The sequence below is a fragment of the Aegilops tauschii genome, chromosome 5 (genome assembly GCF_002575655.3).
Source record: "Aegilops tauschii subsp. strangulata cultivar AL8/78 chromosome 5, Aet v6.0, whole genome shotgun sequence".
In the NCBI taxonomy this organism is placed as follows: domain Eukaryota; kingdom Viridiplantae; phylum Streptophyta; class Magnoliopsida; order Poales; family Poaceae; genus Aegilops; species Aegilops tauschii.
The window spans coordinates 556723576-556795434 of record NC_053039.3 but is presented as its reverse complement, the minus strand read 5'-3'; the positions used below and the strand labels follow the sequence as shown (position 1 = coordinate 556795434).

The following is a 71859-nucleotide window of genomic DNA, read 5'->3' as shown; positions in this document are numbered from 1 at the left end:
TGTCCAACAGGGTTCGGTTACGTCTTTCCGATACTCCGTTTCTCTGTGGAGTTCCGGGAGGCGTAAGCTGTGAAACGATTCCACGGTCACTCAGATGTTGGCCAAACTCATGACTAAGATATTCGCCTCCGCGATCAGACCGCAGAAACTTAATCTTTTTGTTACGATGATTTTCTACCTCATTCTAAAATTCTTTGAACTTTTCAAAGGTTTCCGACTTATGCTTCATTAAGTAGATATAGCCATACCGACTTAAATCATCAGTAAAAGTCACGAAGTAGAAATACCCACCCCGTGCGGCTGTGCTCATTGGACCACATACATCACTATGTATTATTTCCAATAATTCACCCGCCCGTTCAGGATGACCCGTGAACGGCGTCTTGGTCATTTTCCCCATCAGACAAGCTTCGCATGTGTCAAATGATTCAAAATCAAAGGACGGTAAAACTCCATCTCTCTGGAGTCTTTGCATACGTTTCTTTCCGATGTGGCCAAGCCGACAGTGCCACAAGTAAGTGGTGGTGGTATCAGCCTTCTTAAGGCGTTTGGCATTCACGTTAAAGACATCATTTTCACATTCAAGATTTAGTATGAAAAGGCCCCCAACAATGGGTGCAAATCCATAAAACATATCCTTACAATAAAGTGAACAACCATTGTTCTCAGACTTGTACGAATACCCATCGTGTACTAAACATGATCCGGAGATAATGTTTCTACACAACAGTGGAACAAAATAACAGTTACTTAGTTCTAAGATAAATCCTGAAGGGAGACGTAGAGGCATAATGCCGACGGCTTGAGCGGCGATCCCAGTGCCGTTCCCGACGCACATTACGACTTCATTCTTTGCCAGCTTGCGCACCTTCTGAAGCCCCTGTATCGAGTTGCAAATGTGAGCAACCGATCCGGTATCAAATACCCAAGACTTAGAATTTTCGCTAGCAAGCAAAACGTCAATGACATTAACCTGTATAACAATTATACCTTTTCCGGTTTTCCCGGTCTTCTTATCTTCCAGATACTTCTTGCAGTTTCTCTTCCAGTGTCCTGTGCCCTTGCAGTAGAAGCACTCAGTTTCATTCTTGGCTCCGCCCTTAGAGTTGCTTTGGGAGCCGGTCTTACCGGCGCCCTTGCCCTTCTTTGGCTTGCCTTTCTTCTTTTTGAAACTGGCGGTTTTATTCACAAGCAACACTTGCTTGCGATTTTTCCGCAGTCCTCCTTCTGTAGTTTTCAGCATGGCGAGCACCTCTTCCGGTGTCTTCTCCATCCCTGTCATGTTGTAGTTCATGACAAAACCGTCGTAAGACGGGGGGAGTGAAGAAAGCAACATGTCCATCATATGGCCAGGTGGAAGTGGAAATTCTAGGGCTTTAAGCCTTTCAGAATAGCCAATCATTTTGACCACGTGTTCACCAACTGAACTACCCTCAGCCATCTTGCAATCCATCAAAGCCTTCATGATATCATATCGCTCAGACTTTGCGGTTTCCTTGTACAGAGCATCCAATTCCCGGATCATATCACGGGCTTTATGGAATTCAAAACGTTTTTGAAGCCCTCGAGTCATGCAAGCTAGCATGAGGCACTGCACTAAGTTGTGATCATCATCCTTAGTGGCCCAGACATTTTGTTCATCTACCGGTGCATCTGCCGCCGGTTTAGCTGGAAGAGCAGTTTCAAGCACGTACAATTTCTTAGCGCTCCTGAGGACAATCCTCAGGTTACGGACCCAGTCCGCATAGTTGTTTCCAGTCGTAGCTAACTTCTCTTTCTCTAACATCGGTCCTAAGTTGAATGCGGTGTTGCGAGCCATTTGATCTACAACGGAAAACACAAGTTTCACTTAGACTTTTGTTTATAATGAAATTTGCACTAGTGAATAAACATTTTTATTCTAAAGTGTGCTCTCACTCAAATCAATATCTCTCAAAATTGATTTTGAGTGATTCAAGATCCAAATATCAATTCAACGTCATAGAATCATCATCTCATGACGAGGATTTCAATTGGTAGGCCAACTTGCCGATCACATCTCTATGTGACTCTTGTTCATCTTTCGATGCGTGTGTTCCGAGCTCAGGACGATCCTGCCATGAACGTCAAGACAACCAAGTGATCTTGCTGCGAGGTCTGACCTCACCCGCCTTACATTTCTCCAATCGTTCGTACCCATGCATCCATGGCGCACCCTGAAAGGATAGATGTTGTGACGGTGCTGCACTTGGGAGAACACTAACTACTTGATATTTGAAGTGAGAGATCACCCTAATAAAAGCGACTACCGCGCAATCAAGAAGGGTGCATCAAGAGGGATAAACATCTCAGGCAATTCATAATAGCATGATATGGTATAGCCTCTTCTGACGGAGAAGTCAAGTATTTCTTTGTCTCCGGCATTCGCGTCGGTGTTCACCTTTGCGAAGATTGCCACCACCTTGTCGATGCACCAGATAATATCACTATCTCCATAGCAGATAAAATAAATGCATTACTTAAGGTTGACACGCAGGTCATTAAAGTGCAATCATATGGCTCCAGCCATCATGCTGAATCATGACACGCAGGTCATGTTAATTACATTATATAGTCATCTCATACACAATCAAATTGAATATGAGCATTGCTATACCACATCACATGCACATCCTGCAAAACCAAGTTAGACGCCTCTAATCGGTTTATGCAAAATTTTATTTTACGTGGCTTCTAAGGTTTTGACTTAAACCGCAGCTACCAACGTTTTATCATCAAGTATGATTATTCAAGTTGCTAGATTAACATCTCGGGGTGTATGAAACACGAGATAATTAAATCTCGAGCCCCATACTAAACTTCGTCATACGCATGACCCCCGTGCAGATCATATCTGCAATGCCCTTTCATCTGCGAATTTCATATTTCTTTTGACTATGGCAGAACCCAAAGAACTGATAGCACTTCCATGATCAATCAGGATCACGGATTGCCAGAACTTTGTCAAATTCCACCATGCTGTCTCGAGATTGAGCAAACGCAAATTCTAGGGAAGCAGCAAGAACGTCGGGTAACAGATTTCATCTGTCACCCGCATAAATAATTTTTAGCAATAGATCTCATCTACTCCAAAATTATATTATGCAATACCCATACATCTCCATGTATTCTAGATCGTAACCTGCATCTACGCATAGCACGGCTCTTGATGCCACTGTAGGGGAACGTGACAGAAAACGAAAATTTTCGGTATAGCGAGCACACCCAGGACCACTATGGGGACTGCATACAAGGTTTGATCTGATCCGTACCGACTCGATGCGCAGCGGAAGAAGAGTCGGTGTAGATCGTCGGTGCAGATCCCCGCAGCTAGGATTTACAACCTCCCAACCGCGAGGATGTACTCCCTCTCCGGACAGCCCTTCGGGAGGCGGTCGGACAGTCCCCCGGACAATGTCGCGGACAGCCCTTCGGGAGGACCCTCGAAACTCAGACGGAGACTCGGACAGCCCTTCGGGAGGACACTCGAACAGCCCCTTGGGCAAAAGATCGAAACTACAATCTCTCTACGGGGTTGCACACATACGGTGTCAGCTATCCGGCAGGGCTTCGCCGTCCAGAACTAGTTCCTGCCGGAACCCAGACAGCCTTACGGCTCTACGAAACTCTTTTCGTGGGAGGGAGAGAAGAAGCCAGATAATGCATGGCATGTGTATGAGAGCAAGGGATGAGGTTTGGGCTGCCCACTCCTCCTCTATTTATGGGAAAGCCAAGGGGTAGGGATGGCTCACAAAAAACCCAAAATGCCCATGCAAATGTCACACATGAAGGGCATAATGGGGAGTGAAGTGGAGCTCCATGGAGCCCCACACATGTGGCCGACCAACCCCCTTGGGGGACCCCCATGAGGAGCATGCTTGGCCCCCAAGCCCTTCTAGAAGCCTTTTGGAAATATCCCAAAAGGTGACTCACCATAAAATATCCCAAAAAGCACTTTCACTATTCACGACGACATTTTTCAGCGTCTGTTCAAACTGAAAATATTTATGTGGGCTTAGAACATTTCCAGTACCCACCAAAATTATTTTCAACGCGTTCCGAAACAATTCCGGTTTAGTGATTTTCATCTGCAAAAAGCATCTGAAGTGGCTCCGGCAGCTCCGGAACATTTCCGGTTTTTATCTCAGAAAATTCCAAAAAGCTTCCAGAATGATTCTGGCACCCTCCAAGAATTATCAGGCATGTGCCAAAACCAATTTGACTTAATGGTGTATCCCGAAACAACTTTTTGGTATCATCGAAACTTATCCGATGACCTCTCTCTGCGGTACGATTCCGCTGTCCGAAACTTTTCGGTGTCCGAAACTTTTTCGGTGATTTTCTCTCATACTCCCTGTCTAGTATTCAGCAGATAGATGACCCTTAAGCGTGTGACCCTATAGGTTCGGTGAAGTATAGACATGACCCGGAACCCCTTCCGATCAATGATCAACATCGGAGCCGTGGACACCCATATTGACCCCTATACCCACACGAATGAATATTCGAGTGAACCTCCAGTTGTAGTGAGCTATTCCTATTGCTTCACGATATGTCACAAACACCCGAGGTGAGATTTATTGTATCCCCGTGGACGAACAATTTGTCCACCATGCAAGTTACCTCGTTACCGGTTCTGTTCTCTTTTCTCGTTTCCGTGTTCCGGCATCCCAGTGATCAAATCACAAGGTGTCTGGCCAGACGATTATGGATACCGTAACAACGAGAGGGCCCGAGAATATCTCTCCATCGTCGGAGGAGCAAATCCCAATCTTGAGCTATCTCGTTACTTGCCATACTTTTCCGTGAACCCGTAAGCCGCCGTAATAGCCACCCAGTTACGGATGACGTTTAACAAACCCCAAAGTTCACAAAGCAAGTACAAAGGAACTCGATACTCTCATGGTCTAAGGAATTATGCAAACATTAACTATCTCTGTGTTATTAACCATAAACTTGTGACGAAAAGAATCTCATAGCATAACATCAATTTGGGTCGATTCAACACAAGTGTTCTACCAACATCGCGCCCTTAGAATTGCCAGCATAGACATGCCCATGATCAGGAAAACAGGATCATCATGCAATACATGAGCCAGTCTTAGAGGCAAGACTAGGAATACATTTTACCGTTTAGTATACCACACGTGCACATGAGTTTCCCTCCGAGCCTCGTGGATATTGCAGACTTGGGAATCATTGCAGTTATAGCATGGAAGCTAAACATTCATTACAAACTTTGGAGATACAAAATAACTGTTATTACTGCCTCTAGGGCATATCTCCTACACTGAAGTGGGAAGGGAACCAGCCCTTAGTGGGCTGGGGCGCCCCCCATGGGCCTCCCCCCTGCGCCTAGGGTTGGAAACCCTAGGGTGGGGGCCGCCCCACTTGACTTGGGGGGTATGTTACCCTCCTTGGCCGCCGCCCCCCCCCCTCCCAGGGGGCCTATATAAAGGGGGGAGGGAGGGCAGCAACATTACAGCCTTGGGCGCCTCCCTCCTCCCCTGCAACACCTCTCCCTCTCGCAGAAGCTCGGCGAAGCCCTGCCGAGATCCCGCTACATCCACCACCACGCCGTCGTGCTGCTGGATCTCCATCAACCTCTCCTTCCCCCTTGCTGGATCAAGAAGGAGGAGACGTCGCTGCACCGTACGTGTGTTGAACGCGGAGGTGCCGTCCGTTCGGCACTCGGTCATCGGTGATTTGGATCACGGCGAGTACGACTCCATCAACCACGTTCATTGGAACACTTCCGCTTGCGATCTACAAGGGTATGTAGATGCACTCCTTTCCCCTCGTTGCTAGTATACTCCATAGATGGATCTTGGTGAGCGTAGGAAAATTTTAAAATTCTGCTAAGATTCCCAACAGTGGCATCATGAGCCAGGCCTATGCGTAGTTACTATGCACGAGTAGAACACAAAGTAGTTGTGGGCGTTGATGTTGCCAATTCTTCTTGCCGCTACTAGTCTTGTCTTGTTTCGGCGGTATTGTGGGATGAAGCGGCCCGGACCGACCTTACACGTACGCTTACGTGAGACAGGTTCCACCGACTGACATGCACTAGTTGCATAAGGTGGCTAGCGGGTGTCTGTCTCTCCTACTTTAGTCGGAACGGATTTGATGAAAAGGGTCCTTATGAAGGGTAAATAGAAATTTGCAAATCACGTTGTGGTTTTACGTAGGTAAGAAACGTTCTTGCTAGAAACCTATTCAAGCCACGTAAAAACTTGCAACAACAATTAGAGGACGTCTAACTTGTTTTTGCAGCATGTGCTATGTGATGTGATATGGCCAGAAGATGTGATGAATGATATATGTGATGTATGAGATTGATCATATTCTTGTAATAGGAATCACGACTTGCATGTCGATGAGTATGACAACCGGCAGGAGCCATAGGAGTTGTCTTTATTATTTTGTATGACTTGCGTGTCATTGAATAACGCCATGTAAATTACTTTACTTTATTGCTAAACATGTTAGCCATAGAAGTAGAAGTAATCGTTAGCGTGACAGCTTCATGAAGACACAATGATGGAGATCATGGTGTCATGCCGGTGACGAAGATGATCATGGTGCCCCGAAGGTGGAGATCAAAGGAGCAAAATGATATTGGCCATATCATGTCACTATTTGATTGCATGTGATGTTTATCATGTTTTGCATCTTATTTGCTTAGAACGACGGTAGTAAGTAAGATGATCCCTTATGATAATTTCAAGAAAGTGTTCCCCCTAACTGTGCACCGTTGCGAAGGTTCGTTGTTTCGAAGCACCACGTGATGATCGGGTGTGATAGATTCTAACGTTCGCATACAACGGGTGTTGACGAGCCTAGCATGTACAGACATGGCCTCGGAACACACGCAATACACTTAGGTTGACTTGACGAGCCTAGCATGTACAGACATGGCCTCGGAACACGGAGGACCGAAAGGTCGAGCATGAGTCGTATAGAAGATACGATCAACATGGAGATGTTCACCGATCTTGACTAGTCCGTCTCACGTGATGATCGGACACGGCCTAATTAACTCGGATCATGTTTCACTTAGATGACTAGAGGGATGTCTATCTGAGTGGGAGTTCATTGAGTAATTTGATTAGATGAACTTAATTATCATGAACTTAGTCTAAAATCTTTACACTATGTCCTGTAGATCAAATGGCCCACGTTGTCCTCAACTTCAACGTGTTCCTAGAGAAAACCAAGCTGAAAGATGATGGCAGTAACTATACGGACTGGGTCCGGAACCTGAGGATCATCCTCATAGCTGCCAAGAAAGATTATGTCTTAGAAGCACCGCTAGGTGAAGCACCAATCCCAGAGAACCAATACGTTATGAACGCTTGGCAATCACGTGCTGATGATTACTCCCTCGTTCAGTGCGGCATGCTTTACAGCTTAGAACCGGGTCTTCAAAAGCGTTTTGAGAAACATGGAGCATATGAGATGTTCGAGGAGCTGAAAATGGTTTTCCAAGCTCATGCCCGGGTCGAGAGATATGAAGTCTCCGACAAGTTCTTCAGCTATAAAATGGAGGAGAATAGTTCTGTTAGTGAGCACATACTCAGAATGTCTGGGTTACACAACCGCTTGTCTCAGCTGGGAGTTAATCTCCCGGATGACGCGGTCATTGACAGAATCCTTCAGTCGCTTCCACCAAGCTACAAGAGCTTTGTGATGAACTTCAATATGCAGGGGATGGAAAAGACCATTCCCGAGGTATATTCAATGCTGAAATCAGCGGAGGTGGAGATCAGAAAAGAACATCAAGTGTTGATGGTGAATAAAACCACTAAGTTCAAGAAGGGCAAGGGTAAGAAGAACTTCAAGAAGGACGGCAAGGGAGTTGCCGCGCCCGGTAAGCCAGTTGCCGGGAAGAAGTCAAAGAACGGACCCAAGCCTGAGACTGAGTGCTTTTATTGCAAGGGAAGTGGTCACTGGAAGCGGAACTGCCCCAAATACTTAGCGAACAAGAAGGCCGGCAACACAAAAGGTATATGTGATATACATGTAATTGATGTGTACCTTACCAGTACTCGTAGTAGCTCCTGGGTATTTGATACCGGTGCGGTTGCTCATATTTGTAACTCAAAACAGGAACTGCTGAATAAGCGGAGACTGGCAAAGGACGAGGTGACGATGCGCGTCGGGAATGGTTCCAAGGTCGATGTGATCGCCGTCGGCACGCTACCTCTGCATCTACCTACGGGATTAGTTTTAAACCTCAATAATTGTTATTTAGTGCCAGCTTTGAGCATGAACATTGTATCTGGATCTCGTTTAATTCGAGATGGCTACTCATTTAAATTCGAGAATAATGGTTGTTCTATTTATTTGAGAGATATGTATTATGGTCATGCCCCGCTGGTCAATGGTTTATTCTTGATGAATCTCGAACGTGATGTTACACATATTCATAGTGTGAATACCAAAAGATGTAAAGTTGATAACGATAGTCCCACATACTTGTGGCACTGCCGCCTTGGTCACATTGGTGTCAAGCGCATGAAGAAGCTCCATGCAGATGGACTTTTGGAGTCTCTTGATTACGAATCATTTGGCACGTGCGAACCATGCCTCATGGGTAAGATGACCAAGACTCCGTTCTCCAGAACAATGGAGCGAGCAACCAACTTATTGGAAATCATACATACCGATGTGTGCGGTCCAATGAGTGTTGAGGCTCGCGGAGGATATCGTTATGTTCTCACTCTCACTGATGATTTAAGTAGATATGGGTATGTCTACCTAATGAAACACAAGTCTGAAACCTTTGAAAAGTTCAAGGAATTTCAGAGTGAGGTTGAGAATCAACGTGACAGGAAAATAAAATTCTTACGATCAGATCGTGGTGGAGAATATTTAAGTCACGAGTTTGGTACACACTTAAGGAAATGTGGAATAGTTTCACAACTCACGCCGCCTGGAACACCTCAGAGAAATGGTGTGTCCGAACGTCGTAATCGCACTCTATTGGATATGGTGCGATCTATGATGTCTCTTACCGATTTACCGCTCTCATTTTAGGGCTATGCTTTAGAGACTGCCGCATTCACTTTAAATAGGGCTCCGTCGAAATCCGTTGAGACGACACCGTATGAATTATGGTTTGGGAAGAAACCTAAGCTGTCGTTTCTAAAAGTTTGGGGATGCGATGCTTATGTCAAGAAACTTCAACCTGAAAAGCTCGAACCCAAGTCGGAGAAATGCGTCTTCATAGGATACCCTAAGGAAACTATTGGGTATACCTTCTACCTCAGATCCGAAGGCAAGATCTTCGTTGCCAAGAACGGGTCCTTTCTGGAGAAGGAGTTTCTCTCGAAAGAATTGAGTGGGAGGAAAGTGGAACTTGATGAGGTGATAGTCACCCCTTCCGAACCGGAAAGTAGCGCAGCGCGAGAAAATGTTCCTGTGGTGCCTACACCGACTGGGGAGGAAGTTAATGATGATGATCATGAAGCTTCGGATCAAGTTACTACTGAACTTCGTAGGTCCACAAGGACACGTTCCGCACCAGAGTGGTACGGCAACCCTGTCCTGGAAATCATGTTGTTAGACAACGGTGAACCTTCGAACTATGAAGAAGCGATGGCGGGCCCGGATTCCGACAAATGGCTAGAAGCCATGAAATCCGAGATAGGATCCATGTATGAAAACGAAGTATGGACTTTGACTGACTTGCCCGATGATCGGCGAGCCATAGAAAACAAATGGATCTTTAAGAAGAAGACGGACACGGATGGTAATGTGACCATCTATAAGGCTCGACTCGTCGCTAAGGGTTATCGACAAGTTCAAGGGGTTGACTACGATGAGACTTTCTCACCCGTAGCGAAGCTGAAGTCTGTCCGAATCATGTTAGCAATTGCCGAATACTATGATTATGAGATATGGCAGATGGACGTCAAAACGGCATTCCTTAACGGCTTCCTTAAGGAAGAGTTGTATATGATGCAGCCGGAAGGTTTTATCGATCCTAAGAATGCTGACAAAGTATGCAAGCTCCAGCGCTCAATCTATGGGCTGGTGCAAGCATCTCGGAGTTGGAACATTCGTTTTGATGAGATGATCAAAGCGTTTGGGTTTACACAGACTTATGGAGAAGCCTGTGTTTACAAGAAAGTGAGTGGGAGCTCTGTAGCATTTCTCATATTATATGTGGATGGCATACTATTGATGGGAAATGATATAGAATTCTTGGAAAGTATAAAGGCCTATTTGAATAAGTGTTTTTCAATGAAGGACCTTGGAGAAGCTGCTTATATATTAGGCATCAAGATCTATAGAGATAGATCAAGACGCCTCATTGGTCTTTCACAGAGTACATACCTTGACAAGATATTGAAGAAGTTCAATATGGATCAGTCCAAGAAGGGGTTCTTGCCTGTATTGCAAGGTGTGCAATTGAGCACGGCTCAATGCCCGACCACGGCAGAAGATAGAGAAAAGATGAGTGTCATCCCCTATGCCTCAGCCATAGAGTCTATTATGTATGCCATGCTGTGTACCAGACCTGATGTAAACCTTGCCGTAAGTTTGGTAGGAAGGTACCAAAGTAATCCCGGCATGGAACACTGGACAGCGGTCAAGAATATCCTGAAGTACCTGAAGAGGACTAAGGATATGTTTCTCGTTTATGGAGGTGACGAAGAGCTCGTCGTAAAGGGTTACGTCGACGCTAGCTTCGACACAGATCTGGATGACTCGAAGTCACAAACCGGATACGTGTATATTTTGAATGGAGGAGCAGTAAGCTGGTGCAGTTGCAAGCAAAGCGTCGTGGCGGGATCTACATGTGAAGCGGAGTACATGGCAGCCTCGGAGGCAGCACAGGAAGCAGTCTGGATGAAGGAGTTCCTTATCGACCTAGGGGTGATTCCCAATGCGCCGGGCCCGATGACTCTCTTCTGTGACAACACTGGAGCTATTGCCCTTGCGAAGGAGCCCAGATTTCACAGGAAGACCAGGCATATCAAGCGTCGCTTCAACTCCATTCGTGAAAGTGTTCAAAATGGAGACATAGATATTTGTAAAGTACATACGGACCTGAATGTAGCGAATCCGTTGACTAAACCTCTCCCTAGAGCAAAACATGATCAACACCAGGACGCAATGGGTGTTCGATTCATCACAATGTAACTAGATTATTGACTCTAGTGCAAGTGGGAGACTGTTGGAAATATGCCCTAGAGGCAATAATAAATGGTTATTATTATATTTCTTTGTTCATGGTAATTGTCTATTGTTCATGCTATAATTGTGTTATCCGGAAATCGTAATGCATGTGTGAATACATAGACCACAACGTGTCCCTAGTAAGCCTCTAGTTGACTAGCTCGTTGATCAACAGATAGTCATGGTTTCCTGACTATGGACATTGGATGTCATTGATAACGGGATCACATCATTAGGAGAATGATGTGATGGACAAGACCCAGCATAGCTCAAAGATCGTGTAGTTCGTTTGCTAGAGCTTTTCCAATGTCAAGTATCTTTTCCTTGGACCATGAGATCATGCAACTCCCGGATACCGTAGGAGTGCTTTGGGTGTGCCAAACGTCACAACGTAACTGGGTGACTATAAAGGTACACTACGGGTATCTCCGAAAGTGTCTGTTGGGTTGGCACGGATCGAGACTGGGATTTGTCACTCCGTATGACGGAGAGGTATCTCTGGGCCCACTCGGTAATGCATCATCATAATGAGCTCAATGTGACTAAGGCGTTAGTCACAGGATCATGCATTATGGTACGAGTAAAGAGACTTGCCGGTAACGAGATTGAACAAGGTATTGGGATACCGACGATCGAATCTCGGGCAAGTAACATACCGATTGACAAAGGGAATTGTATACGGGATTGATTGAATCCTCGACATCGTGGTTCATCCGATGAGATCATCGTGGAACATGCGGGAGCCAACATGGGTATCCAGATCCCGCTGTTGGTTATTGACCGGAGAGGCGTCTCGGTCATGTCTGCATGTCTCCCGAACCCGTAGGGTCTACACACTTAAGGTTCGGTGACGCTAGGGTTGTAGAGATATGAGTATGCGGAAACCCGAAAGTTGTTCGGAGTCCCGGATGAGATCCCGGACGTCACGAGGAGTTCCGGAATGGTCCGGAGGTGAAGAATTATATATAGGAAGTCCAGTTTCGGCCACCGGGAAAGTTCCGGGGGTTATCGGTATTGTACCGGGACCACCGGAAGGGTCCCGGGGGTCCACCGGGTGGGGCCACCTGTCCCGGAGGGCCCCATGGGCTGAAGTGGGAAGGGAACCAGCCCTTAGTGGGCTGGGGCGCCCCCCATGGGCCTCCCCCTTGCGCCTAGGGTTGGAAACCCTAGGGTGGGGGGCCGCCCCACTTGACTTGGGGGGTAAGTTACCCCCCTTGGCCGCCGCCCCCCCTCTAGATGGGTCTTGGCCGGCGCCCCCCCCCCCTCCCAGGGGGCCTATATAAAAGGTGGGGGAGGGAGGGCAGCAACATTACAGCCTTGGGCGCCTCCCTCCTCCCCTGCAACACATCTCCCTCTCGCAGAAGCTCGGCGAAGCCCTGCCGAGATCCCGCTACATCCACCACCACGCCGTCGTGCTGCTGGATCTCCATCAACCTCTACTTCCCCCTTGCTGGATCAAGAAGGAGGAGACGTCGCTGCACCGTACGTGTGTTGAACGCGGAGGTGCCGTCCGTTCGGCACTCGGTCATCGGTGATTTGGATCACGGCGAGTACGACTCCATCAACCACGTTCATTGGAACGCTTCCGCTTGCGATCTACAAGGGTATGTAGATGCACTCCTTTCCCCTCGTTGCTAGTATACTCCATAGATGGATCTTGGTGAGCGTAGGAAAATTTTAAAATTCTGCTACGATTCCCAACAGGGTATACAATAGATCTGGTACACAGCATGGCATACTTTATAGAACCTATGGCCGAGGCATAGGGAATGATTTTCATTCTTTTTCTATCTTCTGTCGTGGTCGGGCTTTGAGTCTTACTCAATTTCACACCTTGTAACACAGGCAAGAAACTCTTTCTTTGACTATTCCATTTTGAACTACTTCAAAATCTTGTTAAGGTATGTACTCATTGAAAAAACTTATCAAGCGTCTTGATCTATCTCTATAGATCTTGATGCTCAATATGTAAGCAGCTTCACCGAGGTCTTTCTTTGAAAAACTCCTTTCAAACACTCCTTTATGCTTTGCAGAATAATTCTACATTATTTCCGATCAACAATATGTCATTCACATATACTTATCAGAAATGTTGTAGTGCTCCCACTCACTTTCTTGTAAATGCAGGCTTCACCGCAAGTCTGTATAAAACTATATGCTTTGATCAACTTATCAAAGCGTATATTCCAATCTCCGAGATGCTTGCACCAGTCCATAGATGGATCGCTGGAGTTTGCATATTTTGTTAGCACCTTTAGGATTGACAAAACCTTCTGGTTGCATCATATACAACTCTTCTTTAATAAATCCATTAAGGAATGAAGTTTTGTTTATCCATTTGCCAGATTTCATAAAATGCGGCAATTCCTAACATGATTCGGACAGACTTAAGCATAGATACAAGTGAGAAACTCTCATCGTAGTCAACACCTTAAACTTGTCGAAAACCTTTTGCGACAATTCTAGCTTTGTAGATAGTAACACTACTATCAGCGTCCGTCTTCCTCTTGAAGATCCATTTAATCTCAATGGCTCGCCGATCATTGGGCAAGTCAATCAAAGTCCATACTTTGTTCTCATACATGGATCCCATCTCAGATTTCATGGCCTCAAGCCATTTTGCGGAATCTGGCTCACCATCGCTTCTTCATAGTTCGTAGGTTCGTCATGGTCTAGTAACATAACCTCCAGAACAGGATTACCGTACCACTCTGGTGCGGATCTTACTCTGGTTGACCTACGAGGTTCAGTAACAACTTGATCTGAAGTTTCATGATCATCATCATTAACTTCCTCACTAATTGGTGTAGGTGTCACAGGAACCGGTTTCTGTGATGAACTACTTTCCAATAAGCGATGAGGTACAGTTACCTCATCAAGTTCTACTTTCCTCCCACTCACTTCTTTCGAGAGAAACTCCTTCTCTAGAAAGGATCCATTCTTAGCAACGAATGTCTTGCCTTCGGATCTGTGATAGAAGGTGTACCCAACTGTCTCCTTTGGGTATCCTATGAAGACACATTTCTCCGATTTGGGTTTGAGCTTATCAGGATGAAACCTTTTCACATAAGCATCGCAACCCCAAACTTTAAGAAACGACAACTTTGGTTTCTTGCCAAACCACAGTTCATAAGATGTCGTATCAACGGATTTAGATGGTACCCTATTTAACGTGAATGCAGCTGTCTCTAGTGCATAACCCCAAAACGATAGTGGTAGATCGGTAAGAGACATCATATATCGCACCATATCTAATAAAGTACGGTTACGATGTTCGGACACACCATTACACCGTGGTGTTCCAGGTGGCGTGAGTAGTGAAACTATTTCACATTGTTTTAACTGAAGGCCAAACTCGTAACTCAAATACTCTTCTCCACGATCAGATCGTAGAAACTTTATTTTCTTGTTACGATGATTTTCCGCTTCACTCTGAAATTATATGAACTTTTCAAATGTTTCAGACTTCTGTTTCATTAAGTAGATATACCCATATCTGCTCAAATCATCTGTGAAGGTCAGAAAATAATGATACCTGCTACGAGCCTCAATATTCATCGGACCACATACATCTGTATGCATGATTTCCAACAAATCTGTTGCTCTCTCCATAGTTCCGGAGAACGGCGTTTTAGTCATCTTGCCCATGAGGCACGGTTCGCAAGCATCAAGTGATTCCAAAATCCCAGCAGTATGGAGTTTCTTCATGCGCTTTACACCAATATGACCTAAACGGCAATGCCACAAATAAGTTGCACTATCATTATTAACTTTGCATCTTTTGGCTTCATTATTATGAATATGTGTATCACTACGATCGAGATCCAACAAACCATTTTATTGGGTGTATGACCATAGAAGGTTTTATTCATGTAAACAGAACAACAATTATTCTCTAATTTAAATGAATAACCGTATTGCAACAAACATGATCAAATCATATTCATGCTCAACGCAAACACCAAATAACACTTATTTAGTTTCAACACTAATCCCGAAAGTATAGGGAGTGTGCGATGATGATCATATCAATCTTGGAACTACTTCCAACACACATCGTCACCTCGCCTTTTACTAGTCTCTGTTTATTCTACAACTCCCGTTTTGAGTTACTACTCTTAGCAACTGAACCAGTATCAAATACCGAGGGGTTGCTATAAACACTAGTAAAGTACACATCAATAACATGTATATCCAATATACCTTTGTTCACTTTGCCATCCTTCTTATCCACCAAATAGTTGGGGTTGTTCCGCTTCCAGTGACCAGTCCCTTTGCAGTAGAAGCACTTAGTCTCAGGCTTTGGACCAGACTTAGGCTTCTTCACTTGAGCAGCAACTTGCTTGCCGTTCTTCTTGAAGTTCCCCTTCTTCCCTTTGCCCTTTTCTTGAAACTAGTGGTCTCGTCAACCATCAACACTTGATGTTTTTCTTGATTTCTACCTTCGTCGATTTTAGCATCACGAAGAGCTCGGGAATTACTTTCGTCATCCCTTGCATACTATAGTTCATCACGAAGTTCTACTAACATGGTGATGGTGACTAGAGAATTTTGTCAATCACTATTTTATCTAGAAGATTAACTCCCACTTGATTCAAGCGATTGTAGTACCCAGACAATCTGAGCACATGCTCACTGCTTGAGCTATTCTCCTCCATCTTTTAGCTATAGAAATTGTTGGAGACTTCATATCTCTCAATCCGGGTATTTTCTTGAAATATTAACTTCAACTCCTGGAACATCTCATATGGTCCATGACGTTCAAAATGTCTTTGAAGTCCCGATTCTAAGCCGTTAAGCATGGTGCACTAAACTATCAAGTAGTCATCATATTGAGCTAGCCAAACGTTCATAACGTCTGCATCTGCTCCTGTAATAGGTCTGTCACCTAGCGGTGCATCAAGGACATAATTCTTCTGTGCAGCAATGAGGATAATCCTCAGATCACGGATCCAATCCGCATCTTTGCTACTAACATCTTTCAACATAATTTTTCTCTAGGAACATATCAAAAATAAACACAGGGAAGCAACAACGCGAGCTATTGATCTACAACATAATTTGCAAAATACTATCAGGACTAAGTTCATGATAAATTTAAGTTCAATTAAACATATTACTTAAGAACTCCCACTTAGATAGACATCCCTCTAATCCTCTAAGTGATCACGTGATCCATATCAACTAAACCATAACCGATCATCACGTGAAATGGAGTAGCTTTCAATGGTGAACATCACTATGTTGATCATATCTACTATATGATTCACGCTCGACCTTTCGGTCTCAGTGTTCCGAGGCCACATCTGCATATGCTAGGCTCGTCAAGTTTAACCTGAGTATTCTGCGTGTGCAAAACTGGCTTGCACCCGTTGTAGATGGACGTAGAGCTTATCACACCCGATCATCACGTGGTGTCTGGGCACGACGAACTTTGGCAACGGTGCATACTCAGGGAGAACACTTTTATCTTGAAATTTAGTGAGAGATCATCTTATAAAATGCTCCTGTCAATCAAATCAAGATAAGATGCATAAAAGATAAACATCACATGCAATCAAATATAAGTGATATGATATGGCCATCATCATCTTGTGCTTGTGATCTCCATCTCCGAAGCACCGTCTTGATCACCATCGTCACCGGTGCGACACCTTGATCTCCATCGTAGCATCGTTGTCGTCTCGCCAACTATTGCTTTTACGACTATCGCTACTGCTTAGTGATAAAGTAAAACAATTACATGGCGATTGCATTTCATACAATAAAGCGACAACCATATGGCTCCTGCCAGTTGCCGATAACTCGGTTACAAAACATGATCATCTCATACAATAAAATTCAGCATCATGTCTTGACCATATCACATCACAACATGCCCTGCAAAAACAAGTTAGACGTCCTCTACTTTGTTGTTGCAAGTTTTACGTGGCTGCTACTGGCTTAGCAAGAACCGTTCTTACCTACGCATCAAAACCACAACGATAGTTTGTCAAGTTGGTGCTGTTTTAACCTTCGCAAGGACTGGGCGTAGCCACACTCGGTCCAACTAAAGTGAGAGAGACAGACACCCGCCGGTCACCTTTAAGCAACGAGTGCTCGCAACGGTGAAACCAGTCTCGCGTAAGCGTACGCGTAATGTCGGTCCGGGCCGCTTCATCTCACAATACCGCTGAACCAAAGTATGACATGCTGGTAAGCAGTATGACTTATATCGCCCACAACTCACTTGTGTTCTACTCGTGCATAACATCAACGCATAAAACCAGGCTCTGATCCACTGTTGGGGAACGTAGTAATTTCAAAAAAATTCCTACACACACGCAAGATCATGGTGATGCATAGCAATGAGAGGGGAGAGTGTTGTCCACGTACCCTCGAAGACCGAAATCGGAAGCGTTAACTCAACGCGGTTGATGTAGTCGTACGTCTTCACGATTCGACCGATCAAGTACCGAACGCACTGCACCTCCGAGTTCAGCACACCTTCGGCTCGATGACGTCCCTCGAACTCCGATCCAGCCAAGTGTTGAGGGAGAGTTTTGTCAGCACGACGGCGTGGTGACGATGATGATGTTCTACCGACGCAGGGCTTCGCCTAAGCACCGCTACGATATTATCGAGGTGTAATATGGTGGAGGGGGCACCGCACACGGCTAAAAGATCGTTGATCAATTGTTGTGTCTATGGGGTGCCCCCCTGCCCCCGTATATAAAGGAGCAAGGGGGAAGGCGACCGGCCTAGGAGGAGGGCGCGCCAAGGGGGGAGTCCTACTCCCACCGGGAGTAGGACTCCTCCTTTCCTTGTTGGAGTAGGAAAAGGGAAGGGAGAAGGAGAAAGAAGGAAGGGGCCCCCCCTCCCTAGTCCAATTCGGACTAGTCCATGGGGAGGGGTGCGGCCACCCTTTGGGGCCTTTCTCTCCTTTCCCGTATGGCCCATTAAGGCCCAATACAAATTCCCGTAACTCTCCGGTACTCCAAAAAATACCCGAATCACTCGGAACCTTTCCGATGTCCGAACATAGTCGTCCAATATATCGATCTTTACGTCTCGACCATTTCGAGACTCCTCGTCAAGTCCCTGATCTCATCCGGGACTCCGAACTCCTTCCGTACATCAAAACACATAAACTCATAATATAACCGTCATCTAACTTTAAGCGTGGGACCCTACGGGTTCGAGAACTATGTAGACATGACCGAGACACGTCTCCGGTCAATAACCAATAGCGGAACCTGGATGCTCATATTGGCTCCCACATATTCTACGAAGATCTTTATCGGTCAGACCGCATAACAACATACGTTGTTCCCTTTGTCATCGGTATGTTACTTGCCCGAGATTCGATCGTCGGTATCTTAATACCTAGTTCAATCTCATTACCGGCAAGTCTCTTTACTCGTTCCGTAATACATCATCCCGCAACTAACTCATTAGTTACAATGCTTGCAAGGCTTATAGTGATGTGCATTACTGAGTGGGCCCGGAGATACCTCTCCGACAATCGGAGTGACAAATCCTAATCTCGAAATACGCCAACCCAACAAGTACCTTTGGAAGCACCTGTAGAGCACCTTTATAATCACCCAGTTACGTTGTGACGTTTGGTAGCACACAAAGTGTTCCTCCGGTAAACGGGAGTTGCATAATCTCATAGTCATAGGAACATGTATAAGTCATGAAGAAAGCAATAGCAACATACTAAACGATCGAGTCCTAAGCTAACGGAATGGGTCAAGTCAATCACATCATTCTCCTAAAGATGTGATCCCGTTAATCAAATGACAACTCATGTCTATGGCTAGGAAACATAACCATCTTTGATCAACGAGCTAGTCAAGTAGAGGCATACTAGTGACACTCTGTTTGTCTATGTATTCACACATGTATCAAGTTTCCAGTTAATACAATTCTATCATGAATAATAAACATTTATCATGATATAAGGAAATAAATAATAACTTTATTATTGCCTCTAGGGCATATTTCCTTCAGTCTCCCACTTGCACTAGAGTCAATAATCTAGTTCACATCGCCATGTGATTTAACATCAATAGTTCACATCACCATGTGATTAACACCCATAGTTCACATCGTCATGTGACCAACACCCAAAGGGTTTACTAGAGTCAGTAATCTAGTTCACATCGCTTATGTGATTAACACCCAAAGAGTACTAAGGTGTGATCATGTTTTGCTTGTGAGATAATTTTAGTCAACGGGTCTGTCACATTCAGATCCGTAAGTATTTTGCAAATTTCTATGTCTACAATGCTCTGCACGGAGCTACTCTAGCTAATTGCTCCCTCTTTCAATATGTATCTAGACCGAGACTTAGAGTCATCTAGATTAGCGTCAAAACTTGCATCGACGTAACCCTTTACGACGAACCTTTTGTCACTCCCATAATCGAGAAACATATCCTTATTCCAGTAAGGATAATTTTGACCGCTGTCCAGTGATCTACTCCTAGATCACTATTGTACTCCCTTGCCAAAATCAGTGTAGGGTATACAATAGATCTGGTACACAGCATGGCATTCTTTATAGAACCTATGGCCGAGGCATAGGGAATGACTTTCATTCTTTTTCTATCTTCTGCCGTGGTCGGGCTTTGAGTCTTACTCAATTTCACACCTTGTAACACAGGCAAGAAACTCTTTCTTTGACTGTTCCATTTTGAACTACTTCAAAATCTTATTAAGGTATGTACTCATTGAAAAAACTTATCAAGCGTCTTGATCTATCTCTATAGATCTTGATGCTCAATATGTAAGCAGCTTCACCGAGGTCTTTCTTTGAAAAACTCCTTTCAAACACTCCTTTATGCTTTGCAGAATAATTCTACATTATTTCCGATCAACAATATGTCATTCACATATACTTATCAGAAATGTTGTAGTGCTCCCACTTACTTTCTTGTAAATACAGGCTTCACCGCAAGTCTGTATAAAACTATATGCTTTGATCAACTTATCAAAGCGTATATTCCAACTCCGAGATGCTTGCACCAGTCCATAGATGGATCGCTGGAGTTTGCATATTTTGTTAGCACCTTTAGGATTCACAAAACCTTCTGGTTGCATCATATACAACTCTTCTTTAATGAATCCATTAAGGAATGCAGTTTTGTTTATCCATTTGCGAGATTCATAAAATGCGGCAATTCCTAACATGATTCGGACAGACTTAAGCATAGATACGAGTGAGAAACTCTCATCGTAGTCAACACCTTAAACTTGTCGAAAACCTTTTGCGACAATTCTAGCTTTGTAGATAGTAACACTACTATCAGCGTCCGTCTTCCTCTTGAAGATCCATTTAATCTCAATGGCTCGCCGATCATTGGGCAAGTCAATCAAAGTCCATACTTTGTTCTCATACATGGATCCCATCTCAGATTTCATGGCCTCAAGCCATTTTACGGAATCTGGGCTCACCATCGCTTCTTCATAGTTCGTAGGTTCGTCATGGTCTAGTAACATAACCTCCAGAACAGGATTACCGTACCACTCTGGTGCGGATCTTACTCTGGTTGACCTACGAGGTTCAGTAACAACTTGATCTGAAGTTTCATGATCATCATCATTAACTTCCTCACTAATTGGTGTAGGTGTCACAGGAACCGGTTTCTGTGATGAACTACTTTCCAATAAGCGATGAGGTACAGTTACCTCATCAAGTTCTACTTTCCTCCCACTCACTTCTTTCGAGAGAAACTCCTTCTCTAGAAAGGATCCATTCTTAGCAACGAATGTCTTGCCTTCGGATCTGTGATAGAAGGTGTACCCAACTGTCTCCTTTGGGTATCCTATGAAGACACATTTCTCCGATTTGGGTTTGAGCTTATCAGGATGAAACCTTTTCACATAAGCATCGCAACCCCAAACTTTAAGAAACGACAACTTTGGTTTCTTGCCAAACCACAGTTCATAAGATGTCGTATCAACAGATTAGGTGGTACCCTATTTAACGTGAATGCAGCTATCTCTAATGCATAACCCCAAAACGATAGTGGTAGATCGGTAAGAGACATCATATATCGCACCATATCTAATAAAGTACGGTTACGATGTTCGGACACACCATTACACCGTGGTGTTCCAGGTGGCGTGAGTAGTGAAACTATTTCACATTGTTTTAACTGAAGGCCAAACTCGTAACTCAAATACTCTTCTCCACGATCAGATCGTAGAAACTTTATTTTCTTGTTACGATGATTTTCCGCTTCACTCTGAAATCATATGAACTTTTCAAATGTTTCAGACTTCTGTTTCATTAAGTAGATATACCCATATCTGCTCAAATCATCTGTGAAGGTCAGAAAATAATGATACCTGCTACGAGCCTCAATATTCATCGGACCACATACATCTGTATGTATGATTTCCAACAAATCTGTTGCTCTCTCCATAGTTCCGGAGAACGGCGTTTTAGTCATCTTGCCCATGAGGCACGGTTCGCAAGCATCAAGTGATTCATAATCAAGTGATTCCAAAATCCCATCAGTATGGAGTTTCTTCATGCGCTTTACACCAATATGACCTAAACGGCAGTGCCACAAATAAGTTGCACTATCATTATTAACTTTGCTTCTTTTGGCTTCATTATTATGAATATGTGTATCACTACGATCGAGATCCAACAAACCATTTTATTGGATGTATGACCATAGAAGGTTTTATTCATGTAAACAGAACAACAATTATTCTCTAATTTAAATGAATAACCGTATTGCAACAAACATGATCAAATCATATTCATGCTCAACGCAAACACCAAATAACACTTATTTAGTTTCAACACTAATCCCGAAAGTATAGGGAGTGTGCGATGATGATCATATCAATCTTGGAACTACTTCCAACACACATCGTCACCTCGCCTTTTACTAGTCTCTGTTTATTCTACAACTCCCGTTTTGAGTTACTACTCTTAGCAACTGAACCAGTATCAAATACCGAGGGGTTGCTATAAACACTAGTAAAGTACACATCAATAACATGTATATCCAATATACCTTTGTTCACTTTGTCATCCTTCTTATCCACCAAATAGTTGGGGTAGTTCCGCTTCCAGTGACCAGTCCCTTTGCAGTAGAAGCACTTAGTCTCTGGCTTAGGACCAGACTTAGGCTTCTTCACTTGAGCAGCAACTTGCTTGCCGTTCTTCTTGAAGTTCCCCTTCTTCCCTTTGCCCTTTTCTTGAAACTAGTGGTCTCGTCAACCATCAACACTTGATGTTTTTCTTGATTTCTACCTTCGTCGATTTTAGCATCACGAAGAGCTCGGGAATTACTTTCGTCATCCCTTGCATACTATAGTTCATCACGAAGTTCTACTAACTTGGTGATGGTGACTAGAGAATTCTGTCAATCACTATTTTATGTGGAAGATTAACTCCCACTTGATTCAAGCGATTGTAGTATCCAGACAATCTGAGCACATGCTCACTGCTTGAGCTATTCTCCTCCATCTTTTAGCTATAGAACTTGTTGGAGACTTCATATCTCTCAATCCGGGCATTTTCTTGAAATATTAACTTCAACTCCTGGAACATCTCATATGGTCCATGACGTTCAAAACGTCTTTGAAGTCCCGATTCTAAGCCGTTAAGCATGGTGCACTAAACTGTCAAGTAGTCATCATATTGAGCTAGCCAAACGTTCATAACGTCTGCATCTGCTCCTGTAATAGGTCTGTCACCTAGCGGTGCATCAAGGACATAATTCTTCTGTGCAACAATGAGGATAATCCTCAGATCACGGATCCAATCCACATCTTTGCTACTAACATCTTTCAACATAATTTTTCTCTAGGAACATATCAAAAATAAACACAGGGAAGCAACAACGCGAGCTATTGATCTACAACATAATTTGCAAAATACTATCAGGACTAAGTTCATGATAAATTTAAGTTCAATTAATCATATTACTTAAGAACTCCCACTTAGATAGACATTCCTCTAATCCTCTAAGTGATCACGTGATCCATATCAACTAAACCATAACCGATCATCACGTGAAATGGAGTAGCTTTCAATGGTGAACATCACTATGTTGATCATATCTACTATATGATTCACGCTCGACCTTTCGGTCTCAGTGTTCCGAGGCCACATCTGCATATGCTAGGCTTGTCAAGTTTAACCTGAGTATTCTGCGTGTGCAAAAATGGCTTGCACCCGTTGTAGATGGACGTAGAGCTTATCACACCCGATCATCACGTGGTGTCTGGACACGACGAACTTTGGCAATGGTGCATACTCAGGGAGAACACTTTTATCTTGAAATTTAGTGAGAGATCATCTTATAATGCTACCGTCAATCAAAGCAAGATAAGATGCATAAAAGATAAACATCACATGCAATCAAATATAAGTGATATGATATGGCCATCATCATCTTGTGCTTGTGATCTCCATCTCCGAAGCACCGTCATGATCACCATCGTCACCGGTGCGACACCTTGATCTCCATCGTAGCATCGTTGTCGTCTCGCCAACTATTGCTTTTACGACTATCGCTACCGCTTAGTGATAAAGTAAAACAATTACATGGCGATTGCATTTCATACAATAAAGCGACAACCATATGGCTCCTGCCAGTTGCCGATAACTCGGTTACAAAACATGATCATCTCATACAATAAAATTCAGCATCATGTCTTGACCATATCACATCACAACATGCCCTGCAAAAACAAGTTAAACGTCCTCTACTTTGTTGTTGCAAGTTTTACGTGGCTGCTACTGGCTTAGCAAGAACCGTTCTTACCTACGCATCAAAACCACAACGATAGTTTGTCAAGTTGGTGCTGTTTTAACCTTCGCAAGGACCGGGCGTAGCCACACTCGGTCCAACTAAAGTGAGAGAGACAGACACCCGCCAGTCACCTTTAAGCAACGAGTGCTCGCAACGGTGAAACCAGTCTCGCGTAAGCGTACGCGTAATGTCGGTCCGGGCCGCTTCATCTCACAATACCGCTGAACCAAAGTATGACATGCTGGTAAGCAGTATGACTTATATCGCCCACAACTCACTTGTGTTCTACTCGTGCATAACATCAACGCATAAAACCAGGCTCTGATACCACTGTTGGGGAACGTAGTAATTTCAAAAAAATTCCTACGCACACGCAAGATCATGGTGATGCATAGCAACGAGAGGGGAGAGTGTTGTCCACGTACCCTCGTAGACCGAAAGCGGAAGCGTTAACACAACGCGATTGATGTAGTCGTACGTCTTCACGATTCGACCGATCAAGTACCGAACGCACGGCTCCTCCGAGTTCAGCGCACGTTCAGCTCGATGACGTCCCTCGAACTCCGATCCAGCCGAGTGTTGAGGGAGAGTTTCGTCAGCACGACGGCATGGTGACGATGATGATGTTCTACCGACGCAGGGCTTCGCCTAAGCACCGCTACGATATTATCGAGGTGTAATATGGTGGAGGGGGGCACCGCACACGGCTAAAAGATCGTTGATCAATTGTTGTGTCTATGGGGTGCCCCCCTGCCCCCGTATATAAAGGAGCAAGGGGGAAGGCGGCCGGCCTAGGAGGAGGGCGCGCCAAGGGGGGAGTCCTACTCCCACCGGGAGTAGGACTCCTCCTTTCCTTGTTGGAGTAGGAAAAGGGAAGGGAGAAGGAGAAAGAAGGAAGGGCCCCCCCTCCCTAGTCCAATTCGGACTAGTCCATGGGGAGGGGTGCGGCCACCCTTTGGGGCCTTTCTCTCCTTTCCCGTATGGCCCATTAAGGCCCAATACGAATTCCCGTAACTCTCCGGTACTCCGAAAAATACCCGAATCACTCGGAACCTTTCCGATGTCCGAATATAGTCGTCCAATATATCGATCTTTACGTCTCGACCATTTCGAGACTCCTCGTCAAGTAACTATGTAGACATGACCGAGACACGTCTCCAGTCAATAAGCAATAGCGGAACCTGAATGCTCATATTGGCTCCCACATATTCTACGAAGATCTTTATCGGTCAGACCGCATAACAACATACGTTGTTCCCTTTGTCATCGGTATGTTACTTGCCCGAGATTCGATCGTCGGTATCTTAATACCTAGTTCAATCTCGTTACCGGCAAGTCTCTTTACTCGTTCCGTAATACATCATCCCGCAACTAACTCATTAGTTACAATGCTTGCAAGGCTTATAGTGATGTGCATTACTGAGTGGGCCCAGAGATACCTCTCCGACAATCGGAGTGACAAATCCTAATCTCGAAATAAGCCAACCCAACAAGTACCTTTGGAAGCACCTGTAGAGCACCTTTATAATCACCCAGTTACGTTGTGACGTTTGGTAGCACACAGAGTGTTCCTTCGGTAAACGGGAGTTGCATAATCTCATAGTCATAGGAACATGTATAAGTCATGAAGAAAGCAATAGCAACATACTAAACGATCGAGTGCTAAGCTAACGGAATGGGTCAAGTCAATCACATCATTCTCCTAATGATGTGATCCCGTTAATCAAATGACAACTCATGTCTATGGCTAGGAAACATAACCATCTTTGATCAACGAGCTAGTCAAGTAGAGGCATACTAGTGACACTCTGTTTGTCTATGTATTCACACATGTATCAAGTTTCCAGTTAATACAATTCTAGCATGAATAATAAACATTTATCATGATATAAGGAAATAAATAATAACTTTATTATTGCCTCTAGGGCATATTTCCTTCAGTCTCCCACTTGCACTAGAGTCAATAATCTAGTTCACATCGCCATGTGATTTAACATCAATAGTTCACATCACCATGTGATTAACACCCATAGTTCACATCGTCATGTGACCAACACCCAAAGGGTTTACTAGAGTCAGTAATCTAGTTCACATCGCTTATGTGATTAACACCCAAAGAGTACTAAGGTGTGATCATGTTTTGCTTGTGAGATAATTTTAGTCAACGGGTCTGTCACATTCAGATCCGTAAGTATTTTGCAAATTTCTATGTCTACAATGCTCTGCACGGAGCTACTCTAGCTAATTTCTCCCTCTTTCAATATGTATCTAGACCGAGACTTAGAGTCATCTAGATTAGTGTCAAAACTTGCATCGACGTAACCCTTTACGACGAACCTTTTGTCACTCCCATAATCGAGAAACATATCCTTATTCCAGTAAGGATAATTTTGACCGCTGTCCAGTGATCTACTCCTAGATCACTATTGTACTCCCTTGCCAAAATCAGTGTAGGGTATACAATAGATCTGGTACACAGCATGGCATACTTTATAGAACCTATGGCCGAGGCATAGGGAATGACTTTCATTCTTTTTCTATCTTCTGCCGTGGTCGGGCTTTGAGTCTTACTCAATTTCACACCTTGTAACATAGGCAAGAAACTCTTTCTTTGACTGTTCCATTTTGAACTACTTCAAAATCTTATTAAGGTATGTACTCATTGAAAAAACTTATCAAGCGTCTTGATCTATCTCTATAGATCTTGATGCTCAATATGTAAGCAGCTTCACCGAGGTCTTTCTTTGAAAAACTCCTTTCAAACACTCCTTTATGCTTTGCAGAATAATTCTACATTATTTCCGATCAACAATATGTCATTCACATATACTTATCAGAAATGCTGTAGTTCTCCCACTCACTTCAATAATGATAGTGCAACTTATTTGTGGCACTGCCGTTTAGGTCATATTGGTGTAAAGCGCATGAAGAAACTCCATACTGATGGGATTTTGGAATCACTTGATTATGAATCACTTGATGTAGAAGCCTTCCATGATCGAATCCCCCTCGGCAGGGTGCCGGAAAAGGTCCCTAGATGGGATCTCACGGGTACAGAAGATTGCGGCGGTGGAAAAGTGTTTTCGTGGATGCCTCTGGTGGTTTGGGGATATTTGGGAATATATAGACGAAAAAATTAGGTCAGGAGGGTCAGGGGGCCACAAGGGTGGGAGCGCGCCCTCCATCCTTGTGGCCGCCTCGTGGCTCCTCCAACTTCATCTCCAAGTCTCCTGGTTGTCTTTTGGTCCAAGAAAAATCATCGCGAAGGTTTTATTCCGTTTGGACTCTGTTTGGTATTCTTTTTCTGCGAAACTCAAAAATAAGAAGAAAAAAAACAGAAACTGGCACTGGGGTCTAGGTTAATAGGTTAGTCCCAAAAATAATATAAAATAGCATATTAATGCATATAAAACATCCAAAACAGATAATATAATAGCATGGAACAATAAAATATTATAGATACGTTGGAGACGTATCAAACTCCAATGCGGAATGTCCGCGGGACACGTCGAGGCGTGTCCATGAGTAGCGGTAGGAAGCCGGACATCCTACCCTGTGCACCAAATGTTTGCCTCGGGCCCGGCCTCCTTCATTTGACATGCATATGTAGATCAATAGCAATTTAGCATATATACAAACAGTACAAACATATACAATCACAACAAAAAAGCACCAGACATTCAACAAGTTTTTACGTCCAACCAATGCCAAAAGATGGTAGTCCGATTGTGCAAAAGACTTTTTTTGCCTCCCAATCTGGTTTTCCGTGCCAAAGTATTCAATCTTTGGCCAATTCCTCCGAAGCGTCTGTGTAGTGCTAACTGCTAGCATGATACGCTTGCACAATCTTCGCCGCATCGGAATCCAAGTCCGACATCTTCATTGTCAACATCTCGGCATCAACTTTCTTCTCTTGAAATTTGATCTTCTTGCCTTGCGCCGCCATGAACCTGTCAAACCCCTCGGTCGTATTTTCCTCCTTCGCATCATTGCGCTTGACTCATGCCTCCTCCTTCGACATGATGTCCTCAAACTTCTCTGCCATCTTGGCCACCACCCGTTTTCGCTTCTCCTTCTCCTCCTCCCAACTCCTCCCTGGGTTCCTAACCATCCTTTTGGTTGGAGCAAGGCCTCCTTTTTTTGGATCACCATTTTCATTTTCGTTGGCGATGGCGGCGGTCTTGGCGGAATTGGCAACGATATTGAGCCACTTGGAATGCGCATTCAACTTCAACCAACAATGCATCAAGAGAAAGTGCTTCTTGTCTGTCCTAAAGAATAACGTACACACACAAACCACCTAGAAAAAAAACATGATCAACAAGTTGCATATCCAGCCAAACGACCAACACATAGAGCACATGCTACCAAATGACCAACACATAGAGAAGCAACAGACTTACAAGCTCAGTGTATGCCGCGCCACTTGGCCACCGAATTTGGAATTGTTTGTAAAAGCCACAATACTTGTTTGTGGCCTCTTGAATGGTGTGCCATTGATTAGTGAGCGACTTTAGATTGCACTCACGATTTTTCTCTTTGCGATACAGATCATAGTGCTTCTGCTCATGGAAACAAACATGCATAATTGTCCAAAAGGCTCAGATCATTTGCTTTGTGCAATGAATAAGATCAATGCTAGTGGCCAACCGCACATCAACCAACAACTAATCCTTCTTCATGTTATTTTATTCCATCTTCTTCTTTGGGTCTACACCCGGCACCCAAAAGTCGTCCGCATACCATCCGACTGGTCGATGTCCAGCAGTTGGGTGTCCAGTATTTGGGTGTGTGTCTGTTAGGTGTCCGGCCCTGGCCGGGAGTCCTCCACCTTCCCATCTTGATGTCCGCCGCTATCGTGGATCATGTTTATCATTGCCTCCTCCTCATTCATCGTCACGCCTGGTTGAGACATTCCGGCAAACAAAGACTGGGCACCTAAGGGTGAGGTAGGCATAGTCGGCATCCGCGAAGGTGTAGTCCCTGTTGAGGTCAAGGCTGAACGACACTTGATGGCCAGCAGTGACGGTGGACGCAGACTCCTGCTGCAAACCGAGCTGTTGGGCGTCGTAGTAGTATAGCAAATACAATTGCATCGGCGATTGCATGAACGGCACCCGCCGGGCCACACGCTTTGGCGAAGGAGGTACCGAGTGACTGTCCGCTGCCAAAGTGTCCTCCCAATTTTCTGTTTGCGGCAGCGGCTGTTGCGTGCCACCGACGGGTCCTTCGGCTCCGGCGTGACGGCGACCATCTCGATCGGCCATGTCGCGGCGCTGGACGGCAAAACGGTGTTGGATGACAAAAAGTACCTGGGTCGGCGCTTTCTTGACATTTACGAGCATTTTTTTAACACAGTACAATGAAAGTCGCTCATGTACACGCATCCCTATGAACGTACGCACTCACACCCTATCCCTACGAGCGCCTTCGAGAGACAGAGCCGGCATAGCATCTTAAGATTTCAGGAAGTCACCGCAGACGCCTCGCAGTCAACGGGAACGTCTCCTCCCACTGAACGAACATCGCCGGAAGCCTAAAATAAATCCAAGAATAATGCGGACACCAATGTAAAGTCTAGTCTAGGATTTGAACTCTGACGAGCTAGGATACCACCATTGTCCTCCTAGCCATCCAACTGTAGATTGGTTCACACATTATAAGGGTTTTGATGTTGCCATAAGAGAAAGTTGTGATTGGGGACAGGTAGATGAGATGGGGGGAGAGAACGTGCGTTGGCAGCTGCAGATCTTGTGCGCGGGCAGATCCGTCGGAGATCCCACCATTATAGCTCCTCGTGTGATCGTGTCCTCCAGATCTTCGACTCAATTCGAAAATCCGTAACGGCGAACACCACACCACACCCACAGCACAGCACAGATCCTGTATTTAACTCGACGCACCCAAACCCAACGCCAACGCACGCAGCGCACGACACGGCCACTTTCCACGCCTCCGTCTCCGCCTTCCTCGCCAGCGAGCTCCGCTCCGTTCCGCCTCCTCCTCCGGTCCCCAAGGTTCGATCCCTCCCTCCCTCCCTCCCGTCACGCTTCCCCGAACCCCTCGCTCGCCGCTCCGTGGCGGCGCGGATCTGGCCGCGGAGCATGCTGTGTTTGGGGGGTCTCGTGTCGCGGCGCTGCCGGTGGATCTGCCCGTGCGCGCGGGCGGGTCCGGCCGATCCGGCGGTCCTCCGGCCCCGTCGGCGGCTGGTGGTTTCGTTAGTCACTGCGAAATGGCTGCTCCTCCTTCAGTCGCTGGTCCAGCTAGTGGCTGTTGCGTTGGGTGTTAAGCTTGACGCAGCGTGGTGCAAGCACAGAGTGTCCAAGTGTTCTAGCTTTTGCTTTGGCCCGATGGGATCTGTTAGGCTACCGGAGTATTATTGTCTAAATTGGGGAGGTGGCCCCCTTGATCCAAGGGGAAACCAAGTGTCCATACCAGAGTTCAATCATAAAAATGGGTTTGGCATCAACTGTCTTCTGTGTAAGATGAGATGACTGGGCTAGGATCTGTCCAAATCTAAAATAAATCTCACCCGAATACTCATAAACCAAATAACTTGGGGAGATCATTTCAAGTGAGATGGTATCTCTCGAACATGATTACGAAATGTGCGATCTAAATGCTAGATGTGCACATCATCATTCTAGTGGCTTTTAAGATTGCTATGTATGATGTTTGATTGTGTATACTCTGATCTCGTGATCTTACAATGGTTCATGTCTTACGAAACGCACCAATTTTTAGCTTAATCAGTATATCTGTCTGATATTTTGATTAGTTTTGCCAGCCTACTTTTATCCATTAAACTAAACTAAACTCTCTTATATTTCTTTACAGAGGTAGTATTTGTTAATCACATCATATCATAATGGCTTTAATTGAATAGCTCGGCACAGAACCTCAGTGCGTGGTTCTTACTTCTTAATAGTGCAAAAAACAATGTAAATCGTGTTTGATGACTAAAAATGTTGATTTATAGCTAGTACTAGGCTGGATGACTAAAAATGTTGATTTATAGCTAGTACTAGGCTGGATGACTAAAAATGTTGATTTATAACTAGTACTAGGCTGGATGACTAAAAATGTTGATTTATAACTAGTACTAGGCTGGATGTCCAGCAACAGCAATAATTGTGATCCAGTACAGCTATAGTTTTTTTTTTCAACTTTGGTAGGCATAGTTGCACATGGGTAGAGCATGCCTGCCTGGAAGGACAGCTTATTGCTCTCTTTATTATTTTTATTAAGCATAAATGGCCATTAATGTGATTGAAGTTTTGATTAGTTTTGCCAGCCTACTTCTATCCACTAACCTCATTAGTGATGAAAATACCTGCTATGCTTAGAGCCTTAAAGCTAGAGGTACACTTTGCTAAATACAGCTGTAGTTTCTCCTTATTGTGTTATTACCAGAAACATTGCTTTAGTTACATATTTGAATAAGGTTGATGAGCACATCAGGTAGAGATAAATTGACAGCTCCTTAAAATGATTCAGTTAGTTATGTGTTTTTGTGCTCATCGATGTAATTCTTATTAGCAAGATACCTAGCAGTGAATATGTGATGTAACAAGTAAATGATTGAGAAGGTTTTCAATTGTCTTGTGCAGACCAATGGCTGACGGCGAGGACATCCAGCCACTTGTGTGTGACAATGGCACTGGAATGGTCAAGGTTCGATGCTCACCCCTCTGTTTCATTCAAATTTTAAGCACAGAAAATTAGTTGTTCGGAAAATAAACACCTCATTCCTGTAGGCTGGTTTTGCTGGTGATGATGCCCCAAGAGCAGTTTTCCCTAGTATAGTTGGCCGCCCTCGGCACACAGGTGTCATGGTTGGAATGGGCCAAAAAGATGCCTATGTGGGTGATGAAGCGCAATCAAAAAGGGGTATCCTGACCTTGAAATACCCTATTGAGCATGGCATTGTGAGCAACTGGGATGACATGGAGAAAATCTGGCATCACACCTTCTACAATGAGCTGCGTGTTGCCCCTGAAGAACATCCAGTTTTGCTGACAGAAGCTCCTCTGAACCCAAAGGCAAACAGAGAGAAGATGACCCAAATCATGTTCGAGACATTCAATGCCCCAGCTATGTATGTGGCTATTCAAGCTGTTCTTTCTCTATATGCAAGTGGTCGTACAACCGGTACGTGTCCATTTTCTCCCTACTCAAGATGGGTTTATCTATGCTTATATCCCTTCATCAGTCATTGTATGACCTGAACGTGCGATGTCTGTGCAGGTATTGTGCTTGATTCTGGTGATGGTGTGAGCCATACTGTGCCTATCTACGAGGGATATGCACTTCCTCATGCTATTCTCCGGCTGGATCTTGCGGGCCGTGATCTGACCGACTCCCTGATGAAGATCCTCACAGAAAGGGGTTATTCCTTCACTACAACCGCTGAGCGGGAAATCGTAAGAGATATAAAGGAGAAGCTCGCCTATGTCGCCCTTGACTACGAGCAGGAGCTGGAGACCGCCAAGAGCAGCTCATCCGTCGAGAAGAGCTACGAACTGCCTGACGGGCAGGTCATCACGATCGGCGCCGAGAGGTTCAGGTGCCCGGAGGTGCTGTTCCAGCCCTCGCTGATCGGCATGGAGGCTCCTGGGATCCACGAGACCACCTACAACTCCATCATGAAGTGCGACGTGGATATCAGGAAGGACCTGTACGGCAACATTGTGCTCAGTGGAGGGACGACCATGTTCCCCGGCATTGCAGACAGGATGAGCAAGGAGATCACCGCCCTCGCGCCGAGCAGCATGAAGATTAAGGTCGTGGCGCCTCCAGAGAGGAAGTACAGTGTCTGGATCGGTGGCTCCATCCTTGCCTCCCTCAGCACATTCCAGCAGGTACTTACGCGACCTTTTTGTTTTGTCAGGGTGTGTACCATCTTATTCTGGGGAAAAAGATACATTGTTTTTTTTCCTTATCTCTATTAACATCTTATTACATGAACCAACCAGACAGCAAATTAATCTTTTCCTACAAAGCAAAGTATTACTTGTGTTTCCAGCTTATGAAGAAAGTACCCCTGATGTTATCAAAAAAGAAAGTACCCCTGATCCCTTTAACTTTTGCAGATGTGGATATCCAAGGGAGAGTACGATGAATCTGGCCCCTCGATCGTCCACCGCAAGTGCTTCTAAGCCTTGGGCCGTGTCTTACTCCGTGTCTCTCTGCACTTTTCCTATGATTGAGCTTGTATCCGACTCCCCCTCCATTGAAGTACTCCCCGAGCTTCTTGTGCGGCCGTTTTCGCGGATGCTTTAGCATTACCTTGTGGATGAAGGAAAAGTAGGTCCTGTATTATCACTTATATACAGAAGATGCCGCTTGTTCTCAGTGATATGCTACTATGTTGGTTGATATTTAGCCGGTGCGCGCGGAGGAGGACCGACGCACCGGTTTCGGGTTTGGGCTTGGGCTGTTGTGTGGCTGCAGAGTGCAGGACGCTGGGTGTGTATGTATAATTATTTTCTTCCATTAAGTATATTGGATCGGTGTGGAATTACTATTATACCTTTATTTGGTTGCTTTGGTCAGCAAGGCTGGTCACCGGTCTATTTCGGCTTGCTATTTTTTTTATAATATATGCAAGAAGAAAAGGGAAGTTTCCTAGAAAGTATTAGTGCCTCCTTCCATTGCGAGCGCTGGTGGCAGTATGTATGTATGTATGATGTTTATGCGAAATGTGTGCCACTGAACCCCCGGAGGCTTTTGTGGAATATTATATCCCCATCCATCTGCTTTGATGCTTTGCGCCTGTGTTTTTGTCGCCTCCAATGATTTCTTTTTGAGAACCTCATGCGAGGACAGGGGTTTCCTGCAGTTCGTTAAGAAGAAAGATGATCCGATGTATACTCAGCTGGATAAACGGGCGGTTTTTCCTCGATGGCAGCTGCTCCATATTATGTTGATATTTGTGTCCAGGCAACTTGGTTCTCTCGGAGTTATTGTACTCCTACTTAATAGGAATGCCAATATTGTAGCTCATGCCTTATTATTATGTTGATATTTGTGTCCTAGCAACTTGGTTCTCTCGGAGTTGCTGTAATTGTAGCGAGGCTATGCCGCAACCACGTGTTTGATTTGGGTTGATGAGCCTCTTGAGTTTTATTATCTTAGTCTGATGTATCCGTTATCTGATGATTAATAAAATTAGCCATAGTGACTTTCCCTAAAAGAAAGAAATATTGTCCAATGTATAATTAGGAAAATCGGACGCAAAAACCGAACAGCGCCCATTTAATTAGGGGAAACCGAGTGAACACCCAAGAACAAACGCAAAAAGGACTGTGGAACTTGGGATAGAGACTAGGAGAGGTGCCTCCAATGAAGAACTGGCTCGCCCTCTCAGTCAGAGCCAAGGAACAAGAGAGAAGGTATCAAGCGGAGGATCTCTCTCTCTCTCTCTCTCTCTCTCTCTCTCTCTCTCTCTCTCTCTCGGCCGGCCACCAAACTAAACTGAATGCGTCAATGGTTGAGACAGCCAGAATTCAAAAAAAGAAACCTGGACTACCAATGAAACGCCGTCCAAGAAACAAAAACAAAAGGAGGATCATCAGCATCCCCAACCACTTTCACATGCTGAGATGCCATTCTTGGCAGACACATCTTGAGATGCGGCATTCAGATTAACCAACACTACTAGACATCAGCAGCTACACGAGCAAACCAGTTTTGTTTCAAAAGCTAGGAAGCAACCAAGAGGCAGGCACACAAACGAACAGCAAGCATGTCAAACGAACCGGCGGAAAACCAACGGCGCAAAGACGACCACGCAAAAACCATGAAACTGCATTTTAGTCCCTTATTTCTCATTCTCCTCCATCTCCATCTCCATCTCCATGGGTGGGTTCACCCAACAATCCGACTAACGACCAAAGCACACAGGCAGGCAGGCAGGGGATAAACAACCATCAAGATTGGTTTTACAGAGCATCAAGGTTCTACTCAACACAACCGGGGGAGCCAGAGGTGAGACCCCTAATACAGGTCGCCCTCCTTGTGGGTGTGGATGACGCAGTCCGACTTGGGGTAGGCGACGCACGTCAGCACGTAGCCCTCCTCCTGCTGCGCGTCGTCCAGGAACGACCCGTCCGACTGGTCCACCGCGCCCGCCTCGATCTTGCCCGCGCAGGTCGAGCATGCCCCCGCCCGGCACGAGTAGGGCAGCTCCACCCCCGCCGTCTCCGCCGAGTCCAGGATGTAGGCGTCGTCCGGCGCCTCAAACTCGTGCTCCTCCCCTTCCGGGGTCACCAGCTTCACCTTGTACGTGGCCGCCGCTGAGACATCCAGCTTCTTCTTTGAGGAGGACCTCAGGCTCGGCAGCTGCAGCGCGCCTCGGCCAAGGAAGCTCACACGGCTCTTGAGCGCTTTCTGGGGGACATCGGTTGTCCGAGCATTGCCCAAGAGCACGCAGGAGGTCGCAAACGTGCAGGTTGACATCTTGAAACCTGACCCAAAGAATCAAGTCAGTAAAGGTAACAAAAAATAGAACTGAAATTCTCACTATCTAATGCAACCAATTATTCAGCACACAACAAGTTATGCATTGGGTCGGATGCTATCCTACCACTAGCACTGGAAAAGCACCCATTGTTTTCCACATGAACAGATTAAGGTCAAACACAAAGAGCTAGTGATATACGGCGATGGTATCTTTACCAAGGAAAAAAATGGGGATAAACCATCATTCTCTCCATGAGAAGGCCACGGTTACTCTCTGGAGCAGTATGAGAAAGGCAGGCATTGCACTCCTGCCCTTCACTCGAAGCTCCAGGACAAAATACGCAACATCAACGCCCCTTTGTTGCTTGCTCAAGATAACAACTAATTTCATGATAAACGATTGACACCCAGACCAGGGACACAGGAAACAGAAAGGCTCTATTGTGAAAAAAAGATACCCGCCTGGACCTAAATCAACCTTCTTAATTTTGTATGAAAATGTTGTGCTGATATATGCCAACGGTATCTTTACCAACAAAGAGAAATGGGGACAGGCCATCCACTCCCTTGGTGAGAAGGCCATAATTACTTTTGGAGCAGTATGAGAAAGGCAGGCATTGCAACCCTGCTCTTCACTCGAAGCTCCAGGACACAGCACGCAAAACATGAACTGCTTAATAGAGCAAACAATTTCATGTTTGTCCAAACTCTAATAATAGGAGAAGAAAAACGTAAGAGGTCATGCTTATTGTGCGCCTATTGTGTCGGACTGCATCGTCCAACATGCTATCCAACACTAACACTGGAACATCACACACACACACACACACATTATTTGCGTGACAAACAGCGGGTTTTAAGACCAAACACGAGTCGGGATGCTGATATAAGCCAACGGTATGTTAACCAAGGAGGGAAAAGTGAGGACAAGCCAGCACCCCCCTCCAGTACAAGGCCGGAGTCACTCTCCGGAGCAATATGAGAAAGGCAAGCACTGCATCCCTGCCATTCACTCGAAGCTCCCGGACACACACACACACACAGGTAAATGAAGAGAAAACCAGCCTCCCTTCCTTTCCTACCAGGGCCGCCCGCCATGACCATCTACTCTAGTATCATCAAAATCCAAAACCCTGAGCGACGGCAAACAAATAATTCGTCGAATCGGGGCATGGGTAAACTGAAATGTTGGGTTTGTTCACCTACCTACATAGTACTACATACATACATACATACATATCTAAACCCAGACAGAATCCCCAAAACCTGCGTGCTCACGGCGACGACGACGAAAACCGGAGCGCGTGTTCCATTTCCACCCCACCCCCCACCCCTTTGTTCCCCGGATGGAGGGAGGAAACGACGAGATCCCCTGCCCGTCCCTGTTGAGGGCTCGGGCTGAGCATGCGACACGGGCGGACTTAACGAGGCGCGCGGGTGGGGTTGGAGATTCCGGGGGGATAACCAGGCCGCTACTCAACGCAAAGCAGAGCAGATCGGCGGCGAGCCGGGCGGAGATTCCGGCGCCCGTCCCGTCCCGTCCTGTCCCGGAGAACTGGCTGGGTAGGGTTCGCACGCCGCCGCCAGAAGGAAGTGAAACAAGAGGGGAAAAACAGAGAAGGAAGAGAACAGATCGGGACAGCTGCTTGCTACCTGTGGCGGCGGGCCGGCGAGGAGGGACGGGGCGGGGGCGGCGGCGGCGGCGGCGGCGGCGGCGGCGGCGGCGGCTTCCCTTGCCTCCTCCTCCTTGCGTGTGTTCTCTGTGTCTGTGGTGGGGGTGGGCGGCGGCGGCGGCCACCTTTTAATAGGCGGAATGGCGAGTGCCCTTGCCTGCCCTGGCAGCGGTCGCCGTTTTCTCGTTGAAAAAAAAAACCGGCAGAAAAGATGCGGACGAAATGACGGGTTTGCCCCCCGCGGCGGCTGCGAACGAACGAACCCGGGGGTGCGGCGCTGGGTCTGGTCTGGCCGGTTTCCAGTTTCGGCCCACATTCATTCATTCCTCCTCCAGGAAGGTTCTGGAGCCCCCCGGTAGGTACATCTTTTTTTTATTGGAAGAGTTTTAGTCACTCCACGTGCTTTGTTTTCTCCGTACGCCTGCATTTCATAGGTTCTTTTTATACCTGCGCTACGATTGCACACGAAAGAAATTTCTCGTCGGCTACAATCTCTCACCATGCATCTCGCAAAAACACTTTTGATATTTGCTTGTCTCGTCCTCGTTCTGGTTAGGGCTTGCCGCACTTTGTTGGTTGTATATATTACTGGGTGTATCTAGACAAATCTAAAACAACTAATTCGGGTCCACGGAGGGAGTATGTATGGTGAGCATGTTGTAGATGGACATGGGTGAAATTTCGTTTTCGTGGTTGTAACAGGGGGTCCTCACCTATGTAGATTACGGATAACCCGCACTAATGTCTCTCATGACTCCGCCTTATCTTAATGCTCCTTTAAGGAGGCGAGCGGGGTGGACACGCGGCCAACATCAAAACAAACTTGGTGTTGTTTTTTGGTCGGATGCGAACTAATTGGCTGTTTTCGTGGGATTAGCAGGCCGCAGCTTGCATCCCTATGCCACCACTTATGTCGATGTGGGGGCGCAAACCGTTGTGGAAGCCTCTAACTCTACATTCCGATGTCGTTGTCCTTATGTTAAGCGATGTCTAGTTTGGTTCTAGTTGATTGTTTGCCTTTTATTCTTAAAGCCTCTTAACTCCAAACATTTCCTAATTTCGCACCCCCCCTAAAAAAAGGCTTATAAATTTTGCTTGAAATCAAATGATGGAGAGTTTGACCAGGTTTATAGGGAAACCATCAATAACAACATTACAAAAATATCATGAGAATAATTTATTTTGTATATAATGATACTAAATTGATGCCATAATTGTTGGCCATTTAACTTGAGAGAACATTTATAGGCCCTCCTTTTGGAGTCAGAGGGGGGAGTTGCCTGCCCGAGTACGGATTTGTCTCATTGTTTTTTTTAACTTCGGATTTATCTCATTGTTTATATGCATTTTATGCTTTCTCTTTTTTTGTTGCATGTTAAGCGTTTTGCAATTAATTTCAATGTTCAAAAATAGATGCATATGTTATGGTGAGTATAAACCCAAATGCTTTTGGTCATTAGAGTTTAGCTCTGGCCATGCTCAAATCCTGAATCTGTCACTTATCATAAGACTTCAATTTTTGCCAAATCTTTGTCACACTTGTGGCGGGCGTTTTGTTCTCCGCACTTTTTGGGGGCAAACACAGTTTGCCTAGATTAGTTGTGGCAAATTTATTCATCAACTTTCTTTTTTGAGTAACCTTCATCAACCTAATATGACCTGAGCTTCAGACGTTGTGGTGGATCATGAATCTTTTGGACCCGACTGTCACCAAATGAGCTGTAAATAGATGTCAATTTTGCAACCTCACTAGAATTAAAAAACACGATCCAAGTTTTTGAACCTACAAGTCAACGGTGGTGTGGATCTAGAAAATACACTATTCTCTTTTGGTCGATGTGAAGTCTATGATAAGTATCGTTGTATCTTCTGTCCAACACCGTGACAAACATGTGATCGCATATGTAAAAAAGATGGTGGATGAGAATTAACTTGTTCCGTAGCTCCATGGAGCTCTTTATTTTGAAAATTTTAAAATTACATTTGTACATCCAAGAAAATAAAAGAAGATTCTAGCTTGTACATCAAAATACAACCATTATAGATCATGGCATTTGTTTTCTATGCATTTCCCAAATACAACATTTCCTCATCAATTTTGCTCATCAACGGTCTGTTTGCTTGCCCTGGGGCCTAGGTGGTTGGGCCATCGTCCTTCTCGCCCTGCGCATCGGAAACCACAGAAGCAGATAACCGATGGTCGTAGCACAATGGTTTTAGCCCAGAAGCACCAACCAGGCAAAATAGTTGTGTGCCCCTCTCTCAGGTGGAAAGCAGAGTTCTATACTCGCCCAGCAAGATGGGGATGTCATCCATGCGCAACTGAAGTGTATAAGAAATACAAAGCACTGGTAAGTAGGAGAAACTGGTAAATGAGCATGCTTCGGACAATGAGGAGTAGATGTCGCCCGTGGAGCTCATATACCTGCGAGGCATTTTTCAAATGGAAGAGGCGGCGATCTTCCCTTTCAAGGAATGCCGGGGATGGGCTTTCCCTGCATCCATTTAGTGATGGGAATGAAAATAGTCAATGCGAAATACTCATGGCAAGACTTTGACAATTATTAGTTCCTGTGCTATCGTTTCTTCAGATATAACAAGCTCTGACCATGGCTGGGTTGCCCGTACAGCCGTACTCAAATTTTAGCCAGTAAGTCCACTAGTCTGACTGAAAAAAAGGCATATTCCACTTTCGATTGTTTTTCGCTTTTCCTTTTGAATTAAGTATAAATGACATGAAAACATGCCTTTAGTTACATGATAAAACACATAATCCACGTGATGAACTGGCAACATTTTGTTTTGCATAATTCCAGTTCATTGTGTGTGCAAAAGACAACAAAATGGATGAATGGATTAATATCTAGCAGTTGAAATTATTATCATGACAAGAAGAGAATAATAATAGACCAGAGATGGAACTATCTGCAAAGTCGTGTCATTGTTTCACCGTATTGTTTCTTGATTTTATGTAGAACTGAATGCTTAAAATGTGTAAATAATAACGCAGAGGGGGGATGGAGGAATGAAACCATACACAAAGCGGCGAATAATGAGACGTTGATAGTCCCTCAGCAGAGGGCCTAGCTCCTGGAGCTGTATTGAGCTGGATGGAGAACTTCTCCAATGATCACGAAGTGCCTGTACATCATATATATACAATAATGTCCCATTTCCTTGGAAGCCAACACAATTTCAAAGGATCGCAGAAAAGGAAAGATATCAGCACCTGAATACATGCAAGCTGGTCGGTGGTAGGAAGTGATTCACCAATGAGCCTAGATGATAATTCCATTAGTTCTTTATCGTTGATTTCGTCAACAAAACTTGCTGAAGGTTCTACATAAAGTGGAATCCCCAATCGTTTGGCCAACTCCAACATCGGAGATTCATCAGATTGTGATTCTGATTCCTGCAATAATCATATTCTTTAGTGATTGCAAGGTTCTAAATTCTAATGCCACAAAAAAAATCGACATTGATTCTCATTTTACTCCCCACAAAGATCTTCTGAACTTCAGGTGTATGCAAACATACCTTCAATGCAGACTGTTGGGCATCACCAGTCACAGTGCTATGGTTGCTGTCTGAACCAACACTAGGAACCAAGTCCCGCTTGGCAATAGGATCATCTGAACATCAATCGTGCAGAGTTTATAGAAGCAGAGATTATCTTTCTCCATTAAGCATTACAGAGTGTAGATCAGAAGAGTTTACACAGCAAAGGAAAATATCTAGCTAGTGTTTGGCTACAATCAGAAAAGGAAACAGATGCAAACATAAACAATAACTGCTAGTCATAATTATGCATATAACCATAAGCTCTAGCAATTTCCAACACCTCTAGTTATAAGTAGCAAATAATATCAATAACTGAACTGAGTCAGATGAATTCCTTTTCCTTGGCAGTTTTGTAAATCGACAAAATTCTTCTCACCATTCACCAGTCATTACTGGAGAATGTGTGGACGCTAAGGGTTAATTGGGTATTGACTGGCAGAATATGAGTCAACACTAACAGCTCTACATATTTCACCGTATTCTTATAATTTAGTACTGACACATGTAAGAACTCAAGTATCTAAGCATGAGTGGTCCACAAAACCCTGCAAGCATCTTATTCCAAGTCTATTTCTTGAAGTTTCAAGGACCAATATCTTTATTGGTTCATCGTGTGTATCACTGGATGCAGATGCCGGGGGAGAAATCTCTTCGATTAACTAAAACAATTTGGTTTGCCTGTGTGAAGTGTGCAGCACATTGGCTGCTTATACAAGTACTAGCAACCCAAGTTATGTTCATCTTCCATCCCTAAGGGTTAGTACAATTCACTGGTCCTGTAGATTTAACACATTGTGCAATAGCCAGCTTAATTTAAACATATTACTGTCTTAATCGGTAACTGGTACATATAGTCGAGGCATTATCTTAGCAAGTATAAGCATTATAGTTCTTTGTAGGTAACATTATCCACCAAATGCCCCTATTGATTACTTATTTATACGATGCTACAGAGATGGATATGTACACCGTTAGTAGGGGAAACATATGTCACTTCTTGAAGTACTCTACCAATATGCTAACTGATAAACTTCAGTAATCTGCTTAAAGACAATAAATTGATTTATTCTTAGTTATCTGTGCATACAGCTAAAACAACACCTACCTATATGATACTGATGGAGTAGAAAATATGGCATCTGTTGAGTGTAATAACTAGATTATAGGTCAAACCACAGGCCAACATATGATAACATATAATATTGCTTCTAAAAGCTTTTACGGTTTGCTGTTTGCACGATACAAATTAAAACTTCAAATCTCCAAGATATCAATATATATTCTTTTTTTTCAGATGTGATACTAATATACCTTCAGGAACAAGCCACCACAAATCGCCAAAGGTATTCTTTCCATCAAAGCCACCAAATAAAAGAAACCGAGGCCCTATGCAAGTCATAGAATGATATGCCCGAGGAGGGGGTGGCTCATTACTTGTTGGTAAGCGCTTCCATTGAACAGAGACTGGGATACCAAAGTATTAGTTAGCAAAAATAGATACAATGCCGAAAATTCATACGCGATGCTGGTTGCTCTAACAAAAGAACAGTAATTAAAGGAAGACAAATCAAAGCAAGAACAGTAAACAAAATGGTCAAGATGTTTGTTAACACGTACAAAGTTCTAGTCGTAAGAAACAGGCCAATCCGTCTGAGATGACATTTTGGATGTTATAGATTTTACATATATCATTACCTACACCTGTATGCACAAACACACGCAGATCTGGAGTGGACACATGCTGCATGTGCCACCCAGGACAGCATAGACATATGATGCACCTGTGCAGAATGAGTGGACGCATGGCATTTATCCTAGCTGTCTGTAGTGTTTCAGCAAATTCATAGTACTAAACAAGCTAGATAATTTTGGGTTTGGGCTAAGCTGGTTAATTATGGAATCACATTTTAAATTTAATTACCAGGACGCGGTATTTTGTTTCAGAGAACCATCTATGTCAATAATACGATAACAAGATTTGGTGTGTTCAGTTGATAACAAAATGCAAACTCATGCTCAATGCCCCCAAAGTGGATGTGCAGGAAAAAATATCATTTGAGCTTACCCCTGTCTAAAATAACACATTCGTTGTAGTACACATCATATCTACTTAGCCAACCGCCAGTTCCATGTCCACCAAATAGCAAGAGCTGACAGAAAGATCCAAGATCTATATGTTGTTAGTAATGTTATGGGATAACCGAAACTGGACGAGAAAACCTAAGATAAGCCCCAAAGAGGAAATTCTTTTCTGATACATTAATTCTAGCTGTAAATTGTAATAGACTTTTTGTTTCAGGTTCCAAGAAAAGAATGCTTTTATTATTATTTCTAGATCACTAAATAAACTTCCTATTATGTAACTAAAAACAAGGGAGCAAAGGTTTGGTAGCTAAGCCTTGTTTCACCAGACCAGAGCGAAGTTTAAATCAAAGCTAATGCATCACACAAACTCATATATAAGTGGATACTAAATATTAACAAATAATTTTCCACAGAAGACAAAACAAAGTTTATTTAATTGTCTATCCAACAAAAGTACGCCCGAGGGCCATTATATGCACGTTCATAGGACATTAAGCTTTGCTGAATAGAAGCTTGACATGATAGCAAACAACCCGATGATTAATAGGTACCCAAGATTAATATTGATTCTAACAGAATAATCAAGTGAAATCAACCTTCCAAATATGTGATAGACACAACAGAGATATCAGCTGTTAATACTTAGGCAGTTGGAGAAAAAAACATCAAGGTTTCAGATTGCATACATAAGGTCCACCAGAAGTCACTGAATGGCCACATCGTGCAGAGGGAGATTGACCTGGCAGCTTTAATTGTGTCCATCCTGGTGTCTCATTATCTCCCAAAATCAACAATACCAGGTTCAGTAATAGCAAATTTACAAATATTGCAGTAATCTCTAGCTTCGATTTGCAGTGAACCATTACTTAAATCAACTAAGAAACACAACTTCATACTAAAACGCAAACAACTGTGCGATAACCACTGCAAAAGGGCTAAATGAGAACAAACTCTGTATAAATAAGCATGTGAAGTATATATTAAAAAAAAGGTGAACCCCCACATCCCTCAGTGGAATAGGATAGCAAAATAATACCAATGAGCCATCTCAAACTCCATTTCCTTCAAAAAAGCAGGAGTGGACATACAAGACAAAGAAGATGTGAATACAATACACTGGATAGTGTCCTTAATATGTATATGTAAATATTATAAACACAGCTATGTAACCTCCACCGATCATGACACATATTTGCATAAAGAGTCCTGCTATACATATGACATGTTCCGTCCGATCCTTGTCCGACACACCAGATCAAACCAACCGTGGGGTGGAACCAAAGCAGCACACCACTGGATCTTGCATCCTACCCAGATCGGACCAGGAAATGTCGTACGTGCAATAGTTCCACTAACTGTCTAGACAAGAAGTTCTAAGTGCACTACGAGTTTTGTTCATGTACTGATGTACTCATCAATTAAGATCTTTAAAGCCTTTAAACAACAAATAGGAAGAGATACCTTCTTCAGTGATACCCTTTAAAGCCCAGAGATCACCCATTATCGGCCCAGTTCCACCTGTTGGAAGGAAGATATAAAGTAGTCAGGGGTAGGATTTTTTAGACAAAAAAGTTATGCAACTCACTATATCATCCAAATTGTCAGTGCACTAAAAATTATACTCAGGAATAGTCTGATACCCAGCAGGAAACCTACAAGCAAATCGAATCGCGCGGAACAGTTACATAATAGCTCTTCAGAAATTAACAATTATTCAGGGAAAAATATAAATAATCAATAAATAATCCGTAATACACATAGACTAACTAAATGACAATAAAGGGTTGGTGCTGAGGAAAAGAGCCTAGCTCACTTGGGTGGGAGTGGATGTACAATCCCACCACCTGGTTCGAGTCCCCATGAACTCCAATTTGGCTTCCTATTTGTTATGTTTGTCGGGGCCTCCCTTGCAGTTTTCATTAGAAAAAGGGGTTGATACTGGCACTGCTCTTAAAACTTTCAATGTTGAAGTTATTCAAGTGCAACAAAGCACTTTAGTTTCAATCATCTTTTATGTTTGGTGGCTATTTACAAAATAAATCAGAATTATATTTTCTAGTGTCAGCCAGCTTTTCAAGGTTGGACCAGGAAGGCATGAGGAGTACTACTGGCTTGTTGCAACATATGAAATGAGACTTAGCCAGTCATCTAAGCTAACATGAGCTTTGACAGAGCCCAAGAAGAACCAAATTAAGGAATGGCAATACCTCTGCCTCCAAATATAAGCAGCCTCTTCTCAATCATAGTGGCAGAATGTCCGCATCTTGGAGGTGGCGCTGATCCAGTAACTGCTAGTTCTGTCCACTCAAGTGACACTATCCAACAGAAAATACATAAAAGATTATAACAAAAGTAAAATAATGAATGATCAACTTATTCAACAAAATACATTCAATGCTCATCACAGCTTGAATAAAGGGAGCTGTGAGCTCACTTGTGTCCATGACATATACATCAGACAGCCACTTTTTGCCATCCCAACCACCATACCTGAACAAGGATGAACAACATCTTATTCACAGGTGATGAGGCACGGTAATGATGGGTGAAGCTTGTAGGGAACAAATCACTTACATGACAATTTTTCTGTTTCCTATGGCTGATGCGGCAGCAAACTCCCGGGGAGATGGCAAATCGCCAAAGCCAGTCATCTCCGACCACTGCCAAATGTCTGAACGCAAAAGAAGCACCGAGACATATTGAGAGTGCTTAGTGGTCGCTGAATCCCTGGTACAATTTGAAACAAAACGAGCATAACAGGGGATTCTAGAAAGGGTCGACGGAACGGAGGGCTTTACCGGTGTCGAGCATCCAGAAGTCACCTAACCTGCGAGGCAGACACCGGAACCGTAAACAAGGGACAATGACAGGCTGCAAACTCTAATAGACAGAGGGCTGTGCGCAATGGCGAACCTCTTGCCCCCGGAGCGGCCGCCGAAGATAAACATGTTGCAGTCGATGACCACGGCGACGTGGAAGGCCCTCGGGCTGGGGCCTGGCTGCCCGTCCGGGCCGCTGCCGCTGCACTCCGGCGTGTACCATAGCCTGTTCTCTGCGACAAGGGGATCGGGCACGCGAGTTTAATTAGACAGTGGCAGAGCAGAGAGCCGACTCCCATTCGGGTGGAGCTGAGCTTCCGCGGGCGGCGCAGGCGAAGCGAGTGGTGGGGGCGGGATTTACCGACGTCGTAGACGGCGATGTCGGCGAGGAAGCGCTTGTCGGCGAACCCGCCGAAGACGACGACCTTGGACCCGCCGATGGCGACCGCCGTGTGCCCGCTGCGGGGATATGCGCCGGCTCAGTTTTCAGGCCGGAGAGGATCGGGGGAGCGAGAGATCGGCGGCGAAGGACGGCGGGGCCGAGATCGGTTACCTGCGAGGGGCGGGGGCTTGGCCGCCGAAGTCGGAGGGGACGGCCCTCGCCCAGTGCATCCGCGTCGGCTGCAGCTGCTGCATCATCCCTCCTCCACCCCCGGTGGCGCGGTCGGCGGCCGTCGCGTCGCCGGAACGGGGGAGCAGCGGCGTGTAGACCCCTTCGTTCCCCTTCTTTCTTTTTTTTTTGAAGCCTTCGTTCCCCTTCTGACGGTGGGCCACTGTGCCCGGCCTGTGCCAGCTGACTTTTCACACCGCCACCTAGGAAGACCCCGCTGCTGACGTGGCCGGCTATATTCAAATCAAACTTTCAAACCGAACCAAAATCTACATTTACAGTTGAGTGGCCGATTTTGAGAGAGGGGGGAGAAGATGGAGGCTGATGTATCGACAATTTTTTATTTCAAGTGATCTAAAATGTGCCATTGGTTCTCATCAACGGGCGAAAAGGGAGGACAATATTGAAGTTGAAGGAATGAGTGAATCCTGAACGCCATGGTGTGCATGATTACCGTGTGATTTTTTGAATAGTGGGGATGATCGATCATAGGTTGTTTCTGCGGAAATTAAGGAGACAAATCATGGACGGCCTCTTTATTTCAAAGAAGTATTATAAGAGTTTAAGCTAGAAAATTCTACTTCGTGCAACATGCTATGTCCATCTAATATCGTTCTAGTTCTATGAAGAAATCCCGTAATTATTTCTGTAGATTACTCTAAATGAAAGTTCATGGCAAGGGTTTCCTCATATCTAACCTCATGAGATGATGTAATCAAATACGACATGCAATATGACAATGTTGCTACTAACATTTCGAAAAGCAAGGATGTGCGGTCCATGATTCACGGAAGCGCACAACTTAAATCGTCACACTCAACGAGAAAACCCTCGAATAATCAAATGTGTTTAATATGCCTGGTGTGAGCAACTTGAACCCTACCATGCTACCATATCTGAATTTAGTCATTTGAAGTAACACTTTAATTTTCTCTCATCGTTCATCTCATCTGAAGTTTTATTCGACATACTTAGGTGTTAGTTGGGATTTAAATTTTAAGCTTGCGCGAGCTATAGAGCTTAGTCACAATTATTATAGCCACTACCAAGGTCTAGGCTCACTTCTCCAACATAAAAGACCGATGTTTTACTTTCTGGACGATTCTCCGCCACCACGTCACTCGACCCATGTGTCATGTCCACGTGGCCACCCCTCGTCCACCTCGGGCGGCGTTAAAGGAGTGACTGGTCGAGCAACACTTGTTACAAGCTCATATGTGTATGAAACATTAGGCTAGCAAAACATACCACATCACAGTTTTAAAGTGGGCAAGCAAGTTTACATCAAGCTAAAGCCGTATGTGCAAAGTTCTACGGCCCAACGTGCTTGCCACGAATTGTCTTTCGGGTATTTTGGGCCTTTTTCCATGTTTGAGCTCGTATTGGCCAAGTCCCTTACAGATCGATTTGCCTGAGGCTTTGTTTTTCCATCCGATTTTCACGTCTCGCAACTCCAAAACTCTGAAACCAGGTGTCTTTGCCTCCCCATCTCCATGCATCAAGAGATGCGGGTGTGTTTGGTTGCATTCTCATCTCAGCATAGTTGTTCCCTCTTCATGCATGCTCAACTCAACACCCCTCTTCATGCATGCTCCTAGTGTATTTGTGCTAAGCTAGTGTGGACTCATGCACCCTCCATACACTCTACCAAACACCCAAAAGTGGGTCGAGAAGGGAACTCTTGGGCTCATGCACTCTTCATACACCCTACCAAACACACCGGCCGGTGGTTTTCCTCCTTTTCAAAAAAAAAGAAAAATCTCCACCTTTAGACACGACCCAATTTGAGATCCATGTGCAACCGACATTCGACACAAAGTTAAACTAATTGAGTTATAGAACAAGTTTTGGTGCGTCGGTCTGGTTATCACACGAATTCCACCCGGTGAGACCATGAATAATTGCAAGCCTGGTTCCCATGTGCTGCGGCTTGTGGACAAGCCAAAACGCAAGAAGGACAGAGTGTTAGCACCACTACCGCTACTGGATGTGAAGCCCAAGAGCAGCCCGACCCATCATCAAATAAGGCCCAAGGTCATCGCAAGAGATAGAAGAAGCAACACCAGAGTCGCTGGTCCGGAGTGGATGAACATGCTTGCGGCAACATAAGAAGCTCATGATCCAAGGCAATCGTCATGGAAAATCGATCACGAAACGGAAAGGACAATGACTACCTACTCCCACCTAGCTGTCAACACTACCCTGCTTCTTCCCGTTTTGCACGCTTCTGCTTGTACCTAGACCTCAGATTGTATCATGAATCCTCCTCGAGTGAATTGATGGAAGAACTAGCAAATAGTACCTAGCATCTTCAATGCAGGTGTTAGTTGGGGACTTTCGATTTTAACTCACACAAACTATAGTAGAGCTTAGACCTCCTTTGGTTCATAGGATATGAATATTATACGAATAGGAAAATCATAGAAAGCGAGATGACACGTTATAGAAAAATATATGTTATTTGAGGCATAGGATATGATATTTTCCATTGTTTTTGAGTGTGACAACTGATAGGCAGCACAGATGATTAAGGCGACTGGTCTGAATTGATCCAAGCATGCTATGGTGGTTGCGGAGGTTAAAAATCTTCTGGGTAATAGGAAGTGTTGTGTTACTCGTATTTCTGGAAACAAAATAATGTTAGTCATGTGTTAGCAAACTTTGATAGAACGGAGGACCGTACTGTGGTTTGGCTCCGCTCTGGACCTGGTAACATCCCTAGTTTGTGTACAGATGAACTCTTGTGCTCTTGAGTAATACAATCCTTTTATCCATGTAAAAAAAAAGAGAGATGTTATTTGATGCATATGATATGATTTTTTTTTTCATTGAGTCAAGCTAATATTTGTTCTCCTTTGAATTGTGAACGGTTGATTCCTACATAGGAATATCAAACCCATTCCCACAAACCAAAGAACTCCAAAGAAACTTTTCATTTAGTATTTCTATAAAATTCTCTTAGTCGATTCTTTTACACGTGCTTGTAAGGTAGTATTTCCAACGGCCCTGGCGCCAGCGAGCGAGCAAGCAACCCCGGCGACTCTGCACCACCACGTCATTCGACCAACGTGTCACGCCCACGTGGCCTCCCCCGTCCACCTCGGCGGCCGCGTTAAAGGAGCGTCGCCTCGGCCCGCCCCGCCACGCCAACGAAGCGAGCGTCGGATCGCCGTCTCCCTCCAGATCTCCGGAGACCCCCTCCCCACTCCCATCCCCGCGCCGCTGACCCCCGCTCCCATTCCCCCCACCCGGCGGCGAATAAGCTGAGGCGGGGCTGCCCGCAGCGAACCCTAGCCGCCGCCCGCCCGCCTCCAGCCGGCGCCGGCGCGACGGTCGGCGGGAGATCTCGACGAGGGAGATCCAGCAGGGCCATGGCCAGCTCCGGCATCGCCTACCCCGACCGCTTCTACGCCGCCGCGGCCTACGCCGGCTTCGGCGCCGGCGCCCCCTCCACCGCCGCCATCTCCCGCTTCCAGAACGACGTCGCCCTCCTCCTCTACGGCCTCCACCAGCAGGTGACGACCTAGGCTAGGCCCGCCGAAATGGCGGGGATCAGGGATCGGGAATTCGGGTTGGCGGCGACTGACCTCGTGGTTTTCGTTTCGGCGCAGGCGACGGTCGGGCCCTGCAACGTGCCCAAGCCCAGGGCGTGGAGCCCCGTGGAGCAGAGCAAATGGACGAGGTTGGTGTCGCCGAGCCCGACTCCCGGCTTCCATCGAGCTTACGCCATGCTGCCGCAAAGGCCGCAACTCCTAGCTAGATAGTACAATTTCCTATATATGCCGCAACTCCTCGCTAGTTTCGTGGTTTGGCCTTTTGGAACAATTATCTATCGATATAGATAGATGCTCAGTGAACACCAATTTAGCAATTGCCATGTGCGCGCACTTGAATTGTTGCTGCTTGCTTAGTCATACTCTTGTGTTTTCAGCTGGCATGGGCTTGGAAGCATGCCGTCCGCAGAGGCGATGCGTCTCTTTGTCAAAATACTGGAGGTATGGCTAGTTACATGTTGCTCTTCAGTGTGTTGCATCTGCGCTAGTGTTGTATTGACACATTGATGTTATGGTGGCAGGAGGAAGATCCTGGATGGTACTCTAGAATCCCTGAGTTCATCAACCCTCAGCCTGTAGTAGATATTGAAATGCATGTAAGTCACATCAGATAATGTATTTGGGTACATATATCCCAAGTATATGTTGCTTCTCTGTTGTTTGCCTGAGTATTCTGAATCCACCTTATATATCCTTGAACTTTTTGGTTTATCAATAAATTATCTGTATTTCGTTTTACAAGAAACCAAAGGAAGAGCCGGACATCGTACCGGCTTTGACAAATGGAACTGGAACATCATCAATTCCAGAACCCAAAACCATTTCTGAAAACGGAAGTTCAGTGGAGACACAAGACAAAGTTGTTATTCTGGAAGGTCTTAGTACTGTCAGTGCTCACGAGGAATGGACTGCATTGTCTGTTAGCGGCCAGCGGCCTAAACCCCGCTATGAGGTGAGCCATGTGTTCCCTTGCCTCTTTATTTTCAAACTTGTAGGGTTATTACCCTATCTTTTGTTTCTGTTTGCTATATTTACTTTTGTAGCATTGATGTGAATTTTGGCTGCTGCAGCATGGGGCAACTGTACTACAAGACAAAATGTATATATTTGGTGGAAACCACAATGGGCGTTATCTTAGTGACCTTCAGGTTGGTGAAGCTAAATGTGATAATGCAGCATGTCATATGTATGCGTTCTAATTTTTTGTTAGCTTGGACATGGAGGCATATGAACAAATTTTGTCGCACATTTGTCACCAAATCATCCTTAACCAAATGTTTTTTCTGTACACACTGCTCTCAGAATTAGCGATTCATTTTTATTCATAATCCCTAAGCTAGATGATCTTACGTAATATTCGTTCGGTGCTGAAGCATGCCCTGTGAGTATGTTGTAACAATGCATGGGGACAACGATAGTTTTTTCTACAGAATTAAGTAACACCGACTCAATGCTTCTTGTTTTTCTTTGCCACAATTTGTGCCAACCGCAGGTTTTGGATCTGAAGAGTTTGACTTGGTCCAAGGTTGATGCCAAATTGCAAGCAGGAACATCAGATTCAGCTAAAACAGCACAAGTCTCTCCATGTGCTGGCCATTCTTTGGTAAATTTTACACAAATATGTAATAGCTCCCGCTAATGAGTATCTTTCACCTGATGCTAATCCCCCACTACCACTTTGTAGATATCATGCGGTAACAAATTCTTCTCTGTTGCTGGGCATACAAAAGATCCATCTGACAGCATTACAGGTTTGCTAAAAGTCACTTTTCAGTCTGCATAGCGCTGTGATGTAATCATATCTAACATCTGTGAATATTTGTTGATGTTGTTACTATGTTTTTGGTGTTTTTATGCTAGTGAAGGAATTTGATCCACATACTTGTACCTGGTCGATTGTCAAGACTTACGGAAAACCACCGGTAATAATTTTCTTCAACCCATAGATCTCTGATCTCTCTTGTCCTATTATATCAGTTATAATTGGAATGACATATTTGTTTATTGTTTCACTGTCCTTTGATAAGCATGTCTTAATGGTTTCTTCAATTGGCATATACCTTATTTGTTCCGAGAGTTTACTTTAGTTTAACAAAGTATGCTGTGCCTTAAGTAAGGGCTAACACACTATTATATGTGGTATAGTTAAGGTTCAAGAGTGTTGAGTTATGTGCAGTTCTAATTTTCTCTTGCAACTATGAACTTGGATTGATCATTATAATAGCCTTCAGCTCATGTTCTTTTAACTTTGTGGCCAAGTCCAGAGAAGTCTTCGATTCGTTCAAGCTGAATACTTGCAATCTGCAACATAGTCCAAAGAGCATGCTCTCAGCTTTGGAATTATGAAACATATTGCATATAGTTGCATAGATGTATACAATTTTTGGGGGTGACCAATTCATTCGTAGCTTATGCGGTAGTTTTTGTTCAGTGTTAGCGGTACCAGTATCAAACTTGAGGCCATCTTTCACATCATCAAAATATATGTATCATGTTTACAAGAAATATTTTGACTCGGTCCATTTATGATACTAAGTGAGGGCATTTTATATTTTGCACCAAAATCCGGAGTATAATACTAAGTTCATGGCCATGTCTAGTTTTATTGTTGCAATAATTCTCCGGTGCTTGCTGAGATGACACAAACACCCTTAAGTGAATGAATGATACAAAATCTTGCTAAATACTATATTGGCTAATTAGTTATTTAAAGTATATTACTTATGCGAATTTCATCTGCTGCAGGTTTCTCGTGGAGGTCAGTCAGTGACTCTTGTTGGAACAACTCTAGTCGTGTTCGGTGGCGAAGATGCAAAGCGATGTCTTTTGAATGATTTGCACATTCTTGATCTTGAAACCATGACATGGGATGATGTGGATGCAATGTGAGTACTGGAATCTCTATAGATCTCTCACGCATAATCTTTGTGATATGTACTGTTCATTTGGTGACATTGTTAGCTTCATCGTATCTGAACTACTGTTAAGTGCTACTGAATTTAGTTGGAACACGTAGGTCATCGTGTGCATTTGTTGCCTTTCAAGTTATTTTATTATGATTGAAGCTTCTTTTCCTAGTGAGATGCTCCTTAAACTTACCTTAAAAGCTGTTCAACTAGATTACTCTTCATGTTAAATAGTTCTGAACTGAAGCGCTTAGTTGGATTATTACTGGTTTACTACATATTTATTCTCAATTAGATGGGACTGATAGAATTACTAAATTGATTGAAAGAGACAAATGGAATGAAAGGGAAAAACAGAGAAGGCATATATTGGATGTGAAATTTGAATCTTGTTCGGACACCGAACTTGATATTACCGTATTTCTGGATTCAATGTATTCTAATGTTTGCTTTATGTTTTAGAGGCACCCCTCCTGCTCCTAGATCAGACCATGTTGCTGCTTGCCATGCTGACCGCTATCTTCTAATTTTTGGCGGCGGATCTCATGCGACATGTTTTAATGACCTACATGTCCTTGATTTGCAGACGGTAAGAACAAATTTCTTGCTGGGACTCTGAAGATTAATTCATTGCCTGTGATTGTTAAGTTCTAATGTTAGAATCACAGATGGAATGGTCAAGACCCAAACAGCAGGGCCCGATTCCAAGCCCACGAGCTGGTCACGCAGGTGCAACTGTTGGAGAGAATTGGTACATTGTTGGTGGTGGCAATAACAAAAGCGGTAGGTTTTTAAGTGCCTGATCTTATGTACGTTCCGGCTCTTATCGTACGATATTAGAAAAACCCTAGATTGCCTCAATACGGATACACATATCAGTATCGGGGTGATACAGATACGTAAATACGTCATTTCTGAAAAGCGCCAATACGAGGATACGTTTGACTATTGTTGAAAACAATATAAAAAATATGTTAACAATTAAACATCAAGCCATTTACCATATATTTAGTCAGTGCAGTCCATTAGCTTCTGTCTTCTTATCCATGATTCCAACAAAAGCAAGAACCAACAGATACGCTAGTTGCTGGAAGTATCGGTGTTTTCTTGGAGAAATCTTTATGGCTTTCAGTCTATATTTATATGTTCATATTACTAGTAGTTTTTTACTTCCTGAGATAATTTCCCCAGTTTAATTTGTTAAGTGCTAATTGGAGGTGCTGCGAAGAGTTATGGGAGGCACAGTTTCCTTAAACATTCCCTGCATATAGAACCAAGACAATTCCTTGTGCACCTCAAAACTAACGCAGCAGTTGAATATGCTGAATTTAGGTATTGGCTTGCAACTTGGTCCCTCACTTACGAGATGGTTTCTCACATTATGTTGAGAAATCACAATGTCACATAACCTCAGAAAGTATTCTGCAAAATCTCATTCAAATCCACAAAGCAGTGGCTCAAGCACTTGTCGTCTTGAAATGCAAATTGTATTGTCTTATTATTTTCCTTTAAGAGGATTAAGATAACACACATCTTTGTTAATGCAAATTGTATTGTCTTATTATTTTCCTTTAAGAGGATTAAGATAACACACATCTTTGCGCTTAAGTTATCACTCATCTTTGTTAACATCAGGTTCTTGTCAAGTCAACACTTCTGTTGCAGTTAGGCAGCGTTTTCGGGCCGTCAATTTTAAGTTTACCTTTAGTTTATTTTGATTTATGTTTGCATTTAGTGATCTCATGCATTTGTCCTTGCAGGTGTCTCCGAAACACTTGTGCTTAACATGTCAACTCTGGCATGGTCGGTTGTTAGCACTGTAGAAGGACGTGTTCCTCTTGCCAGTGAGGTATTCCTCTTGAGCAATTTGTTAATGTTGAAATGATTTTCTTTTGGTTGGTAACATTTACATCCTATTATTTTTAGGGCATGACTTTATTGTATAGCAATTATAGTGGAGAAGATTATCTCATTTCTTTTGGAGGATACAATGGACGGTACAGCAATGAGGTGACTGGCATTTTATTAATCATCTATATGCCTGGAAATCGCTTTCAAAATTTCAATCTTTTGTTTTACTCTGCTGGACAGGTGTATGCTCTTAAACTTAGTGTAAAGTTAGATTTGCAGTCGAGCACAAAGGACCAACCCACCTCAGATAGTACGTCTAGGGTGCTGGAACCTGAGGTTGAAATTTCTCAAGATGGGAAGATACGGGAGATTGCCATGGACAATGCTGATTCGGTAATGTTTCTCTCTAATATCTGGAACTACCTGGAGCTGCCTATTTTGACCTAACTTGAATACAGCAGAAAGCATTTGTTGAATCTGGGTTACTGTAGAAATGCCGTTTGTACACATTTAAACTAGAGGGTGCAGCTATTTTTTTTGGGTACATATGCACATTCAACATTATTTGATACAACTTTCTGTTATTTGGAAGATGTACTTGAAACTGACTTTATACGTCATTGTGTTGTGCTGTGTTTCAGAAAAACAGAAATGATGAAGCAAATGAACAACTTTTGGCAGCCCTTAAAGCTGAGAAAGACGAACTAGAGGCAACCCTTAACAGGGAAGGACTGCAAACTGTACAGCTTAAGGAAGAGATAACTGAAGCAGAGGCCAGAAATGCTGAGCTGACAAAGGCGAGTCTTGTTTTCTACTCCCTCCGTCCCATAATATAAGAACGTTTTTGACACTAATGTAGTGTCAAAAACGTTCTTATATTATGGGACGGAGGGAGTATCTTCCAGTTGCTCAATTTCTGCCCCTACGTACGGCATAGTTAGTTTGTCTGTCCTTTTGTCCTGCATATACTGTCTTTGAATCAATCAAGCTATGAGTTTTAGTTTGTATATGCACAATAAATAAGAGAAGTCTAAACCAGTAAACCACTTGTACTGTGTGGATCCTTATTTTTGCGCATCTATGTATGTAAAACCGTGTAGGAACTTCAAGCTGTCCGTGGGCAACTTGCCGCTGAGCAGTCGAGATGTTTCAAACTGGAGGTGGACGTGGCGGAGCTGCGGCAAAAGCTTCAGAGTCTGGATGCACTGGAGAGGGAGGTGGAGCTCCTTCGTAGGCAGAAGGCGGCTTCCGAGCAGGAGCAGGCGGCGCTGGACGCCAAGCAGAAGAAGCAAGCTGGCTCGGGCGGCGTGTGGGGCTGGCTTGTCGGAACCCCTCCAGACGATGATGATTCCGAGTCGTCGTGATAGGGCAGGCAAATTCATTCATTCATGCTTCTTTCTCCTTCTTTAGCCCCATACATATATACTATATATACACAGGCAGCGATCAGTTGGTATACTTGCTTGTACTCTACATTAATTCTATTCTACAGACAAACGTACTACTACTTGCCATTTGATGATTTGTCCGCCCGGCAATTTCTTCTTCTCTATTTCATTTGAGGACCAAGCAATAATCTATGTGTGTGTTTCCTTGCGATGATCGAGCATTAGTTATCTGGTAAATACGCAATTTCATTTGAATGTTTGTGTTTCTGCATAAAATTCTCACTGGTCCGCTCTTATCATCAGGGTCCTCACATTGAAGTTGTCGGTTTTTTCTTTTCACTTATTCTTTTACTTGAATTGTTAACTTTCTCTTGGACTATATATACATGTCCATGGCCAGAGTGACCACGAGCGAATGGAGTATGATTCTTTTCAGGCAATTTGGAACTCTGCTTCAATAACGGTGCCCTTGAATATGCACCATGAAGTAGGATAGCTCGTAGTTATTATGGATTTGTAAGTAGGAACGAGTGACTTGCTAAGCCTCCTAATGTTCAAATCGTGCTACTCTCACAAGAAAATCTACTCCGCCATACATAAGTAGGAGTAGGTTTTATGTTGATATAATTTCACATTACACATGGTTGAAATATACTCCTCCATACCAAAATATAAAATGTTTTTTTTTTTGAAGGAACACAAAGTACAAGGCAAGCTGGACTCACTAGCGACAAGCTTTTTTTTTACATCGCTAGGAAACGGATCAAGCCAAATCTGACAGCTTCTCCACTCCATACATACACCATGAGCAGCCAAATAGTGTGTAGAAATATTACAAGCCCGTGGGCAGGTTTCTACTGAGCTGATTGTATCACTGCTCTTGTCTCTTTAAACAACACGCCTAGGCTTGAGTAGTCATACAAGTCTCTTGTTATTGCCTGCCTCAGAACAACTGCATAGTCGCTAAGATGACTTTTTGGCACCCCATGCTTGACGCTTCGCTCACAACATAGAGCATGCCTAGAGCTTCAACTTGTAGTGGTTCAGCAACATTTTCCGAATTCCCTGCTCCTGCAACTAGTGCAGTTCCATGATCATTATTTTTTATAGTAAAACCCCTTCCTCCTTTGCAAACAGCTGAGTTAGATTGCCTAGCTCACCAACAGATGTTGGCAGTTCAGCATTGAAGTTGTTCTATGATATATCAAGTTCCTTCAAACTTTTGAGATTAGGGTCTGAAACTTGGTTAATTAATTTCTTCTGCTTAATCCTAGAACAAATTGGATCGATTTTTGATAAATCAAATTCAATTAAGATAGCAATTTCCGAGCTGTATGAGGTAGGGAACTCTGATCTAATTGACTACCTAATTAATTTTAAGGACATCATTGGGGGGGGGGGGGGGGGGGGACACCAAACCTGGGTTGTCCGGGTGTGGGGATGGAGACTGGCAGGTAGGAGAGGGGGCTGATCACGTGCAAAATCTTTCGGGTTTTACGCCGGTTTGAAACGTGTAGTAGTAACCATTACGACAACATATCTCCTTAATATTAGATGTACATCACCTATTAAAAAAATGTTCATTGTGTAGGTGTGGGGATGGAGACTGGCAGGTAGGAGAGGGGGCTGATGACGTGCAAAATCTTTCGGGTTTTATGCCGGTTTGAAACGTGTAGTAGTAACCATTACGCCAACATATCTCCTTAATATTAGATGTACATCACCTATTAAAAAATGTTCATTGTGTATTTATAAATAGTTCAACATGTATTTTACCAAATTAAACTCATATCTAAAAAATGTCCATGAATTGAAGAGAGTGTTCAGTTGGTATCAAGAAAATGTTCATCCCATATTGAAATTGCTCATTGTGTATTACAAATTGTCCATCATGTATTTGAAAAAAAACTATTTAAAAATCATCGTTTGTATATAAAAATATTCATGCATTTTTTAATCACATATTTTTAAAATGCACAATGAACCTTTTCAAATTACACTATGAACATTGTTGAAGAAATAATGAACATTTCTGAAATACGCGATGAACATTTTCTAGATACACATGAACAATTCTTTTTAATACATGATGAACACTTTTGGAAAAAGCGATGACCTTTTCTTAATACAAGATCAACCTTTTTAAAGTACTCCCCCCATTTTTATTTACTCTGCATATTAGAGTTGACTAAAGTCAAACTTAATAAAGTTTGACCAAGTTTATAGAAACAAGTACAAACATTTACTATAACAAATCTATATGATGTGAAAGTACATTCAATAATAAATCTAATGGTATTGATTTGTTATTGTATATGTTAATATTTCTATTTATAAATTTTGTCAAAGTTTACAAAGCTTGACTTCAACTAAAGCTAATACGCGGACTAAATAAAAACGGAGGGATTATATGACAAACATTTTTTAACACAGTGGTGAACATTTTTAAATACAAGTTGAATGTTTTTTATAATACGACATGAGCCTTCTTCAAACACACAAGAACGTTTTGGGAAAACAATGATTTTTTGCTATACATGATGAACAAAAAGAAAAGAAAAATAAAGAACCGAAAAAATAGGATCCCCTAGTTGGTTAAAGCGGTGGAGGAGTCCTCACATCCGACCTCCTTTAATTTGTCTTTTTAGGGCAATTAGGGACTTTATTCAATCTGTAGAATAGGGGATACAAACAATGTCCAGAACCATCCCTAGCCACACATGACGACCGATAGATAACGAAGAAGCGGCCTTTGCTAAGGCGTGTGCTTCAAAATTACAATCTCTAGACTCGAAAGACAGCTAACATTACTGAAACTGAAGTCTCTCCTAAAATTAATTTCCTCCAGAACACGCACAGTAGCCATCCCCTGCTTGATATTTGTAACCACCTCGAGGTAGTCCGAGGCTATGGTCATATGCTGAATATGAACATCTTGAGCAAGCACAAGTGCCTCATTGCATGCATAAACTTCCAGAGACGCCGGGTCGACCAGACAATCAAAAACTACAACTGAAGCCCCAAGATAATTTCCCCGCTTGTCTCTACAAACCACCGCCGTAGTGCCCATATTGCCAAGGCGTGATAGACCACCATCGACGTTCATCTCTGCCGCTTCTCTTTTAGGGGGAATCCACTTGCCTATCTTATTTCACCTAGCACACAAGGTGCCAGTATGGGACGACCGAGACTGAGCTATCTCTAGCTCTTCCAAGTATATGTTTATAAAGCACCACATCGAGGTAGGACTTTGGAATTCATTATCATGGATGGCCTTCCCTTCTAGCCCACCATATAGCCCATAAAGTGACTAGCACTAGTGTGAGATCCTGTTGTTTCGTGGTTTCGAAGAGCCAAAACAACGACAACCTAACATCTTCCTCTTGATTTGATATCACATGCTCGAGTAAATCCTCATTCCCCAAAGCCCAAATGCACCCCGCCATGCGGCATGAAAGTAGTGAGTGGTGCTAAGTTTCTTCTGTTGTATTATAGATGGGGCAACTGAAGAAGCTGCCATCTTCCCGTCTTTTCGAACAGTTCCTGTCGGCAATGAAGTGTGTGCAAGGCGCCAAGTAAACACACGAACTTTTGATGGGATCTTTACCTTCCACAGTTGGGATCTTTACCTCCTTTGCCTTCAACAAGTCTTCCCGATTCCTCTTTTTCAAGGGCCCATGGGTTGACCTTATGGTCAAGGCTACTTAGTGCCCTAAGGGGCCTTGGGATGACCTGATAGGCCAACTTCATGTCACATGGGGCACGCTGGGCCGTAACACTGTTAGTTGCCCCTAAACTGGTCCTTGAGCTTGGCTGCTTCTAGGTCGAGGGCGAATCGACTGTGTCGTCTTCTAAAGATCATGGCCAGTTTCCCGAAGCCTTCTCAAGAAATAATTCCGCGCCGCCTTGCCATCCAAAGCCACGAGCGACACTTTTTGTCGGGCTCCTCCGACCGACAAAAAAACAAAAAGAACAATAAAAAACAGAAAAGAAACTCAAAACCCTAGAATAGACGAAAATAAAAATATAAAAAAAAGAAAGGAAGAGGAAACCATAAAAATGAAAAGGTATTAAAAAAAGAAATGGAAAACTGAAAAATAAAAGAGATTCAAAACCAAAAACAGGAAATAACCCAAAATGCCAAATCGAGGCCGAGCTCCAGGGAGGCTAGATTTTGAAAAGTGTCAAATTCCATATTTTTATGTTACAAAAAATTCTGAAAACACACATACATTACTTTCGTGTACACATGTATATTTTTTCAGCATTTTTGAAATTGAGAAGTTTTAATTTTGATTTCCTTTTTAAAATTTTGGCCTCCAGAACGCCCTATTAAAAACCCCAACGTAGAATGGTCACGTCGGGCCCAAATGTCCCTATAGTTTCATTTTTCTTTACTTTTAGGAATACCATAAAAGCATATATTTGGAAAATATTTTTATTTTACTACTCTAATAAATTGTTTGACATGCATTTAAAAATATATTCAATATGTATTTAGAATATTTATTCGTTGTGTATTTCAAAACGGTTTGTCGCATGTTAAAAAAATGTACATCTCACATTTAAAAATGTTCGAATTGTACTTTGAAGAAATTCATCTCTTACCTAAAAATGTGTTGCACTCAGCAACAAAGAAAGACAGATGACAAGCATGAAATTGTAAGGACCTTCAGTTGTCGGATAGCAAGGAGATTAAATCACAAGTACTTATGAAATTACAACGTATCTTCATTTGTCGGATACTAATTAAGGAGATTAAAACCTTCCCTAGCTACAGAAAAGTGGAAAAAGCACGCACTCTACACGGGAGCTAGGCTTGGAACGTATGAGATTACTTGAAAGTCACATGTCTCCGTTGGGTATTCAACAAACACGCCCGTGTCACGGTGGTAAGACCTCAACTGGAGCTGCATGTGAAGCGGAACCCTTTCTTCTTCCTCGCTCCTCCCAGGTTCCTGAGTTTGACGGCAGAGATAGCAGGGTTCGGCATGGAGCACTAGCACGTCAGTGTAGTGTAGGCAGCTATTGGACGTAGACATCGGAGTCGTGGAAAAGTGGGTATCATCTCGATGACATGCCGCGGCTCCCATCGTGGCGGTGGCGCGTCTCGTCCAGGTCGCGGCAGATCCACGTCTCGTGCGACCCGTCGCCGTAGTCAGCCTCGTGACGGGCCGCGCACAGCTCCGCACGCAGCTCGGCTAAGCTCGCAGCCGCGTAGTCCAGGCTCGGGCTGCAAGGAGGCCCTGGCAGGAGAGGACACCGAACGACTCGTCGTCTAACTTGAAGCGGATGAATCCCGGCGCTTCCCGGAGTAGCAACTCCTCCACGGTCCAAAGCAACGAGTCCTTGAAGAAGGTGGCGGTCCGGCCTGGCAAGACATGGTAAGGTGGCGGCGCCGCCGTCTCGCGCCAACGCTCCGACGGTGATCGTGACGTGAGCACCTCCATCCCGAGGGTGTAGTGGCTAGGGTTGCCCACGGGCCCTTCCATAGAAGAAGCGAGCAACCTTGTAAGCTTTGGAGCGAGGGTCATGGCCGAGGCCGAAAGCCTGATGTCCCTGGAATCCAAAAGGGGTCGGGAAGCACGAGGACGCGCCTTGTGGCCGGGTTGAGCACACGCACCACGGTGTCGGAGGGCACCAGCACCAGCCCGTCACAGTGCGCAAGGTCGTGGGAAACATTCGTCGTGCCAGGGACGGAGTAGTCGGCGCCCATGGGCATGGGGTGTACGAGGGTGGCGGCGTCCTGCATGCTCCCATGGGGTGTTCCTGTCGTCATCGTCGGCGGCCTTGGCGCCCTGCTCCCACCTATACAAGCCAGCGGCGGTGATCCTGCCATCTGCTGCCTTAACATGTGGGGCGATGAGCGTGAACGTGCTCTCGGCGCGGAGGCGGAGGTGTGCGCGGACGAAGAAATCGTTGTCGATGGTGTCGCGCCATGCCTTGCAAACACACCTGAACCGCAGCAACGAGTTCACGGGGAGCCGGAGGAGGATCTTCGCGGACACCAGCTCGGTCATATGTTGTGGGTAACAAGACATCGCCAGGATCAGGGGCGTGATCTCTACGACTTGGGCTTTTATTAGGGCGAGGTCGTGCTGTTAGAGCATCTCTAGCAGACCCCTCAAAACCGGTCAAACCCACCCCGCAAAAAAAAAACCTGCTCAAACCCTTATAATTTTCAGATTTTAAGGGTTTGGTTGAAGAAAGTGTGCAGAAGAGAAACCGTAAAAGTGGTCCGACCCTTAAATATTTTAAGGGGCACCGTAAACCCACACCCGAAACCCATATATTTGAAGGTTCGAAGGCCAAACTGAGGGCGACCCTTATACCGGTCAAACCTCGTCGGGAAGGATGCCCCGCCGCAATTCCACGGATAGCTCACCGGAATCGGCCGCCGTCCGCCGGAATCAGCTGCCGGTTGTTCAAATTGGGGCCGGAGAAGGGTGGGGCGGGGTGGCCGGGATGAGCGCCACCTCGCGGATGTGACCGGCCACCGCCGGGGGTGTTCGGGGGATGGCGGGGAACGAGGAGGGGAGGCGGAGGAGGACGGCGGGGAGCATCTCTGAGAGGAATATTCGTTTTTACAGGGTCTGTTCCGCGAGAGGTAAAGTCAACCCTTAAAACACATTTTTTGCGATCCTTATAACAGTTTTTTAAGGGCCCGCGATATATACACGTATGCTAGATATGCTCTTACTATATATTTTGGCGCAAGTTGCGCACGTCCTCCGGTTTTATACCGGCCGGCATCCAACAGTACCGACTCCATCTCCGACTCGTACGCCCACTAGTCTTTAATTAAGTTTCGGATCTATAGATTATTATTAGAAAGTATAAAGCGTTGTTAGGGAACACTGCTGATTTCTTTCTTGATCTACACTTGTACAGCCCCATTCTTCAACGAGGAGCATCTCACATGTAGATGAACAACCAGAATGGCTAAGCTATTGACCAACATTTTCAATCTTTATAAAGCAGTAGTAGAATTGAACATTAATTGGTAACTGAAGTGTGCTTGATCAGGATATAAAAAGTGCGCTATTTGATCGGGGCAAGAGCAACAAGTGCACTTCAGTTTGATCAACAAGTGTGCTTGATCAAAGTTTTAGTCAGGAATCCGTGGAAATTTGAACTCACTCATTTCTCCCCCTTAGATTTCCCTTCCGGAGTAGAAGCTTTTATACATTTGTTGCTTCGCGCTCTATTGGTCAGTGCCTGTTATAAAGCATGTGAATTTTATATTTATCTTTACCACTTTTCAACCCTTGAAGATTCTTGCGGGCAGGCCATGCATGCCCATGATCACAGCTACTCGAAGCCTCCCTCACCGCCGCCTCATTTTTGCCTTTCAACAGGGACGCAAGGACGAAGAGATTGACACAAAATTCCTGAAAGGAACTTGTCCTACGCAGTTGGTGTTGCATTTCCAAGATATTCCTGCCCTGTAGCTCCAGATTTTGTTGTTGCTGCTGCTGCTGCTGCATTGCATGCATGCATCGCCAATTGCAAGTGCACCCTCGACTTGCTGCTGACATCGTCGTTTTATGTAGTTGTCTCAGTTGCAAGTTCATCTCGACTCGCAACTAGGACATAATTTGTTTTCATCCCAGTTGCAAGTCCACTTTTGACTCGTAACTTGGGTTATGGTTTTGTTGCCTGTGACTCACAACTGGTCAATTTATTCCAATCCCAGTTGCGAATTCACCCTCGACTCACAACGGGCATCGTAGTTGCGTGTACTTGTTCCAGTTGTAAGTCCAACCTCGACTCGCAACTAGGCCCATAATTTTTTCCCTAGCAGCCTGTTTGGTAAACACTAAGGCAGGGGAATGGGAGTTTGCACAAGGGTGTTTATGAAGGGATTAGTCATGGGAAGTAGATTTTTACTCCTATTCCCTTGTTTGGTATATGATGGGAATTAGCGTGGGATAAAACTCTGCTCACGAATTAACAGGGTACCCCCTGGGAAGAAATAGGTGGGAATTGGCTTCCTCAACTCCCATTCCCCTTCCTACTTAAACTCCCATTCCCTCTAATCAAACAGTGGACTTTTAATCTCCTCACCCCTCAACTCCCATTCCCATCTCGAATTCCCCCGAACCAAACACGCTGTAGTTGCAAGTCCACTCTCGACTTGAACAGAGACTATAGTTTATTTCTTAAAATTCTTTTTGTTTTTTCTTCATTTCCTTTCCTTTTTCTTTTTTATAATTCCTAACTCTTTTTAAAATTATGAATATTTAAAAAATTTATGAACTTATTTTTGAATTGGCGAACAATTTTTGAATCTGCGAACAAATTTTGAATATCGTGAATATTTTTCTACTCCATGAACATTTTTTGAATGCACAACCAATTGTTCAGTATGAGTTTTAAAATAATTTAGTGCATATTATAAAAATGTTCACCATATATTAAAAATGTTCATTGTATCTTAAAAGTGATTAAGTGTGTACTAAAAAATGTTCAGTGCGCATATTAAAGAAATGGTCATTGTGTATAATTAAAAAAGTTCATCATATATAAAAAAGCTCACTGTATATAAAAAAATCAATTTATACTACAAAAGTTAGTGTATATTCAGAAAATGGTCATCATATGTTAAATGATTGTTCACTATATATTAAAACAATTTTTTATTCGTCAAATAAACCTATTTTGAAAACATTTATGTAAATTCATGAACAATATTTTTGTGAAAAACGCAAAAAAAAATTGATAAGGCAGCAAAAAACAATAAATCATTTTTAGCCTATTAGAAGCTAGCGATTAGAGACATACTTGTAAAAGTATGCTATCGGACGGATAAGCTACGTACATTCCCAATTCAGCCACGCCACGGCGCAGCTGCACCATCGCACATGCATTGTGCAGAGCTAGCGATCAGAGATATACGTATAGGCCGGTCACTCAGGCAGAGGTAGAGGACGAGCTGGGCTTTTGGGGGGCTTTGACAAATTAAATCAGACAAAATAAATAAAAAAGTAATGTTACGCTGACATTATACTTAGATGTGAAATATTATCTCACATCTAGATGTAACATAGACGGACCCTAAAACACATCATGGATTTGGTTCTGAAGATCTTCTAGCTAGGAATTCAAATATATATAGAAAATAAAACCAAAGCTAGCATTGATTCAAAATATATCCATCAATGTACAAAGAAGCGCTGGGAGGGGGAGAGTTTGGATGTTTAGCATGCATGCATATGGCATGCAAGTGTCATTTCCCTGCATTCTCTCTTTTCCATGACAAAAACTACTCTAGTGCATGTGGAGGGTGTGCCTGAAGGTCCACCGTGCCTGAAGGTCCTGCATGCGACGCCCGATGGCACGACCGCCGACGCGCTCGGGCTGGCCCTGATCGCCATTCGCGCCGCCGCCAAGATGGCCGCCGCCGCGGACGCCTCAGCGCTTGCCGAGAAGAAGGCCGCGGCGCTTGACAAGTGTCTACGCAGCCGGGCGCGCCGTCCCACCTGACCTGACACTAGTAGAAAAAGGGTCTATTGTCCCGGTTCGTGAACCGGGACTAAAAGGTCATTACTAATGCCCTTGGCCTTTAGTTCCGGTTCTTACACGAACCGGGACAGAAGGTCCTTCATGTGGCCGCTGCGGCCAGCCCAGGACGGAGGGCCTTTGGTCCTGGTTGGTGACACCAACCGGGACCAATAGGCTGTTGGAAATATGCCCTAAAGGCAATAATAAATGGTTATTATTATATTTCTTTGTTCATGATAATTGTCTATTGTTCATGTTATAATTGTGTTATCCGGAAATCGTAATACATGTGTGAATACATAGACCACAACGTGTCCCTAGTAAGCCTCTAGTTGACTAGCTCGTTGATCAACAGATAGTCATGGTTTCCTGACTATGGACATTGGATGTCATTGATAACGGGATCACATCATTAGGAGAATGATGTGATGGACAAGACCCAATCCTAAGCATAGCTCAAAGATCGTGTAGTTCGTTTGCTAGAGCTTTTCCAATGTCAAGTATCTTCTCCTTAGACCATGAGATCGTGCAACTCCAGGATACCGTAGGAGTACTTTGGGTGTGCCAAACGTCACAACGTAACTGGGTGACTATAAAGGTACACTACGGGTATCTCCGAAAGTGTCTGTTGGGTTGGCACGGATCGAGACTGGGATTTGTCACTCCGTATGACGGAGAGGTATCTCTGGGCCCACTCGGTAATGCATCATCATAATGAGCTCAATGTGACTAAGGCGTTAGTCACGGGATCATGCATTGCGGTACGAGTAAAGAGACTTGCCGGTAACGAGATTGAACAAGGTATTGGGATACCGACGATCGAATCTCGGGCAAGTAACATACCGATTGACAAAGGGAATTGTATACGGGATTGATTGAATCCTCGACATCGTGGTTCATCCGATGAGATCATCGTGGAACATGTGGGAGCCAACAATGGTATCCAGATCCCGCTGTTGGTTATTGACCGGAGAGGCGTCTCGGCCATGTCTGCATGTCTCCCGAACCCGTAGGGTCTACACACTTAAGGTTCGGTGACGCTAGGGTTGTAGAGATATGAGTATGCGGAAACCCGAAAGTTGTTCGGAGTCCCGGATGAGATCCCGGACATCACGAGGAGTTCCGGAATGGTCCGGAGGTGAAGAATTATATATAGGAAGTCAAGTTTCGGCCACCGAGAAAGTTTCGGGGGTCACCGGTATTGTACCGGGACCACCGGAAGGGTCCCGGGGGTCCACCGGGTGGGGCCACCTATCCCGGAGGGCCCCATGGGCTGAAGTGGGAAGGGAACCAGCCCTTAGTGGGCTGGGGCGCCCCCCATGGGCCTCCCCCTGCGCCTAGGGTTGGAAACCCTAGGGTGGGGGGGCGCCCCACTTGCCTTGGGGGGCAAGTCCCCCCTGGCCGCCGCCCCCCTGTAGATGGGGCTTGGCCGGCGCCCCCCCTCCCAGGGGGCCTATATAAAGGGGGGGGGAGGGAGGGCAGCAACACAACAGCCTTGGGCGCCTCCCTTCTCCCCTGCAACACCTCTCCCTCTCGCAGAAGCTCGGCGTAGCCCTGCCGAGATCCCGCTACATCCACCACCACGCCGTCGTGCTGCTGGATCTCCATCAACCTCTCCTTCCCCCTTGCTGGTGTTGGAAAACGTAGTAATTTCAAAAAATTTCCTACGCACACGCAAGATCATGGTGATGCATAGCAACGAGAGGGGAGAGTGTTGTCCACGTACCCTCGTAGACCGATAGCGGAAGCGTTATAACAACGCGGTTGATGTAGTCGTACGTCTTCACGATCCGACCGATCAAGTACCGAACGCACGGCACCTCCGAGCTCTACACACGTTCAGCTCGATGACGTCCCTCGAACTCCGATCCAGCCGAGTGTTGAGGGAGAGTTTCGTCAGCACGACGGCGTGGTGACGATGATGATGTTCCACCGACGCAGGTCTTCGCCTAAGCTCCGCAACGGTATTATCGAGGTGTAATATGGTGGAGGGGGGGCACCGCACACGGCTAAGAGATCTCAAGGATCAATTGTTGTGTCTCTGGGATGCCCCCTGCCCCCGTATATAAAGGAGCAAGGGGAAGGCAGCCGGCCAAGGGGAGAGGCGCGCCATAGCGCGGAGTCCTACTCCCACCGGGAGTAGGACTCCTCCTTTCCTTGTGGGAGTAGGAGAAGGGAAGGGGGAAGGAGAAAGAAGGAAGGGTGCGCCCCCCTTCCCTAGTCCAATTCGGACCAGACCATGGGGAGGGGTGCGGCCACCTTTTGAGGCCTTTCTCTCCTTTCCCGTATGGCCCATTAAGGCCCAATACGAATTCCCGTAACTCTCCGGTACTCCGAAAAATACCCGAATCACTCGGAACCTTTCCGAAGTCCGAATATAGTTGTCCAATATATCGATTTTTACGTCTCGACCATTTCGAGACTCCTCGTCATATCCCCGATCTCATCCGGGACTCCGAACTCCTTCGGTACATCAAAACTCAATAAAACTGTCATCGTAACGTTAAGCGTGCGGACCCTACGGGTTCGAGAACTATGTAGACATGACCGAGACACGTCTCCGGTCAATAACCAATAGCGGGACCTGGATGCCCATATTGGCTCCCACATATTCTACGAAGATCTTTATCGGTCAGACCGCATAACAACATACGTTGTTCCCTTTGTCACCGGTATGTTACTTGCCCGAGATTTGATCGTCGGTATCTCGATACCTAGTTCAATCTCGTTACCGGCAAGTCTCTTTACTCGTTCCGTAATACATCATCCCGCAACTAACTCATTAGTCACAATGCTTGCAAGGCTTATAGTGATGTGCATTACCGAGTGGGCCCAGAGATACCTCTCCGATAATCGGAGTGACAAATCCTAATCTCGAAATACGCCAACCCAACAAGTACCTTTGGAGACACCTGTAGAGCACCTTTATAATCACCCATTTACGTTGTGACGTTTGGTAGCACACAAAGTGTTCCTCCGGTAAACGGGAGTTGCATAATCTCATAGTCATAGGAACATGTATAAGTCATGAAGAAAGCAATAGCAACATACTAAACGATCGGGTGCTAAGCTAACGGAATGGGTCAAGTCAATCACGTCATTCTCCTAATGAGGTGATCCCGTTAATCAAATGACAACTATGTCTATGGCTAGGAAACATAACCATCTTTGATTAACGAGCTAGTCAAGTAGAGGCATACTAGTGACACTCTGTTTGTCTATGTATTCACACATGTATTATGTTTCCGGTTAATACAATTCTAGCATGAATAATAAACATTTATCATGATATAAGGAAATATATAATACTTTATTATTGCCTCTAGGGCATATTTCCTTCAGTCTCCCACTTGCACTAGAGTCAATAATCTAGTTCACATCGCCATGTGATTTAACATTAATAATTCACATCACCATGTGATTAACACCCATAGTTCACATCTCTATGTGACCAACACTCAAAGGGTTTACTAGAGTCAATAATCTAGTTCACATCGCTATGTGATTAACACCCAAGGAGTACTAAGGTGTGATCATGTTTTGATTGTGAGATAATTTTAGTCAACGGGTCTGTCACATTCAGATCCGTAAGTATTTTGCAAATTTCTATGTCTACAATGCTCTACACGGAGCTACTCTAGCTAATTGCTCCCACTTTCAATATGTATCTAGACTGAGACTTAGAGTCATCTAGATTTAGTGTCAAAACTTGTATCGACGTAACCCTTTACGACGAACCTTTTGTCACTTCCATAATCGAGAAACATATCCTTATTCCACTAAGGATAATTTTGACCGCTGTCCAGTGATCTACTCCTAGATCACTATTGCACTCCCTTGCCAAAATCAGTGTAGGGTATACAATAGATCTGGTACACAGCATGGCATACTTTATAGAACCTATGGCCAAGGCATAGGGAATGACTTTCATTCTCTTTCTATCTTCTATCGTGGTCGGGCTTTGAGTCTTACTCAATTTCACACCTTGTAACACAGGCAAGAACTCTTTCTTTAACTGTTCTATTTTGAACTACTTCAAAATCTTGTTAAGGTATATACTCATTGAAAAACTTATCAAGCGTCTTCATCTATCTCTATAGATCTTGATGCTCAATATGTAAGCAGCTTCACCGAGGTCTTTCTTTGAAAAACTCCTTTCGAACACTCATTTATGCTTTGCAGAATAATTCTACATTATTTCCGATCAACAATATGTCATTCACATATACTTATCAGAAATGCTGTAGTGCTCCCACTCACTTTCTTGTAAATACAGGCTTCACCGCAAGTCTGTATAAAACTATATCCTTTGATCAACTTATCAAAGTGTATATTCCAACTCCGAGATGCTTGCACCAGTCCATAGATGGATTGATGGAGCTTGCATATTTTGTTAGCACCTTTAGGATTGACAAAACCTCCTGGTTGCATCATATACAACTCTTCTTTAATAAATCCATTAAGGAATGCAGTTTTGTTTATCCATTTGCCATATTTCATAAAATGCGGCAATTGCTAACATGATTCAGACAGACTTAAGCATAGATACGAGTGAGAAACTCTCATCGTAGTCAACACCTTGAACTTGTCGAAAAACCTTTTTGCGACAATTCTAGCTTTGTAGATAGTAACACTACTATCAGCGTCCGTCTTCCTCTTGGCGATCCATTTATTCTCAATTGCTTGCCGATCATCGGGCAAGTCAACCAAAGTCCACACTTTGTTCTCATACATGGATCTCATCTCAGATTTCATGGCCTCAAGCCATTTTGCGGAATCTGGGCTCACCATCGCTTCTTCATAGTTCGTAGGTTCGTCATGGTCTAGTAACATAACCTCCAGAACAGGATTACCGTACCACTCTGGTGCGGATCTTACTCTGGTTTACCTACGAGGTTTGGTAGTAACTTGATCTGAAGTTACATGATCATCATCATTAACTTCCTCACTAATTGGTGTAGAAGTCACAGGAACAGATTTCTGTGATGAACTACTTTCCAATAAGGGAGCAGGTACAGTTACCTCATCAAGTTCTACTTTCCTCCCACTCACTTCTTTCAAGAGAAACTCCTTCTCTAGAAAGGATCCATTCTTAGCAACGAATGTCTTGCCTTCGGATCTGTGATAGAAGGTGTACCCAATTGTCTCCTTTGGGTATCCTATGAAGACACATTTCTCCGATTTGGGTTTGAGCTTATCAGGATAAAACTTTTCACATAAGCATCGCAACCCCAAAATTTTAAGAAACGACAACTTTGGTTTCTTGCTAAACCTCAGTTCATAAGGCGTCGTCTCAACGGATTTTAATGGTGCCCTATTTAACGTGAATGCAGCTGTCTCTAATGCATAACCCCAAAACGATAGTGGTAGATCGGTAAGATACATCATATATCGCACCATATCTAATAAAGTACGATTACGACGTTCGGACACACCATTACACCGTGGTGTTCCAGGTGGCGTGAGTAGTGAAACTATTTCACATTGTTTTAACTGAAGGCCAAACTCGTAACTCAAATACTCTTCTCTACGATCAGATCGTAGAAACTTTATTTTTCTTGTTACGATGATTTTCCACTTCACTCTGAAATTATATGAACTTTTCAAATGTTTCAGACTTATGTTTCATTAAGTAGATATACCCATATCTGCTCAAATCATCTGTGAATGTGAGAAAATAACGATATTTGCCACGAGCCTCAATATTCATTGGACCACATACATCTGTATGTATGACTTCCAACAAATCTGTTGCTCTCTCCATAGTTCCGGAGAACGGCGTTTTTGTCATCTTGCCCATGAGGCACGGTTCGCAAGCATCAAGTGATTCATAATCAAGTGATTTCAAAATCCCATCAGTATGGAGTTTGTTCATGCGCTTTACACCAATATGACCTAAACGGCAGTGCCACAAATAAGTTGCATTATCATTATTAACTTTGCATCTTTTGGCTTCAATATTATGATTATGTGTATCACTAAGATCGAGATCCAACAAACCATTTTCGTTGGTGTGTATGACCATAGAAGGTTTTTATTCATGTAAACAGAACAACAATTGTTATCTAACTTAAATGAATAACCGTATTGCAAAAAACATGATCAAATCATATTCATGCTCAACGCAAACACCAAATAACACTTATTTAGTTTCAACACTAATCCCGGAAGTATAGGGAGTGTGCGATGATGATCATATCAATCTTGGAACTACTTCCAACACACATCGTCACCTCGCCTTTTACTAGTCTCTGTTTATTCTGCAACTCTCGTTTTGAGTTACTACTCTTAGCAACTGAACCAGTATCAAATACCGAGGGGTTGCTATAAACACTAGTAAAGTACACATCAATAACATGTATATCCAATATACTTTTGTTCACTTTGCCATCCTTCTTATCCACCAAATAGTTGGGGTAGTTCCGCTTCCAGTGACCAGTCCCTTTGCAGTAGAAGCACTTAGTCTCAGGCTTA

The 71859-nt window shown here is 44.2% G+C and overlaps 4 protein-coding genes across 5 annotated transcripts; 2 read left to right on the top strand and 2 right to left on the bottom strand.

Annotated features, from left to right (window-relative positions):
* The first annotated feature begins 29679 nt into the window (after window positions 1-29679).
* On the top strand, window positions 29680-33508 carry LOC109734018 (actin-3). The gene is made up of 5 exons (XM_020293230.4): window positions 29680-29988; window positions 31582-31645; window positions 31729-32122; window positions 32219-32832; window positions 33064-33508. The coding sequence occupies exons 2-5, from the start codon at window positions 31586-31588 to the stop codon at window positions 33127-33129; spliced, it is 1134 nt and encodes a 377-aa protein (XP_020148819.1). The 5' UTR covers window positions 29680-29988; window positions 31582-31585; the 3' UTR covers window positions 33130-33508.
* Window positions 33509-34766: 1258 nt separating this feature from the next.
* Window positions 34767-37270, bottom strand: LOC109734019 (ferredoxin-3, chloroplastic). The gene is made up of 2 exons (XM_040391189.3): window positions 37088-37270; window positions 34767-35439 (listed from the first exon to the last, which is right to left on the bottom strand). The coding sequence occupies exon 2, from the start codon at window positions 35429-35431 to the stop codon at window positions 34970-34972; it is 462 nt and encodes a 153-aa protein (XP_040247123.1). The 5' UTR covers window positions 35432-35439; window positions 37088-37270; the 3' UTR covers window positions 34767-34969.
* A 1758-nt stretch (window positions 37271-39028) lies between these two features.
* LOC109734020 (protein GLUTELIN PRECURSOR ACCUMULATION 3) lies at window positions 39029-46334 on the bottom strand. Of its 2 annotated transcripts, XM_040391188.3 has the most exons (17): window positions 46319-46334; window positions 46126-46285; window positions 45934-46031; window positions 45667-45805; window positions 45552-45580; window positions 45328-45424; window positions 45188-45243; window positions 44961-45068; window positions 44215-44271; window positions 43440-43531; window positions 42734-42818; window positions 41980-42132; window positions 40645-40739; window positions 40337-40519; window positions 40145-40248; window positions 39533-39602; window positions 39029-39429 (listed from the first exon to the last, which is right to left on the bottom strand). In XM_040391188.3, exons 2-17 carry the CDS (start codon window positions 46209-46211, stop codon window positions 39370-39372), a joined length of 1512 nt encoding a protein of 503 aa, XP_040247122.1. In that variant the 5' UTR covers window positions 46212-46285; window positions 46319-46334; the 3' UTR covers window positions 39029-39369. The 2 variants fall into 2 exon arrangements, with proteins under 2 accessions (XP_040247122.1, XP_020148821.1); XM_020293232.4 differs by having other exon boundaries at window positions 46126-46322.
* A 2950-nt stretch (window positions 46335-49284) lies between these two features.
* On the top strand, window positions 49285-56031 carry LOC109734021 (acyl-CoA-binding domain-containing protein 6). Its single transcript, XM_020293233.4, has 17 exons — window positions 49285-49697; window positions 49794-49864; window positions 50114-50177; window positions 50258-50332; window positions 50479-50688; window positions 50807-50884; window positions 51229-51339; window positions 51421-51487; window positions 51597-51658; window positions 52482-52621; window positions 53105-53231; window positions 53311-53425; window positions 54403-54491; window positions 54569-54652; window positions 54734-54886; window positions 55135-55290; window positions 55594-56031. Exons 1-17 carry the CDS (start codon window positions 49554-49556, stop codon window positions 55855-55857), a joined length of 2010 nt encoding a protein of 669 aa, XP_020148822.1. The 5' UTR covers window positions 49285-49553; the 3' UTR covers window positions 55858-56031.
* The last annotated feature ends 15828 nt before the right edge of the window (window positions 56032-71859 follow it).

Excerpts from the sequence above, each read along its gene's own strand:
- LOC109734020 (XM_040391188.3), bottom strand. The coding sequence starts at position 46,211 with ATGATGCAGCAGCTGCAGCCGACGCGGATGCACTGGGCGAGGGCCGTC. Across the intron at positions 40,740-41,979 it reads GTGGTGGCTTGTTCCTGAAG|ATGATCCTATTGCCAAGCGG; the intron begins GTATATTAGTAT and ends ATTGATGTTCAG. Across the intron at positions 39,430-39,532 it reads ATTTGAAAAATGCCTCGCAG|TTGCGCATGGATGACATCCC; the intron begins GTATATGAGCTC and ends TATACACTTCAG.
- LOC109734019 (XM_040391189.3), bottom strand. The coding sequence starts at position 35,431 with ATGTCAACCTGCACGTTTGCGACCTCCTGCGTGCTCTTGGGCAATGCT.
- LOC109734021 (XM_020293233.4), top strand. The coding sequence starts at position 49,554 with ATGGCCAGCTCCGGCATCGCCTACCCCGACCGCTTCTACGCCGCCGCG. Across the intron at positions 52,622-53,104 it reads TGGGATGATGTGGATGCAAT|AGGCACCCCTCCTGCTCCTA; the intron begins GTGAGTACTGGA and ends TTTATGTTTTAG. Across the intron at positions 53,232-53,310 it reads ATGTCCTTGATTTGCAGACG|ATGGAATGGTCAAGACCCAA; the intron begins GTAAGAACAAAT and ends TTAGAATCACAG.
- LOC109734018 (XM_020293230.4), top strand. The coding sequence starts at position 31,586 with ATGGCTGACGGCGAGGACATCCAGCCACTTGTGTGTGACAATGGCACT. Across the intron at positions 32,123-32,218 it reads TGCAAGTGGTCGTACAACCG|GTATTGTGCTTGATTCTGGT; the intron begins GTACGTGTCCAT and ends ATGTCTGTGCAG. Across the intron at positions 32,833-33,063 it reads CCCTCAGCACATTCCAGCAG|ATGTGGATATCCAAGGGAGA; the intron begins GTACTTACGCGA and ends TAACTTTTGCAG.